General features: G+C 44.3%; 2 protein-coding genes across 4 annotated transcripts in view; both read left to right on the plus strand.

Annotated features, from left to right (window-relative positions):
* Positions 1-5161: 5161 nt before the first annotated feature.
* Positions 5162-51029, plus strand: LOC146660022 (collagen alpha-6(VI) chain-like). Its single transcript, XM_085424030.1, has 40 exons — positions 5162-5256; positions 5408-5515; positions 6030-6617; positions 7529-8086; positions 11095-11709; positions 12036-12593; positions 12828-13379; positions 13650-14222; positions 15926-16489; positions 19951-20309; positions 20962-21040; positions 21759-21901; positions 22389-22481; positions 23090-23143; positions 23685-23756; positions 25502-25528; positions 25635-25679; positions 26621-26674; positions 26886-26948; positions 28271-28336; positions 29736-29789; positions 29948-29983; positions 30062-30124; positions 34713-34775; positions 35057-35119; positions 37302-37364; positions 37447-37497; positions 38003-38038; positions 38155-38217; positions 38298-38360; positions 38937-38972; positions 39048-39084; positions 39240-39251; positions 39518-40011; positions 42795-42891; positions 43856-44497; positions 44571-44655; positions 47892-48037; positions 48959-49006; positions 50231-51029. Exons 1-40 carry the CDS (start codon positions 5166-5168, stop codon positions 50404-50406), a joined length of 7590 nt encoding a protein of 2529 aa, XP_085280156.1. The 5' UTR covers positions 5162-5165; the 3' UTR covers positions 50407-51029.
* An 11549-nt stretch (positions 51030-62578) lies between these two features.
* The window catches only part of LOC146660023 (collagen alpha-6(VI) chain-like), a 62304-nt gene continuing 52793 nt past the window's right edge, over positions 62579-72089 (plus strand). Inside the window, exons 1-2 of one of the 3 annotated variants that reach the window (XM_085424033.1) lie at positions 62579-62699; positions 69475-69546. The gene's annotated coding sequence lies outside the window, so the exon portion shown is untranslated. The remainder of the gene's footprint in view (positions 62700-69474; positions 69547-72089) is intronic. The other 2 variants (XM_085424032.1, XM_085424031.1) reach the window with 2 other exon arrangements.

Raw genomic sequence — 72089 nt, forward strand, 5'->3', positions numbered from 1 at the left:
TCATGGATGCTTGGATGTTAAACTTAATTGTTACACCTGATAAAGCAGCAACGCTGATCATTTTATTGAAGATGAAAGAATTTAGACAGTTTTTAACTCTCAGTGATGCTGCAGTGTTCGTTTGACTTTGAGACCTGCAGCAGAGTTTGGGCCCAGGCACAGCTAATGATGTCAGACTTAAAGACTGGATAGGGCAGAGTAAGAAGCTCAGAGAAGCCAGCAGTTAGAAACTCTTCGGCACGACTCTGAGATTTTAAGCTAAAGGTTTTAAGCTAAAAGCGCACAGATGCTTCAGTGTGACCAGAAAATCCTTTTGATTCACAAGTCAAACATGTAAATCCACCTCTAATGAGGAAGATGACGGGAGGAGCCGGAGGAGGTGCCACCTTTCCTCCTCCACCCCCCCGCCATCGCCCCTCTCCTCCTCTAAAAGCAGCCCTGAGCTGCAGCTCTGGATCAGCTGTTTGGTTGCAGAGGTGCTGATGCTGCTGCAGCAGAGCTGTAAGTGGGTTCACGTCTTTTTCTCTTTAATCTTGCAGTCAAAGAAAATATGCAGATTTTTCTGAGTCAATTTGGGAAGTTTGGAATTTCCTGTTGTGTCAGAGAGGAAATGATTGCATGCGCAGTTTACCGTCTGTCTCCTCCTGAAATATCACCTGATGATGTCTGATCACAGGTCAGTTTTGTGTGATTCCAGCTGTGATGTTGTGAAAGCAGCTGCTTGTCTGCTGAGACTTTTAGTGGAGCTCAACCTACAGACTGAGCTGCAGCAGCTCACGGTGTGTCAGAGCAGACGGGCATTAACGCTTCAGCCCAAAAAGACGAGCGTGGTTCTTACCTTGGCACGCCTGTGCAGCCGCCTCTTCAGATTGGGATTCATTGAGAATGTGCTGCCTGATGAATGTTGCTTGGATGGACTGACACTGCTGACTCAGATCACTGGAGCAGCAGCTATTTATAGTTTGTAGATTCAGATGACTATTGAGCATGTTTTCAGATCTGCCCATATCTGTCATATTATAATTCAGATCGGTACATTTACATATTTTTGTATCAATAAAAAGGAAGCTGACACTTTCGAGACTTTATCAAAGGTGTGAGCATCACAGCGAGGCCTTTGTGTCAAAGTAACTGAAGATAAAACAGAAAAACATGAAGGAGGTTTTCCTGTTGTGGGATTTTATAAAAATATTCTGCAGTAGATCAAAAACGAAAGAAAACCATTAATCAACACATGAACATCACCTCTGACGTTACAGCGGTTTTATTAGAGACACGGCTGAGCGTTTTGCATTTTGCATAATTTTAAAAAGTTTAAATTTGTTCAGTATTGAACGGCAGAAATGAGGTTTTCTTTTTGGAAGTAAGTAAAAGGAAAAAAAAACAGCGGCCGACAGCCTGTAAGCAACGGTAGACTGGTGCGTAACAAGCAAGCGAATAATGCAGAAAACAGAGAGAGAGGGAGAGAGAGAGAGAGAGAGAGGGAGAGGGAGAGAGAGAGAGGGAGAGAGGGAGAGGGAGAGAGAGAGAGGGAGAGAGAGAGAGAGAGAGAGAGAGGGAGAGAGCTGTGCATCGCGGTGGAAGCAAAACAGTGAAAGAGTGAATCATGATGATGTTCATGTGAAGCGTAGTTTGGATCTTCTTTTGCTGCTGGTTCGGTCAATATTGTTTGGAGAGACATCAAACTAACAGCTTTAGAATCGGCTCATAAAGGACGTGAACACAAAGCGCCGACAGATCAGAGTCAGCGAGCTGTCGGCTTCCAGCCCCGACCGTGAGAAAGTCACATCTCACTGATTCTGATCCGCGGGTCGCGCTGTGTGTTTACGTCTTTGTGTTCCTGCTCTCATTTACTGTTTTAGCTGTTTGGTGGTTCTTGAAATTTTGTGAGGTTCAACCTGAGATTCTGGCGTTTTGGGCAAAATAAATTTATATTAAAAAAATCGATTCAGAATTTTAATGAATCGATTTTACGTTATCCAAGCCAGAATCGATTTTTAATCAATAAATCGATTATCAAAACCCAGCCCTAATGCTGAGGTGCAATTCAGCCATTTGATTCATGTTACAGCAGCTCATGAGTGAATGAACACAGTGCAGTAAAAGTACATTTTTCCAAACATTTAATCAAATTAACCTGAGTAGGGTTGCAACGTCAGCATGCAGTCAGGTTCTACAGAGTCTTGCTACTGATTTTATTCAGGCGCGTCGCAGCAAGCACATGTGGCCCTGAGGACTGAACTTTGACCCCTGGTAGAGAATTAAGACATGCTGTTTTACCTCAGCGGGCTTTTGTGGTGACTGCGTGTGATGGTGTTTGTTGATGAGCTACAGAGATGCAGCCTGTGTGTTCTTATGTTCATCAGCTCATGTGTAAAAACTCATTCTGCCTACGAAGGAGTACCAGGGCCATATTTAAAAAAGAATATTTAAATAATCTCCAAAGGCTGATTCTGTTCATCTGGACGCAGCGTTTTGTGGGAGAAACGTTTCGTCATCATCCAGGTGACGTCTTCAGTCTCAGCTGACTGCAGGTTTCCAATCTTATAAACATACATTTGCATAATGACTGAAACAGCCCACTGAGGAACAATGGGCTGGGAGGCAGTTCCTTCATCATGATTATGTAAATGTGCATAATTTCCACTGAAAATGCTCCGTCCAGATGAACAGAATCAACTTTTGGAGAGTTACTTATACACAGCAAAATCTCCAGTGTTAAATTAACACTGGAGAGTGTCTATATGGGTCCACACCTCTGAGTGTTAAATACAACACTGTTGAGTGTTAAATGAACACTTTTGACAGTGTTATATGTTTAAAAGTAACCCAGTCAGTTTTGAAGATTAACAATGACTAACACTGAGCAGTGCTGATTTTCTAATACTGGAATATTTCTAACATTTTGAGTTATTTTCCAGTGTTAGTCATTGTTAATCTTCAAAACTGACTGGGTTACTTTTAAACATATAACACTGTCAAAAGTGTTCATTTAACACTCAACAGTGTTGTATTTAACACTCAGAGGTGTGGACCCATATAGACACTCTCCAGTGTTAATTTAACACTGGAGATTTTGCTGTGTACCTGGATGACTAAGCATGCATCAAGAAATGTTTAAATAATGTTATTACTTTCTTATACTTTTGCTTTTTATTTGCTTTAGCATTTAATCAAAGTTTATATTTCATGAAAAAGGTTGAAACTGGATTTTAGATCTCTAATCTCACTCCTTTTCTCCAGAATCTGTTATTAATATTAATTTTAAGAATAAAGTCAAAATATTATATTTACTTTTCTTTCTCGACATTTTGTCACAGTACGTTTGCGCGAGCTTGCATTTGCAGAATGAATGAGGTTTGACTTCTCGTCTTTTTATTTATTATTTATTTTTGAAATTCTTCAGTATTTCATAGAATTGATTAACGATTCTGATTTGAGTGTTTTAGAATGATTAAAAATCAAAGAAATATTTCTAACTGGCAGAATATAAAAATGTTGGTTCTTGTGTTGTCTGTGTTATAACTAACTCATCTTTGCATTTCAGATTATTCTCTGACTCGAGCGAACCTTTTTTATTTGCCCTAAACACCAAAAAAAACTTTAACCAGTGCTCGGTAACGCCTGACATAGGAGGTCAGGTGGACAGGCCTCAGTGTGGTAAAGGTTAAAGTTCATAACAGTAGAATTAGAAAACTAGAGAAGATTTCTCAGGGTTCCATGGAAACCAAAGCCATTTCTTTTACACCTACTGTTACGTCCTGTAATGTGCATTGTACATAAATGGTTACAATACATCAAAGCAGTAAGTATAGGGCTTTGGAACTGACGTATCGGCACAATGTATTGTGGGAGCGTGGCACCATATTTCTGGCGTGAGCTGGAAGGAAGGTTGTTAGAAACATGCTTAAAAGCAGCTCAAAAGAAAAAGGACGGTACAGGGACAGATTGTGTCCAGATGCAAAGAGACGGTATTTGCCAAAAATAGCGAGCACTGGAAATGTGGACCCGTATGAAGTACAGCCGTGGAGTAGAAACCCTGAAGACCAACCGCTAGTCACTCAGCCTGATATATTTTCTTATCTTGTCTGTGGAGTCAGCGCGTACAAGGTGAACCAGTTTCACAATTATAAACCTCTGGAGGGACACATCCACGTTTGTTGAATAAAGAAACACATTTTTCAAATTACATAATATCACCCACCACTAACACTACTCGGTTTAATGTATCTTTTGAAAAATTGCCGGTATTTACAGCACAAGACTTTTAAGAGTATTTAACAAGAGCAAGTTTCATTTGTGCCTGGTTTTACTACCAGACTGTTCAGCAGACACAGCAAACCTTCACCATCTTACCCAGGAGGGTCCCCTCTTCACCCTCACATGGAAGAAGTAATCTGATTGGCATGGTGGTACGTTTGAAGCAGGGATTTCAGAGTGCCCGTGTGTAGCGCTGGAAACCAGTCACGATGTGTTTCATCCATTTCATTGGCAAGTTTTTCTGCAATAATGCCAAATAGCAACTCTATAAATAGAACATAGTTCTGCAAAATCACTCATTAGGATGTTTGTTCTAATTTGTTATGACCCCAGATCACATTGCAAATAAAACTACCCTCATGATGCTTCCAGGTGGGGAAACAATGAAAAGATAAACTATTTTCAAGCTTATTCTCCTGCCGGTTGTGCGTCTGACGTTACGACCACACAGCAAGTATGTGTTAACCGTGTGCTTTCTCTCCTCTTTAGCTAGCGCTTTGTTTGGCCCAGAAATATGGCGCCTCAACCAAAAATCCTGGTCACACCCCCTCCCGTGACATCACGCTCCAAAGCCTATACATCGGTCATGTGATTTGGAGGCGCCGGCATTAACAGCAATAACCTTCATTCCATTTCCAGACTGGAACAATAAACCTCGTGTGTGAAATCTGGAAATGCCCACGGTGTTGATTCAAATGCGCTCTGGGACAACCACAAGCATCGGCTGTTACTCACATAAAGATGTAAAGTTGGTCCCGAGCTACAGGAGGAACCATTTCATTGGTGGAGGGGTGGGGGGGAGGGGCTCACTATGTAATATGTTCTGTTTTAGAGTTCACATTAACTGTTAATTGTAGCTAGGCTCAAAGTGTTAATGCTAGCTTATTATTATTTTAGGGAGGCAGATGCTAGCCCATGCTAGCCCTGTAGATCCGCCCGTGGGCAGAGTCACAGGAGAACGTTCGCTCCAAAAACGTGCACGGCAGCACGGCTTAGGTTTGCAAAGCTTCATCTGGACAAACGACTAGACTTCGTGAAATGAACTGATTAAAAAATAAAGTCACGTCATTATGCGTGAAAGCAAGTTCACGTAATTTATAATGTCTACAATGTTGTTGGCACTCTTTCCGTCTTGTTGCTGGTGTAGGAGGAGAGAACTACGTGAGCGGTCCCAACATGACGGGGAGGGCAGGTCTTCTCTTCAGCCTCATCACAGCGGCACTCTTCTGTGGCGTCGCTGCTCAGACAGTCAGAGGTCGGTACTTGAACGCAGCATGCCGGGCTGTGTCTTTGAAACCTGAGTTTAGATACAGGATAATCCAGGTGCTCATGTGCTTTTGTACATTTCATGTGATTGCTTTCAAAGACAAACTGTTAACTATCAGGGGCACGGTGTTGCTTCCAGACTAAAAAGTCTATTTTATCCTTTCTAAAGGAATTGAGACACCAATTTAATTCATTTTTCTGCTGATATATTTCTGTTTACTCCATTAAAGTGTGATATTTTTCCGTTTTTCACAATGGTATAGCATCCAATAGTAAGCAGCAAAAAACCAAAAACAAATCATGACTATTTGATTCCTCGGTGAGCTCATAGCGTGTGCCGTAGAGGGTTAGTGGGATTAATAGTAGAGAACAGGAGACAGAACATTTGTTTCATGAGTTCATCACAATTAATGGAGCTTAGTTGATAATGTTATTCTGGGACTGTGTGTCATCTCCCTGTAATACTTGTGTATGAACACTGATTTTCTTTTGCTGCTATCCAGAGTGTGAAAAGGTCACCGTCGGTGACATCGTCTTCCTAGTTGATGGCTCGTCCAGCATCAATGATAAAAGCTTTCAGGAGATCCGCACATTTCTCCGCAAAACCATCCAGGGCTTTGAAATCGACCCCGACAAGGTTCAGATCGGTTTGGTGCAGTACAGCGATGATCCTTATCCAGAGTTCCAGCTGACGGATCACAGGGACAAGAATTCCCTGCTGGCTGCAGTGCAAAACCTTGCCCACCGAGGAGGCGGCACAAAAACCGGCAAAGCCATAGACTTCCTCCGGACGGAGTACTTCACCAAAGAGGCCGGCAGCCGAGCCGAGCGCCGTGTGCCTCAGATTGCTGTGGTCATCACAGATGGCAAATCAACAGATGACGTATTGGAACCTGCCAGGAGACTGAGGCAGCACGGTGTCATCGTGTTCGCCATCGGGGTCGGAGAATTCAGCAGGACACAGCTTATAACCATCGCTAACTGGCCCTCGGAGCGCTTCGTCCTCACCACTGTCAGCTACCAGAAGCTCCAGGACCAGACCAACAACCTGCTGAAAACGGTCTGTCTCAGTCTGGAGGATCAGACGCTAGGTAAAGAAAGCTGATTGGTTGATACAGTGATCTCTTTATTGCACGATTAATTATATCTAAGAAGCACCTGAATACAGTTTTGTCACAAGAATCAACAGAAAGCTGAAAATGCACATTTTGCTTGGTCCATCCTCAGCTGTGCCTCTGAGCACTGTGAGGTGGTGTCATGGTCCTGGGTCTGTTGACCCAGTGTTTTGTGTTCACTTGCGTTTTTCGTCATTTGGTGTTATTATTTATGTTTTAGGTTCCTTGTGTTTATTCTATAGAACCTAGGTTGTTCTGTTTAACCTTTTAGATTCCCCTCGTGTCTTGACTCCTGTGTCTCCTTCTGTGTATATTCATTTAGTTGTATGAGTGCTTGCGCCGTGTTTCTCCTTGTTTGATTTTGTCATGTTTTCCTATGTTCCCCAGCTCGTCTTGTCCTCTCTCTCTCGTGCTCCTCTGTGCTCTCTCGCCCCTCCAGTCTGCGTCTCTGTGTGCTTCCCGTTTTACATTGATGGTCTCCTGTCGCTGTACGTCATGCTCTGTTCGCTCTTCCCCTGTCTTGTTATGAATATTGGTCTCAGCTGTGTTCCCCGTGTGCTCCCACGTCCCTCGCTGTCTTCTGTGTAATTATGTCAGCGTCTCCCTCAGTTCCATGTCACATCCTCCCTCATGGTTGTGTGCCTCTCCCTGTTTTCCTGGGTCTAGTATTAGTAGAATTTCCCAGTTTAGTTTTGTATTGCCTTTTTCCGTTCAGAAAATAAAGTTATATTTTGAGTTCACGTCCTCTCTTCCGAGAGTTCGCATTTGGGTCCTCTCCAGCCTGCGCACAGCCAGTTCATGACAGGTAGTAGATCACATGAGCGCTAGGCTTGTTGTATACTGAACATGAACTTGTACTAAAACACTTTTGCTTCTGTCTTCCTCAGCTTTGGTCGACAGGTTTGCAGATGTTTTCTTCCTGGTGGACAGTGGAATAGCTTCCAATCAGTTTACCCTGTTTAGAAATGAGCTTTCCAGACTGTTGAATCGACTGGAAGTTGGAGCGTCTGGTTACCGTGTCGGCTTGGCCCAGTACGGTCAGGACGTCAAAGTTGACTTTCGTCTCAACACTTATCAAACCAAGCAGCAGATCGTGACCGCTGCTCGACGTTTCCGACTGCGTTCACAAACAGGCCAACCACAAAATCTTGGACAAGCTCTGTCCTACGCTAAAGAGAACTTCTTCACTGCTGAGGCAGGAGGCCGCGCACAACAGGGAACCCCACAGTATTTGGTTGTAGTGGCTGGAAAAGACTCGGATGATCCTGTGTTTTGGTCTGCTGAAAATCTGAAAGACGAGGGGGTAATTATTGTGGGGATGGACGCAGGTGCGACAAAGGATGCTCTGGACCGCTTTGCCAGCCCTGGCTATATCTTTTATTCTTCAAGAGTAACTCTGCTGATTGACCTGCTCACGGCCCGGAGAGTGGAGACTGTCACTAAAGGTGAGAAAGCCGCCATCAGTTCATCATCATCATCATCAGTAACTACACAGCAGTGTTTCTGAAGCAGCTATAAATGCAACGATGGTTTATTATAAGTAAGCCAGAGTTTTCCAGAGGAAGCAGTCAGATCATCCCAACTAACGATGCAGAAAGTCTCCACAAAATCACCTGAGGGTTTTTTTTTTCAACGTACCTTTGCTCTTTTAAAACGAAATAGCCGTTCACTGTAGTTTAAGACCCGTTACTATCAACTGTGATCCAGGTGTGCAAAAACCTGGATCTGGAACATGTCAGCCTAGCCTTTTCACTTGCATGTCACAGTAGACCATAAAAAGACTCAATGAAGGAAGGAAATCCCCCATTTCTGTTCTTTTATTCATGGAGGCTAACATTTTAATATTTTGCTTAGGTTTTATGCTTTGTTTGTTTGGTGAGTGAAACTCAATCATGCCTGAAATCTGCCTGCAGCATTATCAGGATTCAACGTTATTGTCATTACACATGAATGAATACAGGAAAACAAAATACAGTTTGCATCTAATCAGAAATGCAAAAGCAGTAAGTGCAATAGGAGCAGATTATATACAGATATGTGTAGGATAAAAGATGGAAATAGTTATGACAGATTATGTACATATAAGTTAAGTATACAGATATTTATATTGCTCTACAGACGAGCAGATATACAGATGTGCTACATACAGTATATACAGATGTGTCGATGTGAGGTAAACTGATCTACAGAGTGGTATGAGTATATCTACAGCAGTGGGAGAAGACTATAATAGTGAACAGTGTACTCACTATACCAGAGACTATTCTATGTCAGTGTCCCAAACTGTAGCAGTAACCAATGTAAGCATATGGTGAATGTTGAGAATGAAATTATCAGTGGGAAGGATAGGAGGAAGGTGGAGTGTAGAGGTTTAAGTGAGTGTGGATGGAAAGGCTCAGCGGCGGACTGAGTTCAGTAGGGTGACAGCTGTGGGGAAGAAGCTCTTCCTAATTTTACGATATAAATATATATTCTAAATGCTTATTTTCTGTTTATATTGTTTTATAGAGTCCAGTGCAGGAAAACGCCCCTGTGAGTTAGACTGTAGGCCAAAAGTCACAGGGTAGACTGCACGTCTTGTGCAGAAAACAGGAAGTATAGAAAAAGCGGAACTAAGTAAACTGAGTGTGTGTGTGACGTGCAGCAGAACTACATAACCATGCTGGCTTGTAATGCTTTCAGACCTAAGCGTGTGTGTTCGTGTGACAGGTCTCCATTTCCAGAAATATACAATAGAGATCATTTTTCGAACTTGACCACTCTGAGTCGTAAGTCTTTCTTTGTCGCCAAAAGAATTCAAAAGAACAGAATTTAATAATTGGTGCCTGTGACCCGGATTCTTTTGCGGCTGAGAGGACAAATTATTCTTTTAGTCTTTCCAGACTAAAACCAGCATCAAGCCTTCACCTGCTGGTTTTAGTCTGAAGGCTCCTGTAGCGCCTTGTGGAGGACAGGAGCTGGAAGAGTTGATTGGCAGGATGAGAGGAGTCCCTGAGAATGATGCGTGCTCGGCATAGATACCTCGTCTTGTGGACATCCTCAGTGGCAGGAAGTGGAGTCCCTGTGATGCATTGCGCAGCTTTCACCACCTGCTGCAGTGCCTTGTTGTCAGCAACAGAGCAATTCCCACAGCACACTGTGACACAGTTGGTCAGGATGCTCTCTATCACTCAGTGGTGGAAGTTACTCAGTATGACAGCAGACAGGTGTTTTTTCTTCAGTGTCCTCAAGAAAAAGAGGCACTGATGGGCCTTCTTGACCAGGCTGGAGGTTGTAGTTGAACAGGACAGATTCTCAGAGATGTGGGTCCCCAAGAACTTGAAGCTGGACACCCGGTCAACAGCTGTGCCATTTATGTAGATGGGGACATGGGTGTCCGTCTCCTGTCTCCTGAAGTCCACAATGAGCTCTTTGGTTTTGCTGGTACTCAGGAACAGGTTATTGTCAGCACCACACAGCTTTAGTTCTTCACTGTAGCAGACTCACCTAGGTCTGCAGTCAGAGGAACGGGCTCGGCACACAGCAGAGCAGTTATACCCTGACCTAACATGCTGGGGTCTGTTGGTCAGAAAGTCCATGATCCAGGTACAGGTGGAGCTGCTGATTCCAAGATCCACAAGTTTGGTGATCAGCTTGGAGGGAATAACTGTACTGAATGCTGAGCTGAAGTCAATAAACAGCATTCTTGGATAAGTATTTTTGTTGTCCAGGTGTGAGAGTACACAGCGCTGTGGGTACAGCATCCTCTGTACTCCTGTTGCTTCGATTGGCAAATTGGTGAGGATCCAGTGTGGGGAGCAAGCATGCCTTGAGGTGTGCCAGGACCAGTTGCTCAAAGCACTTCATAACTATGGGCGTGAGAGCAACAGGGCGATAGTGGTTCAGGCTAGTTGGTGATGAGTGTTTTAGCACTGACACGATGAAGATGGTCTTGAAGCACGCTGGCATGTCTGCCTGGGCAAGCGACAGGTTAAAGATGTCTGTGAAGAGCCCTGCAAGCTGCTCTGCACATGCTCAAAGCACACGTCCTGAAATGCTGTCATCAGGGGGTAGGGTTTCTTTTTCTTTGTTGTCATTAACAAAACGAGCATAGAAGTCATTTAGCTCATTGAGGAAGGACAAATCCGTGGCTGTCTGTGTGGAATTGCTGGGCTTGTAGTCAGACATGGCCTGAATGCCCATCCACATATGTTGTGAGTCAGAGCTGACAAAGTGTTCTTCAGATTGTAGCTGTGCTTCGCCTTCTTGGTGCCCCTCTTCAGGTCATCCCTGGACGTACTGTAGGTCTGAGCATCCCCTGATCTGACGGTATTGGTACGTGCCTTTAGTAGAAGCTGCACTTCCTTATTCACCCATGTTTTCTGATTGGGGTACATGTGACAGTCTAGGCTTCAGATTCATATCACATACAGTTTCAGTTGGGTTGACTAAACTGAGTCTGCTCCTTTCACAGATTGCAAAACAGCTAACCAGGCAGACATTGTGTTCATTGTTGATGAGTCTGGAAGCATTGGAGAGGAAAACTTCAGGCTGATACGTAATTTCCTGCGCTCGGTCATCAGCAGCCTGGAAACTGGTCCATTTAAAATCCGAGTAGGCATTGTTACATACAACAACGTGTCGACTGCACACATCTCCCTCAACTCATTCAGAGACAAGGCAGACATTCTGCAGTTCATCAGCTTCCTGCCTTACCGTCAAGGTGATAGACACACTGGAGCTGCCCTACACTTCACCCTGAAAAACATCTTCACTGAAAAAAAGGGCAGCAGGGAGGATTTCCCGAAGGTAGCGGTGGTAATCACAAACGGTAAATCCCAGGATAATGTGGAGGAACCTGCGATCGCTCTCCGTCGAGCTGGTGTCACAGTTTTTGCTGTCGGAATCAAAGACGCCAATAAAGCCGAACTGCTCAAGATGGCATCTTACCCCAAGTCTAAGTTTGTTTTTACTGTGGACAGTTTCATCAAGCTGAAACCCCTGAAAGAAACTCTGCAGGCAACCCTGTGCAACACCATCTTCCAGATCGGGGTCCAGGACAAGGAAAGTGATGCAGAGACTAAAGAAGGTTTGAACTAAGCTTTCCTGATAAGTTGCCGTTAGTTTTCCCTGAGAAATGTTAACTTTTGTAGTAGCATTATTGATGCAATGCTCTGTGTTAGTGTTAGAGGTATGTCAAGGTGGGTGACTGGATCTTACCTGATAAATTTCCCAGATAAGAAAAAAGAGTAAGAAACCGCTCATCCATTATTAAGTTATAGTTGTTCATAAGCAGCCTGTAAAACATGCTGGGTGTAAACATGGTTTCTCAAACATTTCAGACTCTGAATGTTCAGTTCAAACTCGCTTTCTTTGACTGTGTGAGAAGATCTAACTCTTTGTTCTTCTCTTCAGCATGTGATAAAAAGGACCTGGCTGACATTTTCTTCCTGATGGATGACTCAGGGAGCATTGAAAATGCAGATTTCTCAGACATGCAGAAGTTTATCATTGAGTTTCTTCATACCTTCCGTATTGGGCCAGACCATGTTCGCATGGGTCTTGTTAAATATTCAGATTCCCCCTCTCTACAGTTCGACCTAACACAGCACTCAGATGCTAAGACAATGGAAAAGGCTGTGAAGGAAATCTTTCACAAAGGAGGTGGAACAAACACAGGAAAAGCACTGTCATCCATGAAAGGACATTTTCAGAACGCAAAGACGAGCCGTGGCTACAAAGTCTCCGAGTACCTGATCGCCATCACTGATGGAGAATCCCAAGATAAAGTTAAAGATGCTGCAGAAGAACTGAGGGCGCAGGGGGTCATCATCTACGCCATCGGGGTGAATGCCTCAAATGATAATGAGCTGAATGAGATTGCTGGGGATCCAAAGAGAAAGTTTTTTGTCAGTAATTTTGATGCCCTGAAAACCATCAAAAATGACGTCATCAGAGAGATCTGTTCGGAAAGTGAGTTAAATTAAGTTGGGCTTTGCTTTGTAGCACACATCATTGAGATAATAAGAGGAGAGGATAGAGAACAGGACCATAAACTATTTCAAAAACTTGATTAGATGTATACATGATTTCCTCTTTCTTTTATGGGACTTTCACATGTTCAAAATTGCCAATTCTAGATTTAGGTAGGGAAATAACTGTAAAAAGAGAAAACCACACTAACCTCTATTTGTTTTTCATCCACAGCTTGTAAAGACATACCAAGCGACATATTTTTCTTAACTGACAGTTCTGAGAGTATCTCTGTGGAAGACTTCCAAAAGATGAAAAATTTCACGAAATCTGTCATTAGCAAGTCCAACATTGGACAGGATAAGGTGCATGTTGGTTTTATGCAGTACAGCACCAACAGACGCCTGGAGTTCGACCTCACCACACACTACAACCTGGAAGGAATGCTAAACGCCATCGATGTTATGAAGCAGATGAAAGAAGGCACTCGCACTGGCAGGGCCATCACAGAAGTCTCACAGTATTTTGATGCAGCCAGAGGAGGGCGGCCTTGGATGAAGCAGTGGTTGGTCGTTCTAACAGACGGTAAATCCCATGATAGCGTCAGAGAACCAGCTCATGCTCTGAGGGCCAAAGGAGTGGTGATCTATGCCATTGGAGTGGATAAGGCTAACAAGCAGGAACTGTCGGAGATCAGTGGCTCATCGCAGAGGGTCTTCATTGAGAATACCTTTGATGCATTGAAGGAACTAGAGACCAAGCTGGCCTTGAAGTTCTGTGAGAAAGGTAAGAGAGGCTGTTTAAAACCATCTGTGATGTGTGACTGTCTAAAAGGTACAACCAAAGGTGGAGTCTGTGGAGGTGCTAAATCATTCAGTCAATTAACTCAAAAAGTTTTTAATATATTAAACCCATTAATACCTCAGCACAAATGGTTAATGATTGATTTGGTAAAATAAAAATGACTTTTAAAATGTTTGTTTTGCTATTTTAGTTTTTATTGTGACAACAAAAAGTTCTGTTTTTGCTAACCTCCTCTCTTTTTCCTTCATCCAGATTGTAAAAAGACAGTAAAGGCTGATATTATTTTTCTGGTTGATGGTTCTGAAAGCATAAAGAAGGAACAGTTCAAAAGTATGCACACCTTTATGGCTTCAGTTGTGAACCAGACCACAGTTGGTAAAGATCTGACTCGTTTTGGAGTCATTCTCTACTCTGACACACCCAAATCCAGCTTTACTCTAAATGAAATTTACTCCAAAGGAAAAGTCCTTGAAGCTCTGCAGCAGCTGGTACAACCACAAGGAGGCACATACACAGGTGCTGCTTTGGCATACTCGCTGCCGTACTTCAACGCTGAACATGGTGGTCGGAAAGAAATGCCTCAGATTCTCATGGTGATCACAGATGGAGAAGCTCGAGACTCTGACAGACTGAAAGCAGAATCTGATGCTCTGCGACAAAATGGGATCACAGTCATCAGTATCGGAGTGCAGGACGCAAAGAGGGACGAGCTGGAGACCATGGCTGGTGGTGACACATCCAAAGTTTTCTTTGTCGATAATTTTAAGGATTTGGAAACTCTGTACCAGAACATTTCTTCTGTCATCTGCAATTCCACTAAGCGAGGTAAGAGTGTCCCAAAGGGAATTATTATGCTCCCTTTAGTTGTCTTTGAGTCAGTTCAGTTTTATTTATATAGCAATTACCTCAAGCTGCTTTATATATTATATTATATTATTGTCACGATCCTGGGTCTTATGGAGGACCACAAGAGCCACGAGCATCGAAATAAAGATTTCTGTGCTTAAATAATGAATTGTAGAATAAATTTTGTATTTGTGGAGTCCGAAACGTCATCAAACAGCCCTACAGACACAAAAACATGTGAAAATATAAACAACCAGACTATCAGCAGAGATTTAAGTACTTTAGGACCTCTGTGAAAATCATTGACAGTATATATCACAGAATTTAAGGCCTTTATAATCACAGAGCATACAGAGAGGTCTGTCCAACCAATCAGAGAGCTCCTTACATCCCACGGTGTGGCTAATTTGAATAGCCGCACGATTTTTAAAATGAAGTTGTTAATCCAGCAGCTAATCCAGCAGCTAATCCCGGAGCGAACAGGAAAGGGAAATGGATTTTGAAATGCAGTTTATTAAATTGGAATTCCAAAATGAATTTACAAATGCAGAATTTATTCTACAATTCATTATTGAAGCACAGAAATCTTTATTTCGACGCGCGTGGCTCTTGTGGTCCTCCACAGGGTCTTTTGACCCAGCGTTTTGAGTTTTAGTTTAAGCCCTTCAGGTTTTCTACGTTCATTTTTTTTCATGCCTAGGTTGTTATACTTCTTTGTTATTAGATTCCCCTTGTGTCTTACTCCCCTGCTAAGTCTCCCTTGCCCTTCATGTGTTTCATGTCTGTCTTACTTTGTCAAGTTCAGGTTGTCATGTCTGCGTCTTATGTTTCCTGTTTTATTTTGAAGAGGTCTTGTGTTCCTGTGTTCATCGTGTTCAGTTTTACTCTTCCATGTCGTTATGTCGTTGTGTTCATGTGTGTCAGCTGTTCCCCGTGTGTTCCCACTTCTTCTTAGCCTCCTGTGTGTATTTAGTCTGTGCCTTCTCATTCTTTGTCGGATCATCTGTGTTGTTCCCATGCCAAGTCCTGCGTTCAGGTTTTCATACATCCTCATCCTCATCCTCATCATCATCATTGCAATGTTTAGAGTTTGGTTTTCTATTTGCCAGGGTTTTTCATAGTTCGTGTTTCCTTTTGAGTTTACCCAGTTTAGGTTATTGCTTAGTTTGTGTTGTTTTCGCCCTTTTATTTTGTACTGTTCTGTCTGCTTTAATAAATGGTTCATCATCAGTTAAGTTTGAGAATGTCTGCACCTGGATCCACTCCACGCAGTTTGCCTTGGCAAACTGTGACAATTATTATATTATATTATATTATATTATATTATATTATATTATATTAAGATAAGATAACCTTTATTAGTCCCACACGTGGGACATTTGTTATATTATATGATATAAAATAATTTCCCCTAGGAATCAAAGTATTCTGATTCTGATTAATATATTATAATAATTATATAATATATGTATGTTTAATGTTTCCCAAGTTTTTCATTAATGTCTAATTTTTTGGTCAACCCTTCTTCCGGTGTCACAATAGATACAAAAGTCTAACCAAAGATGGCATCAGGTTGTTGGTTGGCTGATTGATGGAAGCCTGACGATGCCACAGTGTTAAATTCACAGCACAGTTGTGTTTTAATGGCATCAAATGTCTCTTTCTTGCTTTTTCTTTGGCAGTTTGCAACCAGACAGACTTGGTCTTCCTACTCGATTACTCGAGCAGCATCAACGAAAGCCAGCACACAATTATGTTAAACTTCACAGCAAGTGTGGTGGACAACTTTAATGTCAGAAAAGAGTTTGCACATGTCGGACTTGCACAGTTCAGTGATTATCCTAAACATGAGTTTTACCTTAACACGTACAACGACAAGACGAAGCTGATTGAGCATATCCTTAACATGAACTATAACGGTGGAAACACTAATCTTGGAAAAGCCTTGGATCACATTAGGGACTACTTTCATGAATCAAATGGAGGCCGCACAGGTGTTCCCAAGAACCTGGTGTTGATCACAGATGGTAACTCTCATGATGACGTGGAGGATGCCGCAGAAGCGCTCAGGAAAATGGGGGTTACAGTATTCGCCATTGCTGTTGGAGATGTCTTTTACCTACAGCTCCTGCAGATCACTGGCACACCAGAGAAGGTCTTTGATGTCGAGAACTTCGACAGCTTGGCAAATATCAAGACAAAGATCATTGATGAAATCTGTGACACTGGGCCTGAGCCAAAAATTGGTAAGTTGGAAAAAAGAGATGTACATGACTAGTAATTTCATAATTAGGCGAACAGAAAATCTTTGAGTGAATCCTTTAAAAGAGAGACTAAACCAAGACAGTCAGAAGATCCAATTTCCATATTTTAAATGGTGACGTAATGTGGGGCACCATTTATAACAGCAACTGCTTTCACACCACATAGTTCAGGGGACAAGTATCCACAGCTGGACTGGCCATCGGGCATACTGGGCAACTGCCCGATGGTGATTTTTCGTTTTTATGGGCCATTTTTGTTTGTAACGGTGTATAGAGTGAAAGGTGGTAGCCTATTGGTCATGATTGACTCTGGGCTGGACCAATTATAGCCAAGAAGGTTGATGCACCCTCCCCCTTGCTTGGGCAACGACTCTGAAAGCAATCTTATCGTAGACAAAGAGAAGAAAATGGTACTGAGGTGAAAAGGAAGCGATTTGTCCCGGACTTCAGCTACAATGAAAAAGACACAAAGTTTGGAGTTATTCTGTCTTTGCTGCACAGCTGCCTCTTCTTCTCTCATTCTCTCCCCTCTCTCTCCCGTTTCTACTTCAATCATGAAACTGATCAATGATCAGCTGATCGGCTCTCTTGTTTGTTTATCGCCCACTTTGCGCCAGAAAGAGGAAACCAGCGGATGTCGCGCTAAACAACAGCAGCACGTTTAAGCTTGATCAGCTGTTGTTGGAATTTATTTAATATTAATTTCTAGTATCAGCTGATGTTTGCTGGAGCCACAGCTGTAAAGCTGCTGGTCATGATGTCGGTTTGGTTATGTGGTGAGAGGGAAACATGAAGATGAAACCAGGAGACGTCCTTACTGAACCATCAGAGCTGTGATGGAGAAACAGGTTTACCTTTTAGGTGACATGGATGAGTTGAAGTTAAGTAGCTGACAGCTGGTAACTGTGCAGGGGCGGGTCTAGCAAAGTTTTGTCGGGGGGCAGGTAGGGCATTAACAGGGAGAGGGGGGCACAAAGAAGTACTTTTCTTTCTTATTCTCATTTAAAATGTCTCGTTTTTATTAAATAATTATCTGAATCTTATGATCGAAGTAGTCATGTGATGTCAAATGCAGTGTTGGCCAAGTTACTTGAAAAAGGTAATCAGTAACTCCCCAAAAACATAATCCCATTACTTTACTGATTACTTATTTTCAAAAGTAATTAATTACTTAGTTACTTAGTTACTTTTTAAAAACACGATTTACAGCCTGAAGAGGTAATAAAGCGACAGATCTTTCAGCCCAATTCTACTTTTTCTACATAATCATACAAAATGTAATCAAATGGAAAAGTCTCTTTTTAAAACTTGTTTTATTAGTTTTAATCTTTTAACTTTATGCATCAAGCAAACATTTAATTATCTGCAACATTCTCTGACTGGAAGAAATTAGTTTAACATTTAAACCTATTTTCTGCACATTCCAGCTCATAAAATAAAATATTTTTTGTGTTTACACTCAGTCTTTGAAATAGATGCAAGTAAAACACAGCAGAAAATAAATAAAGTCAAAGACTCAGCGGTCCTGTTGCTCTATTTTCACCTGTAAAGCAGGAGTGGGGTAGGCGGAGGTTTACCCTGGTGCAGGTGTGCCGCGGTCAGTGGAAGAATCCGCGAGTTTCTCTGTGAGTTTCCCATTACGTCGTAGCTACTCGGTGCTTGTTGGAAGTTTAGGGGTTTTTCGCTGTAAAAAGAAGTTTTCTTCCCACGCACAGTGGACACTAATGTTTTTGTCACTTTTTATGGAATCAAACTCAAAGTAAGGTCAGTACTTCCACGCTTTAAACGCTGCACACAGCTGTTGTCACGAATGTCGCACTCGCTTACTGTCATGAGACACTCTCGCAAAAAAATTATGGTTTTAGTAACGCAGTAACGCAGCGTTCCTACAGGAAAGTAACGGTAATCTAATTACTGTTTTTGCAATAGTAATCCCGATTACTTTTTTCAAGTAACGAGTAAAGTAAGTATTACTCATCTCTGGTCAAATGTATGTAAGTCATCTCTAGTCTTCTCTGTCTGGATTTCAGGTTTCCACCATGTGTTGTAGATTTGTTTTTGGTGTTGGGGGGGACGGATGATTCAACCACCCAACCCTGCCCTGTTTCTTTTTTTTTTTCCTTTTTGTTTTTGCTTCTTGATAAATAAAGGAGAAATGTACTTGCCTATTCTACCTGCTTTTAAACCATTTAAAATTAAAATTCATAGTTTTATATGTGAATTATATAATGTTAAATTACTATTAAACAAATGACTAAGTATTTCAGGCTTTAGTTCACTTCAGCCATATTCCATATAAATCAGGTAACATACAAAAATAAAAATAGCTTCAAATGCAGTCATGACAATAAAAGAATATGACTTTAAGGACTTAACAACATTACTTCAGTTATACTACACCAGCACCTCTTATACAGGCACACTATTGCCCCTATCAGGTCAGTGAGCTGGGATTTGTTATTCTAAACATGAACTACTGTTACAGCAACAGACAATCGGGTTTGTTTTTCATTACTGGAAGAGATCAAATTATTGGTGGGGACAATTCAATAATCGCTGGATATTGGTGGGGACATGTCCCTTCCGTCTATGCCAAATCTACCCCCTTGGTTATAGATGGTTCAGGAGGTTAACTTGACCAAGCAGTCTTTTGGTTTCAGCTAAGTACTGTTTAGAATACCAGAATAGGGAGGATGGTGTAGGTTTATTAGATTGATACATATATACCAGAATCACTGTCACAACAGTGTTTGTTTTCATTCAAAGGCTTTATGGCTTTACCTATACCTCGTGAGCCCGTCTCTAGTCAAAATGCCCAGGCCGATTTTTTGTCCCAGTCCAGCCCTGCAAGTATCTACCGGTGGTGGTTTGCTGCGTGCATTCACCCCACTCTAGTAAGTGAAATGCACGTCCTCGAGTATGAACACACCCAGTCTTCGGTTTGAGTAATTTGTGCTTGGTTTGTCGAGAGCTGCTGTTGTTATTGTAGATGCTGTTAAATATTCCAATTTTTTGATCTGTGGGCTGAAGGAAGAACAACACTCGGTGTATAAATGCTCAATCAACAATCTCTTTATTCCATACAAACACTTTTGAGCATAAACCATCCGGATGGGAGATGTGACCTGACCATTTCTCACATTCTTATAGCTTCAACCATAATATGGCATAAAATAGCATAATGATCTCACAATGCCTAATGTTTTCCCTCTTATCATTTAAAGACTGTTGCTGGTGCTGCATTCACAGTAAACATAAATCATCAAGTATCCACTCTATTGCCTAATGTGGCTAAAGTTAGCAGTACCAGCATGAGCATCAGTACCTTTGATTGTTTAATCCTGTTGTTTGATAAGTGAGCCCCTCTTGTCCACATGTCACTGTCTTTAGCTATAAAAGGTCAAAGACAAATATCCTTTCCCTGCTTCTCTTCCCATGTTCAGATTGTACCATCGACGTTGCAATAGGATTCGACATTACTGACACGAGTGGATCCAACAACATGCTGATCAGTGACCACATCCAACACCTGGAAGAGATTGTCCATCATATTTCACATATTTCAACAGAAGAAAACTTGTGCTGCACTGGCGTCCCCCAGTCCCCGGTCAAGACCCAAATCGCCTTCCATTTGGTAGACAGTGATGGCAGGGCCTTGTATGATACAAATTTTGCAGACTTCAGTGAAGACGAGTTGAAGAAAGTCTTGAGCTGGAAGTTGTCCCAGCCGACCTACTTTAACTCTGAGCTGCTGAATTTCTACAAGGAGAAGTTCAAAACCAAATCCAAGGCTACTGTCAAGGTGAGACATGTTTAGATGAGTGCTGTCAGCGTTAATCTCGTTAAAGTGATGTTAACACCATGACTGCAGCAAATCTCTGTTAGTGAGCTAGCGCTAGTGAGCTGCACGGTGCTAACACGTTAATGAGCTAACCGCACTAACACGTTGATGCCGTGGGGTGATCTGCGGTAACTTGCTAAGGGAGATTTGCCGCTTTAATGTGGTTATGGCGTTAAAGTCATTTTAAGGAGATTAACGCTGGCAGCCCTAGTTTAGACCTTTCAGAATCCTTCAGTTCTCATTTTCACCATGAAATTATCCGAGTAACTGAATTGATATCCTGTGTTGCTAACATGCAACAGTGCTATTTTTCATCTTGTTAAAATTTAGCACATAAACTGCAGCCGTGGCTGTTGGGTAGCCAAATACTGCACACTACATTCAATTACATTAATTACTGTTACCCAGCATGAAGACTGCTAATGGTAAAGAGCTTTGTTTATAACACGGGAGTATATGGGGACTGACTCACTGCTGGAGCCTCTAGTGGACATTAGAGGAGCTGCAGTGTTTAGCGCTTCTGCTATGACTTCATCGTTCAGCCCTGAACATTACCACTTCATGAGGCATCATCCACATTAAACTGTCGGACGTGGTTTACTCTGTCGTTTAGGTCTTGATGATCTTCTCTGATGGACTCAATGAAAACGTCATGAGCCTACAGCGGGAATCAAAGCTGCTGCGAGAGTCTGGTAAAAACATGCATTTACTAAGATCACTTCATTCCCAACTTTGCTTCTGGTTTTCTCATTGTGTCATCTTTACTTTTCATTGCTCATCTTTATTGACATCCCCATGCACTTTGATCTGATGTTAGCACACAAATTCTTCAGTTATTACATTAGATGTATGGGCTAGTGTCCCATGTGTGTCCTAAAACATAAAAACGCATGCTTTAATTTTAATTCTGGGCTACGAGGAAGTCCCGTGGAGCAGAACAAGCGGAAGCACAAGAACTTTCCTAAACAACCAGGAAAAAGTGGTTTGTGTAGAATGACAGAGAGCTGAAAGAACTGAATATAATACTAGTGCAACCCCTCGGCCTCTGAGGAGACACACCTAAGATATCAATTTCCTACGTCGTCTTGTTCTCAAGTTATTACATCCGCAAGATCTTCATCAGACTTGCTGTGGCTCTGAGGTCACTGAGATTCAAACTAAGCAAAGATTTTAATAGAAGCAGCTATGATATCAATTTGAAGCTCGAGCTGTAGCGTTCACATCAATGCCTTTTACAGCTGAGGGGTAAGAAGCACTTGGATCACCATCAGACTGGATCCATCTAATCTACGAGGAGAAGTTACTAAATATTTCTAGACCTAATCAGTTTGCTTGATTCAGATCCAGTGGAAATGTACGTGCACTGTGTTTGTGAAGCCACGCCGTTCCAGTCTGTTGTCCTGTCTGCAGGAGTCAGCGCCCTGCTGGCCGTGGCTCTCAGGGGCACTAACCACATTCAGCTACAGAAGGTGGAGTTTGGCCGCGGATTCGGGTACACCGATCAGCTCATAATCAGCATGCCGAGCATCGGCAGCACCATATTCCAACAGATTGTAAGTCAGTCCCATTGCTCATGAGTGCGTTTCTACCTTTTCTAAATGACAAATAAAGCAAGTTTTAATCTTTAGTCTGAGTAAAAAGGAGCCACGTTCATGTTATTCATATAATGTAAAAAATGTGAGTGAATTTTATTCAGAATAACCAGTAAAGGAGTCATGAGGTGAGATAAGAGGACCCAAGTGCAAAACATGCGGGTAGGTTGAAAGAAAAGTCACGTAAGCAACAAAGAAATCAAAGGGACAATAATCCCATCAGCCATTCAGGAGGCGGCTGACGGGAGGATTGTGATTGGACCAGTTCCCTGTTTCCATTTTTCCTGCTGACATAATCGTTCCTCTTAAAGTTTATAGCGAGTAATATTTTGATGAGTCCTGATTCTCTGAAGACAAAAAGTTCAGTAACCGACGTTTGCCTCTTAAAGATCTTCACAAAGATCGTGCATTGTTCATGTATGTCCTTCGCCCCCTCGTCTGACTGCAGAGCACCGTGACAGCCCGGGAATGCTGCGGAGTGATGTGCAAATGTTGGGGAGACAAAGGCCCCCGTGGTCTTCCAGGCCCACGAGGGGCAAAGGTGAGTGTGAAACCCCAACTTTACACCAGGAATGTTTCACTATAGAACACAGAGAACATATCTCACGTTTCAACTGCAAAAATTCATCATTGCATGAAACTGAGCAGCAGGCCAGAGGTCTGGACTGCAGGCGTGCTGATGCAACAGATGCATTCTGCGCTTTAGCATCATCCCACTCAAACATGAAAAACACGTCTGCACGGAGCAGCTGCTGCTCTGATACCTGTGTATAGCTTTCAGCACTGACGGAGCCTGTCCAGATGTGCCAGCTGCCAGCTCCACAGGGCGGATGCTCCCTCTCCCACAGACCCATCCACACATGGATGGGTCTGACCTGAGATCAGTTTCCACTGTGCCTCAGTCCATTTTAAACGAGCTCCTCTCTGCACGATGGAGCTTTAACCTGTTCATGTGGACGGCAGCCGGAGCTGCTCTGGTGTCCATGACACGATTGTCCAAATATCATAAACTCTAATAACTAAAATATCATTTTAATATATCACGTTACTGACCAGCTGCCACTTAATCTAATTAGTTGTGAAATGTGTCCTGAAGGCTTTTCCAGCCCTTTGCTTTCTTTCTGATGGTTCTGTTTGCTTTATAAACAGGGTGAGAAGGGAGAGCGGGGTCATCCGGGTTTCCCGGGAGAAGAAGGAGTCAGTGTAAGTGCTTCTTCTTCATCCCACCACGAGCTCTTTCCGCTGTAAATGAGACACTCGCACAATCTACATTTTCAGATTTTCAATGTAAAAATTTCCAGATTGTTTTATTTTATTCAGTTATTTGTACATAATGTTCTCTGCTTTTGCACAGTCGAGCAGCGCGTCAGCACACGTTTCACTGCGTGTAACTATGCATGTGACAAATAAAGGATCTTGAACCTGATTAAAAAACTTCAAACCTGAATTCATTTCCATTAAAAAATTTGCTTTTAATTATTTATTTTGAATTTTCTAGTTTGTAGTTTGTGTTCTTCTTGTTAAAGTTTAAAATTCTTGTTAAAGTTCTTTTTTCCTACAATTGCCAGCTGCTTGCTCCTGTTTATGGGGGCTACCTAAAAGCAGTTGGCAATTACATTTTACTTAAATGCAGATGTATTATTGAGATAATATTCATATAACCTGATAACTGAAAGATGGACCTACAGGACGAAGCAGACTGAGAGCTCGAACCAGGTGCGCTGACTTTGCTTTTGTGTTGCAGGGCGAGCGCGGTCCTCCTGGACTTCCTGGACTTCAGGGGATCCGGGGCTGTCCTGGAAGCAGAGGACAGAAGGTACGCGATGTGTCATACCTCTGAGAGGAGCACTGCTGAAGTCTGATCATTACTCCATCACGTGGAGAAAATGACGCTGCAGTCGAACAGACGAGTTCATGGAGATGTTTTTCATGTCAGACTGTGTGACGACGGATTTTTAGCATTAACTTTTGTTCTTATCATGAAAAACAAGAGATAAGATAAAACTTTATTAATCCCTCGGGTGGGTTCCTCTGGGAAATTCGGTTTCCAAAAAAGCACAGCACCGACAGAAGTTACAGAGTTACAGGGGCGGTTTATCCTTCAAGCTCGGGTCCTCTACCAGAGGCCTGGGAGCTTGAGGGTCCTGCGCAGTATCTTAGCTGTTCCCAGGACTGCGCTCTTCTGGACAGAGATCTCCGATGTTGTTCCCGGGATCTGCTGGAGCCACTCGCCTAGCTTGGGAGTCACCGCACCTAGTGCTCCGATTACCACGGGGACCACCGTTACCTTCACCCTCCACATCCTCTCGAGCTCTTCTCTGAGCCCTTGGTATTTCTCCAGCTTCTCGTGTTCCTTCTTCCTGATATTGCTGTCATTCGGAACCGCTACATCGATCACTACGGCCGTCTGCTTCTGTTTGTCTACCACCACTATGTCCTCTGATATGAATTGCACATTTCAAGTATGGAGTCTATTGCACCGTTGACTATTAACAAAGGTATTGTACAGTGAGGTGAAGAGGCACTACAGCTTAGTTGTTCCCCCCTCCTTTGTCCTCCTGTTTCCCCTCCCTCTCCCCTCCAGAGAGGAGTTAAACAGTCTGATGGCGTGTGGGACAAAGGAGTTTTTAAGTCTGTTAGTTCTTGTCTTGGGGAGAAGCAACCTGTCACTGAACAGACTCTTCTGGTTGTTAATGGCCGTCTGCAGAGGATGCCCAGCATTGTTCATAATGTCCATCAGTTTCTTTAATGTCCTTTTCTCTGCCACTGTCACCAGAGTGTCCAGCTTCATGCCGACCACAGAGCTAGCCTTCCTGATCAGTTTCTCCAGCCTGCATGAGTCCTTCTTTGCTGTGCTGCTCCCCCAGCACACCACAGCATAGAAAAGTACTCCAGCAACCACCGACTGGTAAAACATCCTCAGGAGCTTCCTGCAGATGTTAAAAGACCTCAGCCTCCTGAGGAAGTACAGTCGGCTTTGGGCTTTTTTATACAGGTGCTCTGTGTTGCATGACCAGTCCAGTTTATTGTCCACCCACAGCCCGAGGTACTTGTACTTGTTGACCACCTCCACCTCCTCCCCCTCTATCTGAACCGGCAGTGGACCTTCTCTGGACCTCCCGAAGTCCACAACCAGTTCCTTAGTCTTTGAGGTGTTGAGTTGCAGGTGGTTTGTGTGACTCCATGCGACAAAGTTCCTCACCAGACTTCTGTACTCCTCTTCCTGATCATCCCAGATACACCCCATGATGGCTGTGTCGTCTGCAAACTTCTGAATATGGCATAATTCAGAGTTGTAGCAGAAGTCAGAGGTGTACAGGGTGAAGAGAAGAGGGCACAGCACAGTTCCCTGTGGTGCTCCTGTGCTGCTGACCACAGTGTCAGACGTGATGTCCTTCAGCCTGACAAGTTTGTTTATAGTTTGTTATAAATATATCACACAAATATTAAATATATCAGACGTTTAATCGAATCCAAATAACTGAAAGATTCCTGTGAAGCTGGGCTGAAAAAGTCAAACATGAGCGCTTTAACCATTAAATCTGCTGTTTGTATCTGCAGGGCTACCGAGGCCTCTCAGGCAACAAGGTGAGTGACCGAGGTCTGCTGACACTGCTGCATTTATTGGAGAAGTGACAGTTTATCATAGATTGAGCAGTGAGACGTAACAGCTGATTGTGCTCCAACGCTGCAGGGGGACGACGGGGAGGATGGACTGAACGGCATCGATGGCGAGCAGGTATGAACATTTGTGACTGAGGCCTTCTGATCACTGACGCGTTGCTAACACTGTTACTTTTTCACTAACTAGTAATCTAACTAATAATTATTTCTATTGTTAAAACAAGAAAATTACTTTTTTTTCAACACACAAACAGTTGAAGCTGTCTTCAGCTGCGGGGGGGGCTGATGAGGTGGCTCTTCTGTCTTGAAGCCAGAGGGGGGTTTGGTTTCCCTGATGTATAAATCCTGGCACAGCGCGCACTCCGTTACTCTGTGTCGGGCACCTGCAGGCCAGTGGACACACTGGTTTGAGTCAAGGAGGCCCTGGAGTGGCTAACATTAGCCTCAGCTAACGTTAGCTAATGTAGCTAATGACTAACATCAGCTAACATTAGCTAATGTAGCTAATGTCTAACATCAGCTAACATTAGCTAATGTTAGCTAATGTAGCTAATGACTAACATCAGCTAACATTAGCTAATGTTAGCTAATGTAGCTAATGTCTAACATCAGCTAATGTTAGCTGCTAACATTAGCTGAGGCTAATATTGTAATGATTTTTCTCCTCTTTGTGAAACAGAATGTAGCCTGACAAACATCTGGGCTGAGGACAATGTCCCACTGCTGACTGAGGCCTTTGTTCCTTGTGCTGTGTTAACACACACCTGAACACAGCTGTGACAGACATGCTGACACCTGCTGATGAGCAGTGAATTTATCATCACCTGGCTCCTGCTGTTCAATATAATCATTTGAATGCAACTGTGGATTAAATTATACATATAAGTTTAAATTAGATAAATGAATTATTACATATGAAAATTATTCTTTATATTAACATTTACACATGCTGTATTATCCTAGTGATTTACAAATCATGGTAGGAGAGTATGATGGTTTATGTCACGTGACTGTGGAAGAAGAAGAGATGACGCGTTCTTCTGGTTTTGTTTGCAGGGAGAGACGGGACTCGGTGGACTGAAAGCAGAACGAGGACCTCCGGGAAACCCAGTAAACAAAAACCACTCAAAGTTTCTTTGCTTCGTGCTGCATCAGCTCTGATCGTTGTTACCTAATGAAACGATTGATCCATTTTACTGTTATTGTTTCTGTTTTCGTTTTTTTAAATGTGTTTTGACTTCAGCTCGTAAAAATGAAGCTGTGAGCTGTTGACCTCTGACCTCTGGGTAGGTTGATTGACAGGCTGAAATATCATCTTTAGGGCATCCCGGGGACAGGAGGCGAGAAGGGGCTTAAAGGACAGAAGGGACTGAGAGGAGACCCGGTGAGTTTCGGTGCTTTCATTTCAGAAAGGTCGGCAGTCACATGGACTTTTTTTCCTAATTATTTAATATGTGGGAGCAGGAGGGGGACGAGGAAGAGGAGGAGGCAGGTCAAGTTCAGGTCGATCAGACTGCTAAAGCAAAATAAACCTTTCATATTTCAGGTTTTTTGTTTTTACAAAGAAAACCTGTTTCAACAGCCTGAATATGAACAATGTCCTGAAATAATGACTCTTTAGTTTCTGCACATATTTTTATGATACAAAGATTATGGTGAAGATATTTGATCGTGTAGTTTGTCTGTGCCCGTCTGATCTGTCTAACAAATACAAATAAGCTGGGATTTATCGAGAGCTTTTCCAGCCTGGTGTGATCACACACTACATTCACTCATAAAACACTTTATTTACAACAATCATCCACAAACGTCGTGCTGCCATAAAAACCCATCACAGAACTCTGCATGTCGATGTTTTCTCAGGATGTTTTTGTGTGTTTAAACGTTTAAATGTCACTAATGTCAGTTAAAACTAGGGCTGTTCGATATAACCATATATATCGATGACGATATAAAAACGTTCTTTCATTTTACGCTATCGTTTGTTTCGTGGTGTCGCAAAATAAAGTGTTTACGGCAACATTTTTTCATGGTTTTGATCACTGCAGTGGCTATATTCATTTCTTAAAGTTCTGTCTTACTCTTATATGTAATATAACCACACTACGGACGCACAAGCGCCTGTTTTTATGCGTTGTCGTTAGCAACAACGACGGTAACAGCATCGCGTATCCGCTTGTTTATGTTCCACATAAACCTTTCACAATAAAGCTCAAGATCCTGTTGAGACCTTTCAAAATAAACTGAATCGCGTGAAAGATGCAGATTATTTACAGATGAGAAGCAAAAAAGAGACGCCAGGTGCTAAAAAATAAAGCTTAGACTCCAACGTTAGAACAGGCTTTTCCCCGCAGCACGCCGTGTAATAAATACTCACAAAGAAAACGGCGCCGTTACAGCTTATGTCTAAAACGTGTCGTTTCATGCATCGGTTAAAACACTCGACGCACAGCTGGAAACACTTCACACAAGTCGAGCTGCCCGAGATTCACAGACTTTACAGAAAATGTTACATTTTTGTGATTTATATCGTTATCGGACGATAAACGTCAGATATCGGGATATGAGATTGTGGTCATATCGCACAGCCCTAGTTAAAACTGTAATATCGGCTCTTTCTTCTGTCGGAAAACCCGACAGCTGATCGCAGCTGGGAAACAGCTGGAAGCTCCACTTCAAGAACCGAACACTGTTTTTGTCTGACAGGGCACCCCGGGTGTCGACAACAACAGACCAGGACCCAAAGGAGACCCCGGCAGCCCAGGGAGACCAGTAAGACACGTCCACATCTTTATGTAAAAGCTGAACGTTAGCCGCCATGATGCCACTAGTTTACCGTAAATTATCTACAAAGACTAAAGCTGATTTTCTTATCAGGCTGTAAACGTTTTTAATATGGACTGCCTCTAAATTAGCACTTGAATGCTCAGAGCACTTCGTACAACATGCCTCATTCACACAAGCACTTTTTCACTCTCTAACATTCACCCTCTGACGATGCATCAGGGAGCAGCTCGGGTTAGTATGTTGCCCAAACCTCCAGTTAGTAGATGACCTGATCTACCTCCTGATCTACAGCCAACACGAGTGTCTATGGAGACTGACTCACTGCTGCCTCTTCTGGGCATCAGAGGAACTGTGCGTTTTTGATACTAAAGTATTTGTTGGGTTTCAGGGGATGCAGAGCCTGTTGTTCACCGAGGATAGGTTTCCAGTCTGTCCCAGAGAGACACACAGTCATTCACACTCATACTCACACCTTCAGAATCACAAGTTAACCTAACGAGCATGCCTTCGGACTGTGGAAGGGAGCTGGAGGACGCGGGGCGAGCATGTGACACCCTGTCACTTTCTTTTCAGAAGAGAGGATGCCATTGGATCAGACAGTCAGTTCTGTTCTTAGCTGACAGGAGTGCGTGGTGTGGTCTTCTGCTGCAGTACACATCTGCTTCAAGTTTAATGTGTTGTGGATTTAGAGACGTTTCCTCTGACCTCTGACATCAGTGAGGTCGTTTCTCTCAGAGATCTGCTGTTAACGCTGCATGTTGTCTTTTCAGAGCTTCCTCTGTAAATAATTGTGTGCAAAGTCCCGACAGATCAGCAGAATAGTCAGACCAACCCGTCCTGTACCAACAACCATGCCACATATACACCTATATGCATTCATTTGGTGCCACGTGATTGGCTGATCAGATATGTGGCCAGTGATTGAACATGAATGTGAAGCCAATACAGAAGCATCCTAACCTGGTCGGCAGGGGGCGAGTCCTCTGGTCTGATTGGATAGAAGTCTATGATAAAAGGAGCGCTGAACACTCTTTGGTGGATTTATGGTTCCAGTTGCTAATTTAAAGTGTTTCTGAATAAAATGTGATTAATTTTACTTTTAAATCAATAAGCCCACCTGATGTACATCACAAATGAGTGAAGACTATATGAGCTGGTCCTGAGTAGCTCACTCAGGATGGCAACGACCAAAATGTTGAAATTACCAACCAGTGACTGAAACCATGCAGCCCTGACCTTCTCTGGTGTACGGTCTGAGGAAAGCCAGGCCAAATGGTCACAATATATAATTATAATATTTTGACCAAAGTATATAATTCTGTGGATGGACGGGCAGAAGGACAGATGGCTGGATGCAGTTATCAGAATGTTTTTTAATCCACAGGGTGATCCTGGTCCAGACGGGTACGGGGGTGACAGTGGACTAGATGGAAACCCGGTGAGATTTCTCAGAAAAATCGTTCTTCTGTTTCTCTCTAAGAGAAGCTGTTTTCATGAAGAGCAGTGATCCTCACACAGAGACTCGGGTAGGAAGGTGCTGCTCTGTGCTGCAGAAAGACTTCAGCATGATGATGGTGACATTTATTTCTTGTGCAGGGTCGTAATGGAAGAAGAGGTCCCAGTGGTGAGAAGGTAGAAGACGATATGAAGCAGCATCAGGATTATACCGTATATCTGTGACTGTACACAGACGTCTGACTCTGTTTGCAGGGGTCACCTGGTGAGAAAGGAAATCGAGGCCCTCCCGGTATCCCAGGTGCTGCTGGGCCACAGGTGAGAGTCCGGTTCTGTCGTGACGGTCTGCTTTGTGATTGGACGCACGGCAGGTTGACCTTAATTGTGAGACCGAACATATTTAACTCAGAAAAGACGCGACTGCCTCTGCTGTAGTTTAACCCCTCCTCCCCGCACTCAGCCTTCCTCTCACATCGCTGCTCTTACTATGAATGTTGTGGGAACGCTGACGGTCATTCAGAGTGGGAACACCCTCTGGTCAAGTCCTCAGTTCTGATAAAAAGAGTGATCAAACATGCAGCCAGAATTATGCCAGAAGCTTATCGACAGCTACCAAGAGCGTCTGTGAAGAACTTTGAGACATTTAGCCAAAAATTAGTATGTTTATTTATATTTGAGCCTGTGTGTGTCACGGTCTGGCTGGCAGACCGTGGGGATGTGGGGAAAGGAGGACCCAAAACACAGACTCTGCGATGCAAACAGTGCTCTTTATTCACAGTGAAAAACTGTAAACACAATAACTCCCCGTTGCTCCCTTGAACCCCGTGTGCGTGCTTCCCTCCGACGTCTGTGCTCGTGCTCGTGCTCCCCGCTGTTGTGTTTCCGCACACCCCGTGCGTGCTGCCTTTCTGGACCACTCTTCCTCCTGCAGGGAAACCATAGAGGCAGCCGTCAACACTAACCCTCGGCGGGCATATACGAACAACACAGACATATGCTGACACACTAACTTGGTACGATAACTCAATGATCCCGCGCCGGTGGGAGCTCCAACACTCTCCTAAGTAGCTCCCCCGACGAGCCCTGATCACCAACAGGTGTGGCAGGAACTTCAGGTGTGGCCAGTCCTTCGCAGGGCCACACCTATCAGGCCTACAGGTGGCTGTGCTCCATCCTCCAGCCACACCCGCAGACATACACACGTATACACCCACACCCTGCCTATACATACGAGTGGGACACAGACTAACACAGCATTGTGGAGAAAGCACACATCACCAAATACTAATAATACTAACAACAATAACAACAGTCAAAACTGGTCACGGACCCCCGAGTCCTCCAGAGCCGGGTCCGTGACAGTGTGGATTAGAGAAAATCCATTTGGTGCACGCTAGTGCTGGGCCATATCATACCATCCACGGTAACACCGGTGTAATGTTGGGCAACGATAAGAAAATGAAACATGGCGATAGAATATGGGTAAAACGCGCATGCACAGTGCCTTTGTTTACATACGCACATGGCGGCGACGCAGAATGAGAAGAGCGAAAGTGGATCGTTGAATGAAACGATGAACCAGAACTGGTTTGTAAAAATGCTGCAGCTTCACTGGTGTGGAACTGGTTTAGCTTTCGTCCGTCAGATACACAACAAAGCACTATTTTTGGTAGCGCATGCTAGCGGGCCGTCGTTATTACCGTGTTGTTTGGAAAATACGGCGCACTTAAAATCATCCTTTGATTTGTCTGAAAGTCGACAGAGCCCCTTATAATCCCGTGTGCCTTATGTCTGAACTCTGGTTGTGTTTACTGACCTCGAAACGATTTTATGTGCACGGCGCTCGAAAATCTGTCAAATGTTTCAGTACGACTTTGCTAAGCTACGAAGCCGCACCGCTTGATGGATTGTCGGAGTGTTACGGCTATCGTAGGCGGAGCCTCGCGGAGTGATACGTGCTGTGCTTCAACATAATGTTACCGTATTGCGTGTGTATAACCTCTTTTTAAGTGTTGTGGATGTTATACATGGTTATGCTGAGGATATGTCGGCCAGTTTCCACTGGAAACGCCTTTTGGTTAAACTGTCAGTTTGCACTGTTAAATGTTTATATAGCTTTAATGCAGATAAAAAACAGCTGCTTGTTTAAGTGAAAATACATTGATGTTGTTTTTTTGTTTTGTTTTTTTGCACTAATAAAGTTGAGGAGTTCTTCTTTGGCTCTCAGAGGAGGCGGACGCACTTTTTCTCCTCTCCCTTATCTTCCCTGCTTATGTCCTTGTCTAGTCTCTTTTTTTTCTGTATTCCTTTTCCCTGGAACAGAGAGGGAACAAAAAGGAATTATGGATTTGATCAACTGGTCCCTAAATGCAACTGACACCCCTTCCTCAACGAGAAGTCTGGGCTTGGGTGAGCCTGAGTGCTGAGGATATCTACCTATTCGGAACCATGATAACAGGGTTCTGGCTGATCGGAGCTGGCTTGGCCCTGACTTATCAAAGAATAAAGAAAGCGGAACCGGCTGTTCAAACCCCCACAAGGCTGCCTGCTGGGATTGAAATGATAGGAGAGGTTTGTGTATTGTAGGTACGGTCGGCAAGGTCTGTCATCTCGGTTGTGGGCAAAAGACCTGCAACTGACACATAAAGGCTATCTCATCTCATCTCTCATCTCAATTTGTCTCGTGTCAATTATATCGTCAGTTATATCGTTATTGCAAATTTTCAAATGTATATCGTGATAAATATTTTTGGTCATATCGCCCTGCTCTAATGCACACTCTCTACGATCGTTGCACACTGGAAAAGGTTTAAAGAAATCATTAAAAATCCAAAATGACCTGAAATTCATGCCCGTGATGAACATCTGACCACAACTGTATGTAATCACTACGCATCATGTTCAAGTCGCTGGGCCTGTAAAGGGATCTCCACTGCGTTGTAAGACCCCTCGATATGTTGGAACTAATAAGCTGTTTCAAATATTGAAGTCTCAACTGTTCAAGAGCCGTGATTCAGAGCCAGGCTAACAGAGTTTACAGCTGAGGCAGTAAGCTGTAAATGTTCTCCCGCAGGCTGCATCTGGTTGAATTTAGCATTAAATTCCTGAAGGATCATTGACAGTAACTGTACACATTATTCCTTAGAAGTTTTGTTTTAGTTGAATAGGCAGAAATCCCCACAGGACTCGAGAGGTACCAGTTTAGTCTGTGTTTTTGCATCACTCCGGTTACACTTTGGCTTTCGCTCAGCTGGATTTGGCAGATTTGTGCTGGATTTGGCCCATGGACAGACTTCCAGAGAAATTCAGTGGAACTATTCATGAATTTCTTTTTTCTCTGTCAAACCACAAAGCCAGATAGGATGCAGTTGCAGCTCTGCTTGGTATAAGTTAGCAACTTAAGAAAAGCTGTTTCTCATTTAGTGGAGTATATTTGTGAACACATGTTGTATAACAGTCTCATGGGCAGTGTTCACGTCGACAGAAAGTGATATTCTCCGTCTGCACATTCAGGCCGCCGTACGTTCATGTGATGAGCTAAAGCATTAGGAGGTATCACACAGACACAAATAAGCTCACTGTTGATCTGAAATGTGACCAACGTCAGATCGTACTTCCCCAAAACATGACTGCACTGATCCACACCATGACTGTTTTCTCAAAGCAACATATGAAATCCTGCGCTCTTTAAGACGAGAGCGGCTGTGACGATGTGTGAATGACGCCGTCCTGCTGTCACGCTAACACAGTGTTTCTGTTTCTTATGTTCTCTTTGCTATTGTTTAGTTTCCTCGTTCTTCCAAGTGTAATCATTTGTACTTCCTGTTGGTTTAGTTTGTTCCCTCCCTGGTTAGTCTGTCACGTCTCTCGTATAAGTTCTGTCTCTGGGTTTCATTCATCTGTTTTCCTTCCTCCCACCTCATTATGTTTGATCTCTCCCCCATTCCCCGTGTGTTTCCACCGTTTGCCTTTGCCCATTGTTGCATCGTCCCATATTGCTGCGAGTGTCCCCCCTTTTCCTTGCTCTTAGTTGCTTGTTCCTCACTTTCTCAGTTGTCTAGTTTCACGTCTGAGTTACGTTTTTTTGTATTTGGTGTTTTGCCTGCCTTAGTTAATTCTTTTGAGTTTTGAGTCCTGCGTTGGCTCCTCCCTCTTCCTGGCACACAGTGCTTAAATGACACCAACCAAATTCTTAAGGCAGGTGTTCCACGCCATTTGGTCAGGGACACACAAAATTATTCCAGGTGAATTACTTAGCCTCAGGCCCTGGTGACTGAAAAACATCTGGTCTTTCCATAAGCTGTGTCCCAAAACCTAGGCCGCATCCTTCGGAGGCCGCATCCTTCGGAGGCCGCATCCTTCGGAGGCCGCATCCTTCGGAGGCCGCATCCTTCGGGTTGTCACACAGCTGAATAACCATCAAACAGAAACTGATTAAATCGACGTGTGAGATGATAGAGAATTGACTCCAGTATCCTGTTATATATACATAGACTCCCGGCATCTGTACTAGGATGTACTTCATGCATGACGTCATGAAGTTTGGCCGTAGAAAGGATTCTGGCAGGCGCATGCAGACAACCACACGCTGTCTGATCAGATTGCACTGATTTGCTGTGTTTGTCATAGCTCTGTAATTATTGTTTGATGGAATGTTTTCCAGGATTGACATCCTAGCGCCCTTGTTTTTTCTTGTTCTTTTAATTTCCTAATTTTATTATTATTTTTCAACACTTCTTTGTTTTAGAAGCAATACAAATAAAGTGTAGTGACATATATATTATTATCAGCGTACACTACAGATGACTACTAGTGTACAGCTATGCAGACTATCCATCAGTCATCATTGATTGGAAGAGCAGAGGTGTAAATAATCACCAGTTATCAAACTGTGATGACCCTGCAGGGCCCTGCTGGGGACAATGGGGAACCTGGACCCAAAGGAACACCTGGTTTTCCAGGAAATCAGGTGCGTTCATCAACTAGGCTGTATGCATGCACTGACCAACGAGTTCAATTATGATGTACTGATTGTGTTTTTCTAATGAAGCATGTGTCTGATTAAAGGGAGTTTTGCATGAGGAAAAATACCAACATTGCTTTTTTTATTATTATTATTGCTTTAAAGGTCATTTAAACATTTAGACATTTAAAGACTTTAGAAGTATTTCCAGTGGCTGCAACATAAAGAGTGTTCAGTGTTTGCATGATGTGAATAGAGTGAACAGTGGCAGCTCTGCTCCTCCACAGGGTGAACATGGATCTGTTGGAGAACCAGGGCTACCTGGACGTCCTGGCCCTAATGGGCAGAAGGTGGGTGACATCGCTTCCTTTCTTTGCATTCAGGAAAGCTTTTAACCAGAATACCCATGTAGCCAGCGGGTAGAAGTCAAAACCCAACCCCTATCCAACTACAAGCTTTAATGGCCCCAATGAGATTTTGTGTCACAGTCTGGTTGAAGCAAACTGTGTGAATGTGAGTAGATAATAGTGGAAACAGACTTAATATTAGCTGAAAGCGAGCTGTTTATTGTAGGCTGGTAAACAGTAGTGATGGGCAGATGAAGCTTCATGAAGCACTGAAGCTTTTCATCCAATTGGTTCACCCCAGCGCAAAGCTTCTTGAAGCTTCATTTGCTCTAGCAGGACACCTACTGGACGTAAAAATAATAGCTGGCATGAATTTGAAGAGTGTGGCATTTTGCACACAGCCTGTAAATGTCAACAACAAAAGGAGTGTGTAAAACATGTATATTGTAGTGATGCAGTATACTGTGTATATTTATAGTGGCAGTATGGGAAATGATTATTTGGAAATGCTTGAAATGGAAATGATCATTTACTGTGAGGTGAGGTGTGGTTGGGGTGTGGACAGTGGTTGTGCTTTTGTAACGTTGAGGTATGGACAGCTACACACTGAGGCTTTGAGCCTCAGTCCTGCCTGTTCACATTTTATTCTGTAAAAACTAAATTTTCACTGCTTTTATGACCTTTTTAGTGGGGAGAACATAGCTAGGATTTAATGATTTAACAAGTCTTTTGAATCCTTTGTCCTCCACAATGCTAAATGGCTGGGAGTCCTCAATCACCATGCTGACCAGGTCTTCATCTATTTGAGATTGTTCTCCTGAGGAAAGACAATAAAGACAAAGCACAAATATAAATATCACACACGTAACTTATTACAGCTGTATAATATTGTTATATCATTTAGTAACATTACTGCATGCTATATTATCATGGCATTTGATGGCTCACCTGGTCTTGCTCCACAATCGGTGTTCCCCTTATTCTCATGCAAAGCTCTGTAGTGCCTAAGCATGGATGTTGTTGTTATATCCCAGCTCCCTGGCACATAGCAAACACTTCACCTTGTACAAAAGTAACGACAGCTTAACATAAGTTTTATTGCACCATCAGTATTATGAAAATACATCTTCTGTAGAAATGTACATACTTTGTTGGGAGGAATAAGATCAAAATGTTCCCACACAGGGGAGGACATCCTCCTCTTCTTAGCTGGCTCCATTCTCTCCTGACTTTCTCTCCTCACTCTCATAAACCTCCAAACTGTCTCCAAACTCTCACTAACCGCAACTCTCCATCAAACACCCACATTTTGAATGAAGTCTGAGGGTTTATATCGCTGTCATGACTCGCGGCAAAGTTCGAACCACTTCATGAACCAGTCACGTGGTACAGCCGGGCAGCGAGGCTGCGGACGTCATCATTTTCAGCTCCTCCCATAAATGAAGCAAGCCTCGATACGCGCATCGCGGAAACGCCCCCTCCATTACTCGACACAAGCTTCGAAGCCTCGATACAGAACGTCACATCACTAGTAAACAGCACAAAAACAAAAGGCAAAGGAGAAACTAACAATAACCTAAACTGGGTGAGCTAAATATAAAAACACTAGAACAAGGACCTAGAAACCTGAAGACCTGACATGAATCCATAAACCTAGAGGCATGGAAACAAAGCAGACGATTGGACGAGGAATGAGTGGAAACACACACTAAATACACACAGGAGGTGATGAAGCGGAAACACAATGACGGCACAGGGGAAGTGAAACTAAACACAATGAACATGGGACACCAGACCTCTTCAAAATAAAACAGGAAGCATAATGACACGCAGACATGAAACACGTGAAGGCTGAGGGAGACTTAAACACACGGGGTGAAGACACCAGGGGACTGTAATAAACAACAGCAACCTCAGTATAACAGAAATGAACTTAGATAACCTGATGAACTTAAACATAAACCATAAACATCCAAATGTATAAAAACTCAAAACGCTGGGTCAAATGGCCCAGGATCGTGGCCATAAACCACAGCAGCAGTTTAAACGTTTAAAATGTGAATAAAACTGGATTCAGCCTGTAAATAATGTACTCTTTATTTATAAATGGAAAGATATTTTGGCAGGGTTTTGTTGGATGGGGGTGTAAATTCTGATGGAGAAATGTCCATGGTTGTTATTTAAGGGCCAACCAGGAGAACCAGGTGTGAAGGGTGCTCTGGGACCACCAGGACCCAGAGGAATGCCGGTAGGATCCCGAACATGAGCTGAGCTTGTGTATATCTGTAATTCAATGCAGTTATCTCATGCAAGACTTTCTCTGTGTTCAGGGTCTGGATGGTCGTGACGGGTTTGGACCTGAAGGACCGAAAGGTTCAAAGGTAGAGCTGAACCTTAATTTGACATCAACCAACAAAAACTGAATGAATTCTGTTTTCATCAACAATGAAAAGCAGTAAGAAGAACGCCACATGGTTTTAGTTTCAGCTATTCGTTTGATGGCGGAGAAGATGTTCTGGTTCTCTCAGGATACACCGTGGTTTGTGTCACTGGTGACCCGCACCCAAGCTCTGTGCTGGCACAATCCAAAATGTTCCCTCCCAAGTTTTCATAAGAACCTGAAGAACCTCAGTTTTACCAGGATTCAGAAAAAGGAACGTTCGTCCATTTTTCACTGGCAGTGGTGAAGTGATTGAGGTCTGGGAGGCTGTTGAGATTTGGGGGCTTAGTGGAAAAATACAGCTTAGTATCATCTGCATAGGCATGGGGATGTCTTTGGTGCTGTTCAGCTGGACAATGATGTGGGTAAAACAGATTTACACATGTGGCCGAACATTTTAGAAAGTCTTAATCGTGAAATCGTTGCTTCTTCCTTTCTCTGTACAGGGAGATGCTGGTTTTCCTGGTTACCCTGGTTTACCGGTGAGTCCTTCCATTTTCCACACACTAAAACTTTGATGCCACCATGTGGTTCAGCCAAAGTAAGCTAGAAGTATGTTGGACTCTGTGGTGATTGAGACACGGCATTTTGTCTTCAGGGCGACGACGGTGCGAAGGGACCGAAAGGGTATCCAGGATCCAAGGGGAACCGGGGTCGTGGGGTAAGAAAGGTTTCTTTGATGTCGCGTCACTGAGACGTTGGCTTTTTGCTTCTTCTGTGATTTATGTGTGACCCATACAGGGGAACTCAGGCATGCCAGGAAAGCCAGGTGAGCCTGGAGGTGACGGATATCCAGGACACAAAGTACGTTTAAACTGCATCTTCACCTGCCTACCTTCACTCTCATTAGCACGTCTAATAATTCTTTGAATGATGTTATCTTCTAAGCAAATCTTTCAATAAAAAAAAGCTCATTTAGTTTTTAAATTAAATTAGACAGAGGACATATTAAAAGATGGAGCTGCCAGGCAGGATGAAAAGAGAAAGACCTCATAGAGGTTTCATGGATGTATTTGGCGAGATCATGCAGAGGGTTGCTGTGACAGAGCAGGATGGTATCTGAGCTGGAGGCAGATGGCTGTGAGCACGTCCTGGTTACTGATGGACGATTTCAGTTCAAAAAGCTGGTAATGACACAGCATCACAAATTGCTGGGATCACTGTCCATAGGAACAGACATCACACAAGATCCATCCATGACTGGCAGACTCCAGCAGTAACGCTGCATCCTGTTCCGTTGTCAGGGAGGGACCACATCAACGTAAAACCGGCACCATGTAAAGGAAGCGGGTCATCACCCTGTGGAAGCCACAGATAAAAGTCACATTTGATTATCCTCCCAAATAAACTTACAATAATCTCTGTTTTTCCTCCATCCAGGGCCCGAAAGGTCCTCCTGGGAGCAGAGGCCTGTCTGTAAGTCCACCTTTAAATCGCTTCACCTGCTTAAAATAAATATGTTGTTACAAAGAACATTTTCTGTCGTCTCAGGAATGCGAACTGATCAACAAAATCAGGGACAACTGTGGTAAGTGTCATCGCTTTAAACACGTTTGCAAAACAATGATCAGCTGTTTGTTTATGAGTTTTTATGTAGAGGATGGAAACTAAAACGAACGTTTGTGGAAGCAAACTGCAGAGTACGAGCGCTGTGATAAGTGAATGTGTTTCTGCTTCACACAGCTTGTTCACACGGTACGTACGTCTCCTCTTAGTGAGAACAAACATGGTGAGTACAGCACAAAGACTTTGTCCACAGATGCCGACTGACTGAGATCATCGGGACATATTTGCACCTTTTTATCTGAAACTGTCTCCAACTGCTTGGTGGATTTTACTGAGTAGCAGAAGTCCTTTGTAACTTGTAACTAGTCGTCTTTGAGTATCTGTTAATCGGCCTGAGCGTGTTTCCAACACCGCGGTCGTTTCACTTCAGCTCTTCCTGACGTTACCTCCTCCAGGTGAGTCACAGTGTCCGGCCTACCCCACCGAGCTGGTGTTCGGCTTGGACATGTCTGACGACGTGACTCCGACGGCCCTCGAGAGGCAGCGCTCCGCCCTCCTCCACCTGCTGGAGGACTTGAGCATCGCTGAGAGCAACTGTCCACAAGGCGCTCGCGTGGCTGTGGTTGGATACAGCGCCTACACCAAGTACCTGATCCGCTTCCAGGACTACCATCGCAAGACTGCGCTGATAGAAGCTGTGAAGAACATCGCCCTAGAGAAGACGTCCAAGAAACGCCAGCTGGGCGCCGCCATGCGCTTTGTGGGTCAGAACATCTTCAAACGAGTGCGAGCTGGGTTCATGGTGAGGAAGGTGGCCGTGTTTTTCACCAATGGAGCGTCTCAGGACAACACTGACATTCTTGCTGCCATTATGGAGTACCGGGCTCTGAACATCGTCCCAGCAATCATCTCCCTGAGGAACGTTCCCGCGATTAATCAGGCGATGGAGGTGAGTTTGATTTAGCCTCCATCAGGTCCATGGTGAACATGCTAAAATTAGACGATACATTACAAATGAATTCTCAAACATGTTTCATAGTTTTTCTGTTGTTGGAAAAAACGATGTTGATGAATTAACCTGAACACTTTAAACTGCACCATCATGCACAAAATCATCTTTCATTTAGTCTGACTTAAAACCTGACTGAGACCATCTGGGGATGGGAACCAAAAACAGCTTTTGTAGGAAACCTGTTCCCAGCGCTCCGATTCCTGGGAATCGTGTGGCTGCACTCTCTCGACGATCAGCTGGTTACAGTTCACGCGTCAGAGGAGGAAAATAGCGATGCAGCCTAATGCATGGACATTTATCTTTATTGTACAAAAGACAAATGGAAAAGAGGAAAAGTGTGTCCGCGACAGAAACAACTGCGTGATGTTGCTGATGCTGCCCAGACAGACTTTACCTTCCACAGGTAACAAACAGCAGTCGGGCTGCAGCCTCCCTGTCTACCTGCTCACGTTTCTAAAGTAGAATCAGTCTTTGCTTCGTGTTCTGCTAAGAGAAAGATCTCAGAGATGTGAGTCCTCGTTAGGGATTTGCTTTGGTGCAGCCTGAGGTTCATGTTACTAAACTGTGGTTGTGAGACAGCTTTTTTTAATGTAACAGGTAGTGAAGCAAATTACTTTTTCCCAGGAGCAATCAAGTAGCAAACTGCGTTACCTTTAAGAAAAGTGTTCTGGTGTCTTGCTAATCATTTTATCTTGACTCTGGATTCTGTAGAAAGAATAGAGCCTGGAATGTGAAGTGCGTGACTCCCTGGGGTAGCTCAAACACACAGCTTTGATCAGAAAACTCATAAGCTGGACATTATTTTATACAACCGACAAGGATTCAGGGTCACCCCAACTATCAGTTTCTTCTTTAGTCTGAAGTACTGAAGTAATAATCTGTAACCAAATATTATGTCTTGTTTGTTATAACAAATGAGAACTGCTTATTAACAGTTTTTTAAATGAATTCAAACTGTGTCTTTGGTTGGTTAATAAGCTGAAGTGCTGCCACTCCTCCTCCTCGGCCTGTGCGATGAGGAGTCTGGCTGTGACTCAGTGGGTCAGGATAACTCAGTATGTTGATACCAGCATGGACTAGCGTAGATCCATCCATCCATTCGCTTCCGCTTATCCTTTTCAGGGTCGCGGGGGGCGCTGGAGCCTATCCCAGCTGTCATAGGGCGAGAGGCGGGGTACACCCTGGACAGGTCGCCAGTCTGTCGCAGGGCCAACACACAGGGACAAACAACCATTCACATTCACATTCACACCTAGTGGCAATTTGGATTGTCAAATCAACCTATCCCCACAAGCTGCATGTCTTTGGACGGTGGGAGGAAGCCGGAGTACCCGGAGGGAACCCACGCAAACACGGGGAGAACATGCAAACTCCACACAGAAAGACCCCGGCCTGATGTTGGAATTGAACTCAGGACCTTCTTGCTGTGCGGCAACAGTGCTAACCACCGTGCCACCGTGCTGCCTCTTTTTTTTTTCTTTTTTTTTAGCGTAGATGAAAAGGTTAATAAATGAAATGGGAGCTGCTGTTACGATTGAGGTGGAGGACTCACACGCAGGACTCTGATGCACACCGGGTGTATATACAAAAAGGTGAGGGGTCAGGGCTCCAGGGAAATCCAGGGGCAAAGTGCTCATTCCTCTTCAGGCAATCCACACACGCGACCAGCCTCTCTCTCCGACACTCACCACACAGGAAGCAGTCCAGGGAGTCTGTACACAGGGAAACGTACTGAAGGTTTCTGTTTGAGGCTACACTTCCTCCTCGTAGTCACCAAACTGGCCTGATTTCCCACTTTGGACACAGTCAACCAGGCCAACAGTACCTTTGCAAAGCACCACAGGGCCTGGCTGGCTCTGTGGGGAGCCAGGCCTCCAGAGCTACAACCAGGCGACCAGGTGCTAAAGGAGGCAAAGGAATAATTGGACAACCGACAAAGTGAGCAGAAGAGAGCCAGCTTCTCAGACAGTTACTGCTGATGTTGCTGCTCTTTAGACAACTGAACAAGCACCACTGATGTGGTGCACCAGGAGCAGGAAGTGATGCAATAATGCAGCGAGCGTGCCACCCTATCTGTCCACAAAACCTACCATGCCTCTCAGTGTGAACATACAGGAGTGTGGAGTCGATATCGTAATATCTGGTTTGGATGAAGATGGGACTTCATAAATCAGTAAGCACTGTTACAGCAACGGCGCCCTGAGATTATCGGAGTGTTTGCCTTGGATTAAAAAACATTTGGCTCTTGATGCTACAGTCAGGGTGTCCCCGTTTCCTTTTTAGACCTTACAGTGTGATGACTTCTGGAGGGTTCCACGGTTTCATCATCTCCCTTTTAAACTCTTTGCTCTCACTTGAGCCAATACATCTGGGACCTTCTCAGCACATGATGTGAGGGCCTTTTTCCCAGCCTGTTTGGCCTGCAAGCACAAAGTCGTTCCAGCTCATTGTGCACTTAGTCTCCCTGTGCGGCTCCAGTTATGTTTACAGTGTGTAGCCAGAAGTTAGTGTACAACAGGAAGAAACAGCTGTGGTGCCTGAAGCCTTCTCTCATGGCTGTCAGTTATAAAGCACATACAAGACAGATGGACCGAAGAGGGAAAGTTTAATAAAACATAATTTTCTTTAAGCTGCTGGTCGTCTTCCCTCAGTCGTTGAGGAATTCTGTTTGTCATGAACGAGCGAAGCGGTCGGTAACGGTAGCTGCTGTCTCCTCTCAGGCTGACGACACAGGAAACTCCATCTTCACGGTGCTGAGGAGGCCACAGGAGCCGGCTGCTGACCTGAGGAGGGTCAAGAGCTGTGCCGTCTGTTACGGTAACGACTGATGCTCATACCTCATCTGCACTGCACACCTTTTTAGTTCGAGTTAGATGAGCTGTGTGGGATCAAAGTGAATATGAGGAAGCTTGACTTTACAGTCCTCTTAAAAATGTAAATCGCCACATCTCACTGCTCTCAGGACGTGCGGCTACTTTTATTGATGCCATTATCGGCTCTGCAGCAGGTGACTGTGATAGTAGGTAGGGGTGGGACTTTATTTTGGTGGGCACAGCATGCGGCCAATCGCAAGCAAAGACAGACTGGGATCATACCGATATGTGACAGAAGGAAGGGGGCCGACACTCCGAGGCAGCAAGTGTAGCTTCAGGCCGAGTGCACAGACAGAAACACAGGGATGAGACCGCAGAGCTGAGTGCAAAGTTTTTAAAGCTGGCCTGGTTTTATTTTCAGCCATTTTTCCACGATGGAGAACAAAACGATTCAACTTGTCCAGGCCTTAAACGTGATGCGTGTTCTCCCCTGCGAGTCTCACAGCCCTGAATGTGCACTTGAAGCCATTTTTGATTCTAACTTGTTGGATCTGCTGCTCACCGCAAACAAGCTGCTGCAGTTTTACGACTTTCCCTGCTGATTAAAACCTCCCTGAGTCATTAAGCAATAACAAATGAAAGGTTTTTATACGACTGCAGTTAAAAACAAAACTTCCAGAACTTTTTCTGTGATTTCACACATTTCTTTCTTTGTTCATCGTGTAGAAAAACAGTTAAATATTTAACTTCTGTACACTGACAGAGACTTTGGTTGATACATAACTTTATGCCTTTAGGTGTCTAATCCTTCCCTTGATGAAAAACACTTACACAATATCAGACTTTTTTGTTTCAGTTTTGGTAATACATGAGAAAAATCACTTTTTACAATGAAGTTAACGTTAAATACACGAGCAGCGTATGTGGATGAATAAAGGTGTTTTCAGTGGCTGCTGCTGTCTCTGCAGACCCCTGCAGGCGTGCAGAGGAGTGCGCCTTCATCCAGGAACCAGTGCTGCCTCAGCAGGCGGATGTGGACCTGGTCATGGTGCTGGACAGCTCCAGGGAGATCCAGGCCGATGAATACGCCGGTGCCCGGCAGCTGCTGAGCTCTGTGGTGGAGCAGCTGGCCGTGAGTCCACAGCCCCGCCGAGCCGGCCGCCAGGCCCGAGTAGCTCTGGTCCAACAGAGCACCAAGGTGGAGTTCGGCCTGCAGACCTACCAGAACGCTGGAGACATGAAGACGTACATGATGCAGAACATGCAGCAGCAGGGCGGCTCTTTGGCGCTGGGACAGATGCTGGACTACACCCTGAGGGAGGTGCTGCTGAAGGCCGGCCAGCCGCGCAGCAAGAGGGCCGTCCTGACTGTGGTGGGCACCAAGACGGCCTACAGAGACCAGGCCAAGCTGCGCTACATCTCCCAGAAGGCCAAGTGTGAGGGGGTGGCGCTGTTTGTGGTGGCGGTGGGTGATCGTTACAACCGGATGGAGGTGGAGGAGCTGGCCAGCGTGCCGATACAGCAGCACCTGATCAGACTCGACAGGCTGAAGGCCGACGAGCAGGGCTACGCCCAGCGCTTCATCAGGGTCTTCCTCTCCGCCCTCAACAGTAAGAGCACGCTCAGATCTCCCTGTCGTCTGTAACCAGACACACACTGACGGGCTGTTCGGGTTTATTTCAGAGGGACTCAACACTTATCCTCCACTCCCATTTAAACTGACCTGCAGCCAGCTGTCAGAGCCAGGCGACACTCTGGACACGAACAGGTAACACTTTCCACAGACTCACACTGACTCACACAGACTCACACAGACTCACACTGAGCCACAGCTTCCACAGACTCACACAGACTCACACAGACTCACACTGAGCCACAGACTCACACAGACTCACACTGACTCACACAGACTCACACTGAGCCACACAGACTCACACTGAGCCACAGACTCACACAGACTCACACAGACTCACACTGACTCACACAGACTCACACAGACTCACACTGAGCCACAGACTCACACAGACTCACACTGACTCACACAGACTCACACTGAGCCACAGACTCACACAGACTCACACTGACTCACACAGACTCACACTGAGCCACACAGACTCACACTGAGCCACAGACTCACACAGACTCACACAGACTCACACAGACTCACACTGAGCCACAGACTCACACTGACTCACACAGACTCACACAGACTCACACTGAGCCACAGACTCACACAGACTCACACTGACTCACACAGACTCACACTGAGCCACAGACTCACACAGACTCACACTGACTCACACAGACTCACACTGAGCCACAGCTTCCACAGACTCACACTGACTCACACAGACTCACACTGACTCACACTGACTCACACTGACTCACACAGACTCACACTGACTCACACTGAGCCACAGCTTCCACAGACTCACACTGACTCACACTGACTCACACTGACTCACACTGAGCCACAGACTCACACTGACTCACACTGACTCACACTGACTCACACTGACTCACACTGAGCCACAGCTTCCACAGACTCACACTGACTCACACAGACTCACACTGACTCACACTGACTCACACTGAGCCACAGCTTCCACAGACTCACACTGACTCACACAGACTCACACTGACTCACACTGAGCCACAGACTCACACTGACTCACACTGACTCACACTGAGCCACAGCTTCCACAGACTCACACTGACTCACACAGACTCACACTGACTCACACTGAGCCACAGCTTCCACAGACTCACACAGACTCACACAGACTCACACTGAGCCACAGCTTCCACAGACTCACACAGACTCACACTGACTCACACAGACTCACACTGACTCACACAGACTCACACAGACTCACACTGAGCCACAGCTTCCACAGACTCACACAGACTCACACAGACTCACACTGAGCCACAGACTCACACAGACTCACACTGACTCACACAGACTCACACTGAGCCACACAGACTCACACTGAGCCACAGACTCACACAGACTCACACAGACTCACACTGAGCCACAGCTTCCACAGACTCACACTGACTCACACAGACTCACACTGACTCACACTGACTCACACTGAGCCACAGACTCACACTGACTCACACTGACTCACACTGAGCCACAGCTTCCACAGACTCACACTGACTCACACAGACTCACACTGACTCACACTGACTCACACTGAGCCACAGACTCACACTGACTCACACTGACTCACACAGACTCACACTGACTCACACTGAGCCACAGACTCACACTGACTCACACTGACTCACACTGAGCCACAGACTCACACTGACTCACACTGACTCACACTGACTCACACTGAGCCACAGCTTCCACAGACTCACACTGACTCACACAGACTCACACTGACTCACACTGACTCACACTGAGCCACAGCTTCCACAGACTCACACTGACTCACACAGACTCACACTGACTCACACTGAGCCACAGACTCACACTGACTCACACTGACTCACACTGAGCCACAGCTTCCACAGACTCACACTGACTCACACAGACTCACACTGACTCACACTGACTCACACTGAGCCACAGCTTCCACAGACTCACACAGACTCACACAGACTCACACTGAGCCACAGCTTCCACAGACTCACACAGACTCACACTGACTCACACAGACTCACACAGACTCACACTGACTCACACTGAGCCACAGCTTCCACAGACTCACACAGACTCACACAGACTCACACTGAGCCACAGCTTCCACAGACTCACACAGACTCACACAGCTTTGTCATCAACAACACATCTGTGTAGCTCACACAAACACACCTTAAAGCAGATAACCCATAAGCTGGAGACAATGTCATCTCTTACTGTTTGGCACTAATTAACTGGAATAAGTTTCTCTTTATTGCTTCATGAACTTCTTCACAAATAAATTGAAGAAAATAAGAACAACCCCAGGTTTCTCTTCAGCTCTGTAGCCAGGCTGACAAACAGTCAGAGCTCTGTTGAGCCAACAATCCCTTTAACCTTAACTAGTAATGACTTCATGAACTTCTTCACAAATAACATTTTTATCATTAGAGAAAAAATTACCAGTAATCATCCCACAGATGTAATATTATCTACAGCTACTCTTAGTACCATTGATGTTAAGTTAGACTCTTTTTCTCCAACTGATCTTTCTGAGTTAACTTCAATAATTACTTCCTCCAAACCATCAACGTGTCTTTTAGACCCCATTCCTACAAAACTGCTCAAAGAAGTCCTGCCATTAATTAATTCTTCGATCTTAAATATGATCAACCTATCTCTAATGATCGGCTATGTACCACAGGCCTTCAAGCTGGCTGTAGTTAAACCTTTACTCAAAAAGCATCTCTAGACCCAGCAGTCTTAGCTAATTATAGGCCAATCTCCAACCTTCCTTTCATATCAAACATCCTTGAAAGAGTAGTTGTCAAACAGCTAACAGATCATCTGCAGAGGTTTATTTGAAGAGTTTCAGTCAGGTTTCAGAGCTCATCCCAGCACAGAAACAGCTTTAGTGAAGGTTACAAATGATCTTCTTATGGCCTCTGACAGTGGACTCATCTCTGTGCTTGTCCTGCTAGACCTCAGTGCAGCGTTCGATACTGTCGACCATAATATCCTATTAGAGCGATTAGAACATGCTGTAGGTATTACAGGTACTGCACTGCAGTGGTTTGTATCATATCTATCTAATAGACTCCAGTTTGTTTTTTATGGCCCCGCCCCTCCCTGAGCCTGGTTCTGCTGGAGGTTTCTTCCTGTTAAAAGGGAGTTTTTCCTTCCCACCGTTGCCAAGTTCTTGTTCATATGAGGTCGTCTGATTGTTGGGTTTCTCTGTAGTATTTCTATGCCTTGAAATATAAAGCACATAAATGTTAGTAAACAGCAGTTTCGGAGCAGCAATAATTAAACGTGTTATTCAGAAAGCTATTGTGATGGCTCAGCGAGTGCCGCTGCTCTGTGTCCAGTCAGGGCTCAGCAGACTGGGAGCTGGAGATTTCCGATCAGCCGAGAAACTGGTTCCAGGAGCAGACGGGAATCTTGGCAAGAAACCTGAGCGTCATCAACACTCTGAGCAAAAGAAACAGGTCGTTTTCAGGAGCTGACCTCACAGGTAGAGCACTCACACACACACATAAACACACACACACACTCACTAATTAGTGCTCAGTAACATTCAAAAACATTTTGGAAAGAAAAGCATCTGCACTTTCAGTTTCTTGAAGACGTTTCACCCGAGAAGCTTCTTCAGTTCTCAGAGCGACTGGTGGAGCGTCCCAGATTTTTAAGCCCTGTGGGAGTGTCCCTACGAGGGTCGTGGACCTCCTATTGATCCTCTGCCTGGGTGTGAAAATGGGTGGGGGTCACAATCAACCAAGATGTTGGGTGAACCCACACGTGTAAAGAAAGCTCTTAAAACATGCGGTTATCCTAATTGGGCTTTCATCAAATCAGCAAAGAGGCTGATTCCCTGAGGTCAGAAGGCCCAGGATGTGATTGGGTGTTAAGGCGTCGGGAATGAAATCACATGATAGGGTGGAGTTAGGTTTCACCCAAACCCTTGGCTGATTGTGACCTGCACCTGTTTTCATACCTCGGCTCGTGTGATTAGGTACAGGATCATTAGGGGGTCCGTCGTCCCCTCTTAGGCCGGGGCTTAAACCAGTTGCTCTAAGAACTGAAGAAGCATAAACGTCTTCAAGCAACTTAAAGAAGTCCAGACGCTTTTCTTTCCAAGCTCCTCAGACTACGATGAGCTGGATGACTGAGAACCTTTACAGACATGTTTCTAATTAGTTAAAAACAAACAGATTTTAACCACGAATGGTTCACATTCAGTCGTCAGTGAGTCCACATCATTAACAAGCACACACTCGGATCACTGGCCTGTTTATGGCCGTCTGTGTTGCTGTTTATTTCTCCCCTGTGGGTGTAACTCAGCCTGTGGTGTTGTAAAGTGCTCTAATGAAACCTGCTTCACTGAAGCTCTGCAGCTTTAGCTCGCACTCCCTGCTGACTGTTTGGTCTCTGACAGATGTGGACGTGGAGCCGACGAAGCAGCTGGACAGCTTTGTGTCCACAGGTGAGCATCCACCTGCTCTCAGTCACACTGTCCTTTCTCTTCCTCGCTACGATGACGGGAAGAACGCTGAGTTTGAGGAACGCAGATGATCTCAGTGACATCGCACCTACAGTCTGCAATCATCAAATAGGGAGACATTGACCAAAACATGAGCCACAAACATTCAGCCTACTTCAGTTTAACCAGCCGAGAACTGAGGGAAAGTCTTTTAGTGGGGTAGCTCAAACCGGTCAAAAGATACAGACTAAAATAAATTCCCCTTCAGAGGACATAAACGAGTGTGCTGGGTGTCAGGAGGTTACAGTGTTATTAGTAAGAAGCACAGCTGCACTTTGCAGCTCGATACATAAACTGCCAGGTGTTTGTACTCAGGGGCCACGACTGAGAGCAGGAAGGCTGCCTGAGGGTCATTAGCACCCCCCAAAAAATCACTGGCTGCCCTCTGACACACCTGGAGGCCATCGCCAGATCCTCCTGTCTCAAGTAAACCAGGGCCATCACAGGTGACCCCGCCCCCCACCTGTTTGACCCACTGCTCTCTGGTCTGCGCCTCAGGTCAGTCAGCTGCCACACCTCCAGACTCACTAACAGCTTCTTCCCCGACCCCTGCCCACCAATCTGAGGCATGGTCTGAGTGACCCTCATCACTCAGGACGCTCACACACTCACATTCCTCTAGAGCAGGGGTCGCAACCTGCGGCTCTTTAGTCCTTATACTGCGGCTCCACGTGGTTTGGAAAAAAATGACAAGTAACTGAAGTGTATTTTAATTGTCTTGGTTCTTTTTTAACTTGTAGTTCGCAATTGGAAGATTATCGTGATCTTGAAATACAAAAATAAAATTATATGTTAGTATTCTTCATCGCTCAAAATAACCGTACCCGCCGAAGCGCCGTGGATTTATCGAGGCTTTCAACCCCAGGCAGGCCAAGCATGGATCTTTGGATCCACAAACGTAAGTGAGCAGCTCCTCCATGAACTATGGTAACAACAAGCTGGGTCCAAACTGCTCTTTGGGTGTTAAAGGTTGCTGACCCCGATCTGTCTGCTATGTATTCCTGAAGCCCTTTACTATTGATATATTTTCTTCCTCCGTTGCAGAGCGCCCATAATTTTGCACATGTACAATGACAATAAAGGGCTCTTCTATTCTTCTGTTCTGTTTTATTGAGTTTGTTTTTCTGTGAGCTGATTTTGCCTCCTCGCTCCTGTCACCTCTTGCAGGCATCTGCTTCCTCGGCAAGGATGCTGGCGACTGTGTGAATTACACGGTCAGGTGGTTCTTCGACCACAAACGCAGCGTCTGCTCCCGTTTCTGGTACAGCGGCTGCGGAGGCAACGAAAACCGCTTTGCGACGCAGGCAGAATGCGAGAGAGTTTGTCTGTCAAAGCACAGATGAGGCGCCGGGCCACCGATCTGCACTGAGAGCTGACACAGCAGCAGAGCGACCTCAGAGCAGCTTCGTCCACAGTGGGTTTTGTTCTGGGCAGTTAAAGTGTAAAGACTTAAACACACACAAGGAGCCGCCTTGTCCTCCACCCATGTATGATTAGTTTAGTTCACTCCTCTGAAACTACTTTACTGAAATGGAATAATCTTTTTTATGTCACAGGGTGCTATTTTTAAAGGTATTTTCATTTTTAAATACTTTAAATGCTTCCAAGAAAAGACATCACGAGAATGTGTTGAAAAATGATTTTATGCCTAAAACCTTTATGAATTATGTTTAACAGATGCCAAAGGAAGCAGGACTGTGATGCAAATTTCTACCAGGCGTTGGTGCAGTGCCTTTGCAGCTGCAGCCGGGCAAACAAAATCTGTGAGAAAATTTAGAAACATCAAAAACTAAAGTTAAAACAACGCCAGCTCAAGAAACGCTGCCCCCTGCTGTTGAAAATATTAAAACCTGCCTTTAAAATCCAAATATTTCCAAAGCTCGCAGGCGCCTTGAAGCAGCTCCTCTGAAACAGCTGCATGTATTTTGTACTGTTTGTTTCTGAATAAAAGTTTGTGTTTAGATAAAAGTCCGACATGTGTCCGTGTCTGTGTGCCTCTTCAGGATTTCAGTGAAAACAACCCAAACCTGACATTAAAACAGATAAACGCAGCACAACAAAGTTTAAAACATTATCCACCTGATATGTTAAAGCTCATATGAAATATTCAGTGATCCTGTCACGCGAGGTTCAACCTCTGCGTTCAGGTCAAAGACGGTACTGCTGTGCTGTGTTCCTGCCTCAAGGTGGCGCTGCAATGCCTAAGAAGCAGTCAGCAGGCCCAGGCTCCCTCACTCAGTAAAAATGAGTTATTGGTAAGCGCTCAGCAGCGACGCTGCCCACTCTGCAGCACAGGGACGCCACACGTCTCTGCATCGAGTGATCGTTGCAGCGTGCGGCAGTGGAAGCTGCACTGCTCTGAGCTCCATCGCTTCCTGTTAAAAACAGTCTTTTCATACAACAGTTTTTGAACTTAACGGGTTTTCCTTTGGATAATTTACTGTACAACGAGTTACATAACAGTGACAGGATGATAGAGTCGTTTACTGGGATGCACCATCGTGAAGGCTGGAGTTATCCTCCAGACTGGTATCTGATGTTTTTGTGATCACACGCTCAAAGACTTTATCACAGGTCATTTTTTATTGTGAAGAAAGATGGAAACACAAACATCACCATCAGCCTGAAGTCTCATGGTTTATTTATTTGATCATTTTAAGACTTCGAGCTCAGTAAACTGGTGTCTATTAGACAAGTTGTGGTTTTAATCGTCTTTGCTGTCTTTAAACATTACATTTCACTTCCAAATGTGAGCACAGAAGTAATAACAGTAACTCACCTGAAAGGAGTTTCCCCCCTCTGTTGGTAAAAAGCAGGTTTAATACCATGATACATAACACAGGACGATGCTGCTCTGCCTCGTGGGATTCTTCAGCAATCCTGAAACACTGACTACACTACTCGGGCCCACAGAGCAAAAGTAATGATTTTATTCCACCTTATTTTATTTCTATAATACAAAGAAAGATTAGTGTGATTATTCATTTGTGTTAAGTCTTTTTGTTTTATTGGATTCCAGCCTTTGTAAAAGAAAATCATGCGTCTTTGGGTTTGAAGGCTGTCACATGACCTTCAGCGCCGGCGGTGTCACCGCTCCAGGACGGTCCACCAGCAGCGCTACGAGCCAAAGGGAGCATCATCAGGAAGCAGGCATGTCCCTCACTTTGCACAGACTGTAAAGATGAAATGTGATGTTATTCATTAGTCTGTGAATTCCAGTTTTGCCCCATTAAAAATGCACAGAAAGATATTTAATCCAATCCAATCCAATTTTATTTATAAAGCACTTTAAAATACCCAGCACAGGAACAAAGTGCTGTACAGAAAATAAGTTAAAACAATAGAATAACAAAAAACAGCAAATTAAATAAATAAAACACATAAGACATAAAATTAAAACAGCCCTATGTTAAAGCAAAAACAAGATAAAACAGCATCGAATCACCTAAAAACAACTAAAATAAAAATAAAAAACCAACATCTCACGTGGTGTCAAAGGCCAAGGTAAAGAGGTGGGTTTTCAAGAGTGACTTAAAAACAGATAAAGAAGTGGCCTGTCTAATCTCTAAAGGAAGCTCGTTCCACCGTTTGGGAGCTGCTACAGCAAAAGCACGATCTCCTCTAAGTTTACGCCCAGTCCTGGGTATCTTCAGGAGCAGCTGATCAGCTGACCTGAGAGAGCGGGTGGGTGTATAAGGCTGTAGCAGCTCAGAGAGATAAGATGGAGCTAGGCCATGGAGAGCTTTAAAAGTAAATAAAAGAATTTTAAAATGAATCCTAAAAGAAATGGGCAGCCAGTGAAGTGAAGCTAAAACAGGGGAAATGTGCTCAAACTTTCGAGTGCCAGTTAAAAGACGAGCTGCGGCATTTTGCACCCTCTGTAGATGACTAATATATAATGCACTGACCCCTATATAAAGTGCATTACAGTAATGCAGCCGAGTGCTAACAAAGGCGTGGATCACTGTCTCAAAGTGCTGCCGTGAAAGAATTGGCTTTATTTTTGCCAGCTGCCTGAGGTGAAAGAAGCTAGATTTTACCACGGCCTTAATTTGATTATCAAACTTTAGATCACAGTCCACTTTGACCCCCAGGTTTGTGACAGTTGGCTTAACATACTGTGCCAGGGAATCTACATACACATTGGGGGTCTCAGTGGGGCTGCCAAAAACCATCATCTCTGTCTTTTTATCATTGAATTTTAAAAAGTTAACAGACATCCAAGCCTTAATGTCATCGAGACACTGAAGTAATGGCTGTGTAAGGTATCTGCCTTTTTTCTTTAGAGGGACATAGATCTGACAGTCATCAGTCATATTTAACCAGCGTGAAAAACTCCAGGCAGACGTTGTCTTACAACAGACACATAACTGTGCAGGCAGCACAGAGCGGACCCAAACGCAGACTCATGCACTGAAACATGAACTCAAAATACAGCTTTACTGCTCAGAATGGAAAAGGGAATACAAAACGATACTGGGAACACTGGGAAACGCACACAACCATGAGGGAGACGCTGACATGAGAGACGGATAACGAGGAACAAACACGGAAACACGAGACCTTCACAATAAAACAGGAAACAGAGGAACATGAGACAGAGGGCAAAGACACGAGGGGAAATCTAATAAACTGAATAAACCTTGGACCTAAAACACAAATAGTAACACAACATGACAAAGGACACAAGGAACTCCAAACACTGGGTGATATGACCGAGACCATGACCCACAGGCCTGTCACAGGTTTCCTAACGTGTTCTCAGCCTGTATGTATGTAGTGAGCTACAAAGGGGTTAGCAATAGACATAAAAATATTGATTTGAAAGTACTCACAGTCATAGATCAAGAGATTAGATTCATAATTATTAAATGATCTATACTTGACAACAAGCTGTGTATCGTAAGTGAATATGGCCCAAATGTTGACGACGCCTCATTCTTCCACTGCACTCTCTGAACACCTAAATTACTCACTCGACCTCATCTTCGGACTAAATAGAGAGAAAGGCTCAACACAGCAGGAAGTCAGCGCAGTCCACAAATATAATCAAACTGTAGATGAGCGATGCTGGCTTTGCGACTTTGGCGCTCCCTTCACCCCAACAGTAAGGAATATTCTTTCTTTGTCACGGTTAGCGCTGGCCAACCGTGGGGATGTGGGAGTGAAGACCCAGATGCAGGACTCTTAATGATGACGAGTGCGTTTATTTACAGCGATGTAAACAGTTCATTGGCTCTCGTGCCACGTCTTCTTCCCAACTGCCTCGTGCTCTCTGCTCCCGTGTCTCTACACACATTTTAAAGAGTTAACTGGAAATTTTTATTTGCAACTTTACACAAAACTCCTCAACAGCCTGTGTCCGAACAAATGAGCAAACATCGTCCAGCGTCTGTCTCCTGAGGGGCACCAGGCAGGGATGCCCACTCTCCCCTTCACTGTTTGCAGTGTTTGTCGAAACACTAGCAGCAGCAATTAGACAGAATACAGTGATTAAGGGCATAAAATGTAAACATAAAATCAGTCTATGTGCAGACGATGTGTTGCTTTCTCTCCAAAACTCACAACAGATGCTTCAGTGTGACCAGAAAATCCTTTTGATTCACAAGTCAAACATGTAAATCCACCTCTAATGAGGAAGATGACGGGAGGAGCCGGAGGAGGTGCCACCTTTCCTCCTCCACCCCCCCCGCCATCGCCCCTCTCCTCCTCTAAAAGCAGCCCTGAGCTGCAGCTCTGGATCAGCTGTGTTTGGTTGCAGAGGTGCTGATGCTGCTGCAGCAGAGCTGTAAGTGGGTTCACGTCTTTTTCTCTTTAATCTTGCAGTCAAAGAAAATATGCAGATTTTTCTGAGTCAATTTGGGAAGTTTGGAATTTCCTGTTGTGTCAGAGAGGAAATGATTGCATGCGCAGTTTACCGTCTGTCTCCTCCTGAAATATCACCTGATGATGTCTGATCACAGGTCAGTTTTGTGTGATTCCAGCTGTGATGTTGTGAAAGCAGCTGCTTGTCTGCTGAGACTTTTAGTGGAGCTCAAACTACAGACTGAGCTGCAGCAGCTCACGGTGTGTCAGAGCAGACGGGCATTAACGCTTCAGCCCAAAAAGACGAGCGTGGTTCTTACCTTGGCACGCCTGTGCAGCCGCCTCTTCAGATTGGGATTCATTGAGAATGTGCTGCCTGATGAATGTTGCATGGACTGACACTGCCTTATGCCCCTCATGCTGTTTCAACTGTTATCTCAGATCTTTGTGCTTTAATCAAAGATCTTTTTTATTTTTGTTAATTTTGAAAATAAAAATATTTCAGTAATGAAATAAATTATATAATAATAATTATTATAAAATTATATAATATTTCAGGGTTAAAGTTGAAATACTGTTTACTCTTTAATCCTGAAATAGTACTGTGAGATCTCAGATTTTGTCTTTCTTTCTTCAAATTAACAATACAGTGCACTAAGGGTTTTGTTCTCTTTGTGTCATTTGTTGTTCTGGCCTCTAGTTTAAGTCACTGTCTTCTGTTTCATGGGTTATATTCCTTCTGTCTATCCTTCAGTGTCACGTTTGAGTGTTTGTGATTTGTGTCTTATTTCCTGTTTTATTTTGATAGTCCCAGTCCTATGTCAGTGTATTCAGTTTTACCTGCCCCTGTCTCGTTAGTCCTAATCTCTCCCAGCTGTGTCTCCCTCCTGTTTCCCATTCCCTGATTACTCCCTGTGTATATAAGCCCTCTGTTTGCCTTTGCTCTCTTTTGTGTCGTACTTTCTCCATGCCGTGTGTTTGTCGTGTTCCAGTGTTTCTACTTTGTTTTTGAGTTATTTTTATGAGGGTTTTTCAGCATTAAGGCAGCGTTTTGAGTTCCAGTCCTGTCTGTGTGAGTCCTGTACAGTATCTCAGCTGTTCCTAGGACTGCACTCTTCTTCACAGAGATCTCCGATGTTGTTCCTGGGATCTGCTGGAGCCACTTGCCTAGTTTGGGGGTCACCGTACCAAGTGCTTTGATTACCACTGTGACCACTGTTACCTTCACCCTCCACATCCTCTCCAGCTCTTGATATTATTAGAGCTTCCCTTTAAGTCTAGCTTTGTCCAGCCACTGGTAGGATTTCTGGATATTAGCCATCTCCTCTACCTGCCGGTGGTACATACCGTGCAGGGGCCTGTACTTCCATGATGGTTCCTCGTCTCCCTCCTCTTTCTTGGGTTTCTGCTGCCTGAGGTATTAAGTTGGAACAATTCAATTTTATTTATATAGCGCCAAATCACAACAAAAGTCACCTCAAGGCGCTTCATAGATACAGAGAAAAACCCAACAATCATATGACCCCCTATGAGCAGCACTTTGGCGACAGTGGGAAGGAAAAACTCCCTTTTAACAGGAAGAAACCTCCAGCAGAACCAGGCTCAGGGAGGGGCGGGGCCATCTGCTGTGATTGGTTGGGGTGAGAGAAGGAAGACAGGATAAAGACATGCTGTGGAAGAGAGACAGAGGTTAATAACAGATATGATTCAATGTAGAGAGGTCTGTTAACACATAGTGAGTGAAGAAGAAACACCCAGTGCATCATGGGAATCCCCGGCAGCCTACGTCTATTGCAGCATCACTAAGGGAGGATTCAGGTAGCATCGTGATATTTTGTTTGCTAATAATGTATCGATACAGGGACAGCAGATATTTTGTTACAAAAAAGGTTTCTGTGCTCTGACTTCAGAGCACGTTGATCCTTTTTCTGAGCAAGAATCCTGACACTGTCCAAATGTGTTTAACTTTTTTTTTGGCAGCAATAAACATGACAGTTTACTTATTTTAATTTAAGACATGTTTTATTTTAATTAAATGTAAAACTTTTTTATTTAATGTAAAATTATATTTTGTTTTAATTTACTTTCAAATTCTTCAGTTGCTGAATGGGCTGCATAGTTTTCATAAATAGCTGTAATTGTACCAGATGCATTCAGTTAAGTTGGACTAGACTGTAATACAAACTGTTCAGTTTGTCAACAATAAAACTGAAATGAGAGAAAGACTGAGTGTGAGACTTTGATATTAGATAAAATGAATATTGATAAAGTTTAACTTTATGTACAGAATCTGAATATCGCAAAATATTTTAAAAAATAATATCGTATCGTGCGTTAAGTATTGTGATAATATCGTATCGTGGGATGTATGGTGATTCCCACCTCTACTGGAAACGCCCAGTGTTCAAGTATAAGAAGACCTATAACACTTATCAAAACCAGTGCTCCCAGTGAGATTCACACCGAAGAAGGACAAACAGAAGTGCGTACATAGACACAATAACAAGTTGCAAAGTGCTCGCACAACAAGAATAGTACGCAGTGTGAGTCCACTGTAATGAGCTGGGACTCCAGTGTGAGGAACACACCAAGAACGTGTTTTTCACTCGTCACGTGATCCAGCCGTGTGCACAGCTGCTTCCAGCTCCTTCAGCCCCACAGCTGCCTGCATGCTGACAGGGCTGCGTCTCCTCCTCCGTGGCCTAACGAGCCACAAGCTCATTGTCATGTTCATTAATGTGCAAACTGTCATGACCACGAACGACCACGAGCACCATTCGCAGAGTCGGGGAGCGTCTGTGGGACGTGTTCTTAGCTCAGCTCACAGGTGGTCCTTATGTAAACATCCTGCGTGACTTCTGGTCGCTCTTAAAGTTAATAATCCATCAATGAGCCATTAAAAATCAAAGCTGCGGACTCTGGTCAGCACGTGCTGAAGCTCCTCCCCCTGTGCTACGGGCAGTCTGGGTTACTTGATTTGAGTTGATATACCCTTATTGCTGATTACTGGCTGGTGAGAAGCTGCCATCAGGCTCCAGAGGCCACTCGGAGCCGTCTGTTCGTCACACCTCTGGAGTTTGCTCTTGTTGTTTTTACCTCGTCCTTAGTGGGTTTTATCCAAGTGCACCGCTGTGGAAAGCTGCCACACCGTCGCCCCGCAGTTCACCGTCCGAGGTTCTTTCAGCCTTCGTCATGTTTGCATCTGCTGTGTTATGAGATCTGCTTGAATTCAGGATGAATAGTTGAGATGATGATTTTTAATGATACCATGGTAACCTCTTTCCTTCTCGCCTCACGCACGTGTCTCCTGAGCAGGACGTCGGCGACAAGAAAAGTTCCATTCAAGGTTATCAGATGGCATCAACTCACAACAAGACTGTCGTCAAGGTGATTTTTATGCTACTCTACAATTTTCAGGAGAAAACCTCATCACACAATCCCCTGTCAACAGCACTGGGTGACAGTGGGAAGGAAAAACTCCCTTTTAACAGGAAGTAACCTCCGGCAGGCTCAGGGAGGGGCGGGGCGGGGCCATCTGCTGCGACCAACTATGGATCAGGGGGTTAAGACAGGACAAAGACATGCTGTGGAAGAGAAACAGGTTAATAACAGGTATGATTCAGTGCAGAGGTCTGTTAACACACAGTGAGTGAAGAAGAAACACCCAGTGCATCATGGGAATCCCCGGCAGCCTACACCTATTGCAGCATAGCACCGTGGCTCACGGTGACGTCACTCGTCATTTTGTGTTTGCTCCTGAGGCTGTGACCCTCTGATGTCATCTTCCTTCGTCTTATCAAAGTGTTATTGAATTCCTGTGTCAGTGAGGACGATCGTCTTTGCTTTAACGTCATTATGGCCACAGTACAGTCACTGCTGGGACCAGCAGCAGACTGGTAAGAGGCTCCGTCACACGTGACCCGGGCCAACACCAGGACCGGGTGGATTCTCTTTGTCTGTGACCCAGAAGGAGGAGCGCCGTGTTTCACACAGGCTGCTGATATTCCCTGACACACAAACACCCTGCAGCTTAAATAATTTTCAACATCTGTAAAATGTCCCCAGAGCTTTTACAAGCGGATATTAAAGTGGACACACAGCAGACGTGGTTAATTATCCTGCTTTAGAAAATGAGATTAATTGGGGGCACTATAGACAAAAGACGTCTTTTTTTCATGTGTAATTTGCGTTTGGCAGCACGGCGCAGCTCTCCCACCTTTCCACACGCTGCAGTCAGCATCGTCACAACAGTTTGGACACAGTGAGGTGTTTCTCATACCGCTGCTAATAGAACAGTTCTACAAAGAAGCTGTGGAAGTGTAATAATATCTCAGTCCTTCAGCCATCGAGGAGTGCAGGAAGGAGCACCGAAGAATAAAAGACCAGCAGCAGGAAATCATTCAACCGTGGGGTTCTTGTAGGGTCTTCACCTCACAGTATAAAGCACGTTGAGGTGGCGTTTGCTGTTGGTGCTGTTGAATAACACCAACAAAGATCTGTGACATATAGAACTGTTTGGATCACAGGAAGTCTGGTCCCAAACTGAGAGTAAGAGGAATATCTGAGCTGCCATCGCAGCAGGAAATGCCTCGAACAACTTTAGAGGAACATCTCCCCTCGGTACAAACAAACACACACACACACACACACACACGCACACGCACACACAGCGCACGCACACACACACACACACACACACACACAGCACACACACAGCGCACACACACACACACACACACACACACACACACACACACACACACACACAGCGCACACACGCACACACACACACACAGCGCACACACGCACACACACACACACACACACACACACACACACACACACACACACACAGCGCACACACAGCGCACACACACACACAGCGCACACACACACACACACACACACACACACACACACACACACACACACACACACTGTATCAGTATTGTGGTTACTGGCTCCTCGGTGTGTCTGAATGCTGGGATGTGTGGGCTGCTTGTTCCTCCTGTGTGATTCAGGGTCTGGTCTTTCTATAAGCGAGGTCATTAATGCAGCCGTGCTGAGGCATGTTTGGATACTTTTAGTGAAGCAGACACGGAGCTGACTGCAGCCAGCAGCGCTCTCTCACAAAGCATCCATCATGACAGTTCAGCATGATAACAGCAGCACAGAGCAACATAAATTTCTGGCTTTGAAAGTATTTTTATGCAGCACACCCACATGGAAAAGATTTGTATGAATCTTATAAAGTTTGTGTCTGTCTTGTGTGAAACTTGTATGAAAAGCATATAAGAGTGAAAACAGATATGATCCCTTGAAAAATTATATAATGAAACTTGTATGTTTTAGATACTTCCTAAAACAATATATGAAAGTAATGAGAAAGTGGCCACTTTCATGAGTAATCATATAAGTTTTCACTGTTTCTTTTCCATATGGGTGTTTTCATATTAATAATCTGTGCATGTAGTTACTGTTTTGTGTGTTTCAGTACTACAAACTGTTACATAGACACCAAATTAAATAATGTGAGGCTGCTAACGAGCAGAAGATGAACGTTCAAGCAGCAGTGCTGGAACCAACCCTGCGCTTCCTTCAATTTAGAAAATTAATTTAATTTTTGGTCTTCAGGGTTTAGCAGGACGGTCTGATGGCACGCTAACATGTTCGGAGCCTTCCTCAGCGTCACTCCTCCTCCCCCGCATCCCATCCACGGCCAAACCAAATACCTTTGTCCATATCTGCAGTGATCCATCACTGTGGCCATCGCACACGCACGCGCGCACGCACGCGCGCGCGCACGCACGCACACGCACATATGCACATGCACGCACGCACACAAACTGTTTCCAGCAGTGTGTTTTATTTCTTTTAAAGACATGTTGTTGATGTCACAGCTGCATGAGGTCAGTGTGTGCGCAGCGTGATTCACACGTTAGTCTGTGTGGGTTTTAAAGGCTGATGTGACCAACAACATGGCTGCTGTGAGGTCACTGTAACAGAGCGTCCACGTGTCAAAGTCTGGAGACAAAGCAGATGGTGGAGCGTGATGAGGACCCAGAGTGCAAACAGGGAGAACGTACAGTGTGAGGAAAACATGAAACAGCCCAAAAAGAGCGTATCTGTGGAGGACACAGATACGCTGACTAAGACTAAAGAAGACATCAACTCTAAATACTCGGGAGGCTGATGAGCAGAGAGCAGACACGAATCACCGAGCACGAGAGACTAAAGAACAGGAAGAAACAGACGGCGTCGTCTAACATACAAACAACAACAGGACACCAGGAACACAATCACAGTGTCAGGCCTGGATCTGTCACCCAGTATTTCCAGTTTATTTTGTTTAATGATTGTGTTATTATTTTATTGCGTCTAGTTATGTCTCTTCTATGTGTCCTTGTTTCCTGTATAAGTCTGTCTTGTCCTCTGTGCCCGTGTCCTCGTCCCTCTTATCTGCGTCTCTCCTTGTGTTCTGTGTCTCCCCGTCTGTCACGTCTGCTGTTCCTCGTTCGACATTTGTCAAGCTCGTCATGTCTTCGTCTCTTGTTGTTCCTGTTTGATTTTGAAGAGTCTGATGTTCCATGTTCAGTGTGTTTACTTCCTCTGCGGCGTTCAGGCTCATTTGTGTCAGCTGTGTTTGTCTCGCTACATGTCCCGTGAGTCTCGGCTCTTCATGTCTCAGGTTTTCTTCATGTTCCTGTTCAGGCTGTGTTCATGTCATAGCTTTAGTTTCTCCAGTTCACCTTGATTTAGTTTTTTGCTATCAGCCTAATAAACGGCTGGTTTTCTCTGTCCTGTGCCTGCTTTTGTGTCCACAAACACCCGAAACCCGTAACACACAGGCTAGACTACATCTAAGAGGATCTGAGAATGTAAACATAAGTAAAATCATCCATGAAGATCCGAACGAGAAATAAGAAAACACCAGTCAAAATACCACAATGCCAAATATAAAACTCAGTGTCAGCCTCTCTTTCGGGGCTCCAGGAAGTCCGAGCTCACGTTTCTGATACGATTTTATTTTTTAAATGTCATTGATCAGCCTTAATGCACATCCAGATGTGTACAAGCTGAAACATTCTGCCTTTGGGCCTCGGAGCGGCTGCGATGGAGGCAGATGTTTCACTTTAAGCTGCTTCACTGATGAGATTTCTCTTCTTGGATTTTTTTCTTGCAGGGAAGAAAAACCTTCCCCAGTGAACAAGTGCGCTCCACTTCTTCAGTAAGTCTTTTTGTTTCTCGAGCAGATGTTGGGAGTCGTCTCATTCTCGAGGTGGTGCGGTGAAGGTTATTAGCACCAGAAACTAGTTTCCTGTCATGGGAGCTCCAAGGAAAAGGCGGGGCCTGTACAGCATGCAGGGTCTGTTCCTCTGAAGAAGGCGGGACTTTCCTAGAGAAGCACATAATGAGCTGAGGGAATGAGGTGCGCTGATCAACCATGGAGTCCAAGCTGTAAGCACACAGTATGCTTGGTGTGGTTCTGAACATATGTACACATGTGATATCAGCACCCTCTGAAGAGCCCACCGGTGTGTCCTCTGAAGCAACACAGAGAAGCAACCAAGTATGTAGGCCATGTAAGAGCTCAAGGAAGAAAACAGGAAGCAGGTTTCCTGCAGAACAACATGTAAACTCCACAGACCAATCTGGTGTCTTTAGCTATAAATTACACTCACATGGGCAATCACTTCTCCCCCACTGCAGGCTGGTGGGAGGAGTGGAGACAGCAGCAGGGCGTTTCCTACAGAAAAAGTTACAGCTCCCTATATGGCTAACCACTCGTGTGCTGTATGTGTGGAGGGCACGGACGCAGAGCGGCACATCTGTAAGTGACTCGCAGCCTGTGCATGGGTAGGATGGCTGCAGCGATTTATCTGGGGGAAAGGAGCAGATAGTGATTGATTCAGAGGCTGATGTTCATGCAGCTTCTCTGTGCAGTTTTCATTGGTTCAGAAACTCCTCAGTTTTAACCTGTGAATTCATTTATTTCAGTTTGAACATGAATGTTGTGTCAGACAGTAGAAAGGTGACGCTTAGCTATGAATGTTTCCTGTAAAGGACGACAAGTGTGGGGAAATGATTCATTCCTATTGCTGATTATTATTCATGCAAAGACTAACAGGAGCTGATGCATTTAAAGTGCTTTGTTTGCATTTCATCTGTGAGGTAAATGAGTCTATGGAGGCTTTTTAATGCACAGAATGTGCAAAGTTTTTTTTCCTGCAGCAGTTTTTGTGATGATTGTTTGATTTTTAGTCAGAGACAGTCGTTCAGATGTTTTACTTTGTGGTTCATCACTGAGACGCGATGAGGTGCAGTTTTTTATTGCTGGTTGGGTTTTGTGGTTTGTAGAGTCTTTGTTAGCCTCAGCCTGCGGTGCTGCAGTGTGACTGTGGCTTCATCTGAATACTGCTGACTCTGAAATGTCTCAAATGCTCTAACGTCCAAAATCTAAAGTGCTTTTTCATTTCAAGCAGAAACTGTTTGGCAAGGACATCAGTTTAGTTTTTATCACAATCAAACTCAGAGTCAACTTTTCAGCTGTTAGCTTTTACTGCATGAGAAAAGTTTGCTGGAGGCTCGGGTGGAGTCAGAGCCAGAATGCATGGACGATCAATACTTTCTGATTAGGGCTGGGTGTCCTCACTGATTTCTATCATCAAGTGTGAAAAACTCTGATCGTTTATCAGCACGTATCCATGTATAAGACAAAGCTGACGCTGTGAGGCTCCATCAGAGGTGTGAGCATCACCGCAGACGTCTTTGTGTCAAAGTAACTGAGGATAAAACATGAAGCAGGTTCTCCTGTTCTGGCTTTTTATAGCAGAGAAGCTTCAAACTCTTCTGCAGTCGATCAAAGACTGAAGCAACCTGATGCTGCTGAAGTGAAGCAGAGTCACAGAGGTTCGATCACAGCTGAGCAATCATTGTGTTTCAGCCCCGACGGCTGTGGACGATCCACGCTCTGTGGACGATCCACGCTCTGTGGACGATCCACGCTCTGTGGACGATCCACGCTCTGTGTTTCTGCTCTCATCTCCTGGTTGAGCTGATTCTGGAGTTTCTGATTAATTACATTTATATTTAAATCCAGGATTTAATGAATCGAGATCACTTTATTCAGACCAAAATCGATTTGAATCAGGAAATAGATTTTGTTTTTAAACACAACCTTATTTCTGATCGATTCCTCTGTTTCAAACATCCTGAACTTATCTTTGGGATGAAGACGCTAAAAACAGATTTCTGAGAAAACAACATTTGCACAAGTTTTATGAGATTTTTATTATTTAAAAGGACACAAAACACATCAGTTAAAATATTTAAACATGTTAAGATGTGACCATCTGTTACAGACAGACACAAAATATAAAATGAAAACATTTCTTATCATTCTGTGAGGTGTTATTTCAGTTACCTTCATTTGGGTCCCCTGACGTGAGCTCATTTGAATATTGCCTACACCACCAAGATCGCACTTAAGTTTGTTTGGTTTTTAATTTATTGATGAAAGTTAGTGGGTCCTCCTCTCAGCCAGGAGTCATGAAATCCATCCCAGCATTAATCTGAGGATTAATCTGGGGTAGGAGACAAACACAAGTCACTGCCTTTGAGTAACATCGAGCTTAATGTCCACTGAAAAACACCAGAAACAGACAAAGTTCAGATAATCAAATAATAATCAAACAAATGTGTTGGAGAGGAAGTCAAACTGTTTTTAAGGATGAGGCTGAGGATGGCCGTGCGAGTCTCGCCGCGTGCCGAGGCTCTGCAGGCCCTCGCGAAGATGCAGACATTCATGGACGCTGTGGGATCTCAGAGCTCTAACTGCTGAGCTGTGAATGTAAAAGCTTCGAGTTGAAGCTGTGCTGTGTGGTTAATGTGTTCGTATCTGTAGACTAATATTGAAAACAGGACAAATGACGCTGATAAAAGCTGACATCTGTAAAACAAAGATTAGTTTCTCTGCAGGTTTGTGTCGTGTTTTTGTCACTGTTGAACTTCCATACTGTGAGCCCCCATCCTCTCCATCTGCAGCTCCTCTGGTTTCCATTTCAGTCTTTGGATGGCGCCTAAAAAGCTCTGCAGTTTCATCATATAAGAGCCTAAAATGTGTCTGCAGTGCGTTAGTGAGGTCCCCTCAGCTCCAGGAGAACATTCCAGAATCAGCACCGCTCTCCAGCATTTTCTCGATGCTCTCAGCCTCTTCTGAAAGATTTTATTTATGCAAGCATGCAAATTTGCATTAATAGGGGCGTGGCCTCTGAGTGACGTTTAAGAAAGCTTTTATTCTGAAAACTGAGGGTGGGGGTTTCCACTGTATTCCACTCGTCAGCTTATTAAAATCAGTTTATGACACTGATCTGACACACCACACCCACAACGATGGACACGCCCACACTGTCGACTGCAGCCATGTATGACCTGCTCATTTTATAGCTTAGATCCCCTCCTGTGAGCCATACGAGTGTGTGTGTGTGTGTGTGTGTGTGTGTGTGTGTGTGTGTGTGTGTGTGTGTGTGTGTGTGTGTGTGTGTGTGTGTGTGTGTATAGACTGTTGGGCCTTTTTTGGTCAGAGTTTACATTTCTAGGCAAGGCAAGTTTATTTGTATAGCACAATTCAACAACAAGGTGATTCAAAGTGCTTTACAGAGACATTAGAAACAAGAACAAATAAAAAGTATGATTTAAAATTGAATGCAAATAAACTAACTAACTAATTAACAAACAAACAAACAAACAATCAAAACAGATAAAATCAGTAGTTAAAATGTAAGTTTTGAAATTTAAGCTTAAAGTGTGGATTTGGTGCTTTATTCAAATGCAGCTGAGAACAGGTGAGTCTTCAACCTGGATTTAAATAAACTGAGTGTTTCAGCTGATCTGAGGCTTTCTGGGAGTTTGTTCCAGATATAAGGAGCATAAAAGCTGAATGCAGCTTCTCCGTGTCTGGTTCTGACTCTGGGAACTGATAAAAGACCGGATCCAGATGACCTGAGGGATCTGGAAGGTTCATACTGGGTCAGGAGGTCACTGATGTATTTTGGTCCTAAACCATTCAGAGCTTTATAGGCCAGCATCAGAACTTTAAAGTCTATCCTCTGACGGACAGGCAGCCAGTGTAAAGACCTCAGAGCTGGACTGATGTGGTCCACTGTTTTGGTCTTAGTGAGGACTCGAGCAGCAGAGTTCTGAATGAGCTGTAGTTGTCTGACTGATTTTTTAGGTAGACCTGTAAAGATGCTGTTACAGTAATCAAGCCTACTAAAGATGAATGCATGGACTAGTTTTTCCAGGTCCTGTTGAGACATCAGATCTTTGATCCTTGATATATTCTTGAGGTGATAGTAAATGTAAATGTAAAGTCATTAGCAGGGAAAGTTTGTGAAGGCAGGGACCAATCAGATCATGAGATTAGAATCAGACCCCTCCTCCTTCCTGTGTGTGTGTGTGTGTGTGTGTGTGTGTGTGTGTGTGTGTGTGTGTGTGTGTGTGTGTGTGTGTGTGTGTGTCTGCTCTCGTCTCGGTGGGCTGTGATAAGCAGCACAAATTCAGAAATTCCTCCACAAACAGTGACGTAGCCTCTGCAGAACGATCCAATCTGAGCTGAACAGCTTGGGTTTAAGGACAGCTTTCCTCCCGTCGGACGACCTGTGTGGTCACTAGCAGTAGAAAGTGGAGGCTGTGGAGATGGTGTCTGTCACCTGAATCCAAACTGGAAGCTGGTTCCACAGAAGAGGGGCCTGAAAACCGAAGGCTCTGCCTCCCATTCTACTTTTAAATACTCTATTTTGAATTTAATATAATTATAAAATTTAATGTGATATGGTGATATTTACATTGATGCATGTGTTTGATAGTAAAACGAGACCTGTACGGGGAGCGGGCTGGGCCCGGGTCTGAACTGAGCTCCTGAGTGTTCTCGAAACTAAATCAGTTTGTCAGCTGGTCATGATTCACAAATGCCTCCCACTGCATCATGTGACACGGTGTGAGGCACATTCACTGTCTCACTAAAGAAACACAATCATACTTGTACGTGTAATCATCCCACTTGGAGGGATTATGAAGTGGGAGTTTTCACCATAGTTGAATCTGTCCAACTTTCATTGTTTTATTCTGGGAAACATGAACCCAGCAGCCGCCGCCGCCAGGGTCTCATAATGCTTTAGTTTTGGCGCATGAACAGAAACCGTGAGCGAGTTTCTTACTGGAGGACATGGACCTTTGGAGTCTTTTTAACATCTGCTGATGTTCTGAGCTGAAACTTGTGCATCGGGCTCTGCTCTGTTATGATGGGAGGATGTGACTCTCGCTGGCTCAGTTTTTGCATCTGGCCTGTGTTATATTCACAGAGCATCAGCTGATGGCACGGACATACAGACATGTTGTGTTCTTTAATTTTCTGCTGCTTTAATAACCCTCCTGCCTTCTTGGGACCTTTTTGTGCCACTTACATGTGTTAAATAATTAGAATCTAAAAAAAGCTCCAGGTACAAACTCAGCGACAGTTCGAGAGGCACCGATGACAGTTTGTCCTGGAGCATACATCGAGATGCCAAATTAGGAAAGACCTCGTCGTCCCGGCAGTCGCCTGAGAGCAGATGAGCCGAGCAGGTGCGATGGAGGCTTTCGTGTACATGTTGAGTGTGTTTGGGGGAAGCGGAGACGTCCCTGCAGACACGCCACTCCTCCGCTCACATCTGATTTATTTTTTCCTGTTTATCTGCTCTCGGGCAGGACGCTGGCCTCGCAGCAGGAAGCTCCTTTGGTTTTGTGTATTTTCTGTGTACACATGTGAGATTGATGGATCAGCAGCAGCTTTGGAAGGTGAAGCAAAAACTGAAAAGTGGTTATGCAGTGCCCCGTCTGATGGATTCATCCTCACATGAATGGAAATCTCGTCAGTGCGCCATAATCTGTACTTTGATTCTAGGACTCAGCAGCTTTGCATGATTAGCTGTCCAAAATGAGCCTTCTTTATCTCACACTGGGCTACAGCTGTTCTCACCTTTCTTCTGATTGGCTGCCCCTGAAAAACAGAGGGCTTGAGGTGGGTGTGGCTTCTGTGCCATGAAACAGATTAAATGAAAGCAGAATGCAAGCACTGAGCTCAGTGTTGGAAACAGTCATGTTTAACATGAAGGTCCACCAAAGAGACAAAGTGGACCTAGTGTGCTTTTCATGACTTCTTGTCATATACCAGCATCGGATGTGAGCTGGAACATCACACGGGAATATTTCTAACACCTTGAGTTATTTTCCAGTGTTAGAAGATCAGCACTGCTCAGTGTTAGCCTTTGTTAATCTTCAAAACTGACTGGGTTACTTTTAAACATATAACACTGTCAAAAATGTAAATTTAACACTCAACAGTGTTGTATTTAACACTCAGAGGAGTGGACCCATATAGACACTCTCTAGTGTTAATTTAACACTGGAGATTTTGCTGTGTAGCTTAATTCTCAAGCTGGGAGCGTCACACAAAAACAGGTTCCTGCTGATTAGTGTTCCGATTTTTACTCTGCAAAACCGGAGCTCCGCCTTCTTGGATGGTCTGTTAGCACAGTGACTTCACAGCAGCCATGTTATGGCCCCGCCCCTCCCCGAACCTGATTCTGTCGGAGGTTTCTTCCTGTTAAAAGGGAGTTTTTCCTTCCCACTGTCGCCAAAATGCTTGCTCATAGGGGGTCATATGATTGTTGGGTCAACCTCACAATATAAAGCAACTGTTGTTGTGATTTGAAACAGGATCCAGAGGTCCAGCTGCTACGTCTTCTCTGCTAATGTTTCATTAGCGCCCCTGCTGCAAACCACAGGAACACCTGTGAAGTCCTTTTGGTAAACCACTCTGCCCTAACCCTAAGTGTAACGGACTTCAGCTGCTCTACAGTTTCTGTGACTGTGCTGTTACTAGAACAACAGACACGTGACACTGTCTGTACTTTAAAATGACAGAGGAAAGGGTACTGGCACTTCAAATAAACCTCAGAGTCGACCACATCAAGACGAGGAAACCAAACGCTGTTTTGTTTTTGATTTGTTTGCCTTACAATCTGAACATTTGTAGCTTCCCACACATGTAAATTAGCAATGGTTTCCTTTGACAGAACATGAGGGAATACTTGCACTTCAAACGGGGCAGCTTTAATCCCAGAACAGAGCAACATCAGTCTGACACAGCATAAAAGGTGGTTTGCAGCTGTGCAGCAACTGTACGCAGGGGAAAGCAGCTTTGATGTAACATCCAGCAAAAATCTTTCAAACTGAATCCGACGAAATTCATCAGCTAATGACATCTGGAAACGAGATCAGCTGACCTCACAGCTTTGTCTGAAGTTACACGTTAGATGGCCCTTTGACCAAAGCGGAAACCAAATCTGAAGTCAAGCTGTTAACTGCATGATGGAAATGTGTTGTAGACACAGCTCTGCGTGCAGCTGCAGCGCCTCATTGAACAGATGTCTAAGCAAAACGAGGTTAATTAGATAAACCCAGAGTTCCTCCTGCGAGTGAGCGTTTGGCATGTCGAGGCAGCGCTACGGGTGAAGCTGCTGGTTGCTGATGCTGACTCTTCTTTGTTTGTTTTTGTGAGCCAGGATCATCAGAGTCTCCAGACCACCCGTCATCCAGCTGAAGTGTCCTTGAGCCAAGCGCCGACTCTCTGCCAGGTAGTGATTTATGTTTAAAATCCTGCTTAAACGTTTAATAAAGAAGAAGAAAAGTCAGTTACCGAACTGTAAAAATTTAAAAAACGGAATATATTTTCTAATTTCTGGCTGTGGCTCAGGTGGCAGAGCAGGGCAGCCACTCGTCAGAAGGTCGGTGGTTTGATCCCAGGCTGCCTCCTGATACTATAGCGCTATACAAATACAGGCCATAGTCTCGTCACTTCTATCCTTGGCCATCAGTGTTCGTAAACATGTGACATCTGTTTGGTTTCTCCTTGCACCTCGCAGCTGATTCACTGCACACATACACTGACACCTGAAATAAGCTGTGAAACCTTCAGTGTTTAATTAACATTTCATCACAGATGCTCGAATCTTTGTTCTTCTTCTTTGGTGCTTTAATCTCACCTCAGAGGGATTCACCTCCTCCACTGCTGCGGTGACGTTTGTTGGTTTGGGAGCTGATTGTGGAGTTTTATTGGTGGCTGAAGCTGATGTTGGGTCGTCTCTGATCCTCTGTGGTTTTCATCTGTTGCTGCTTAGTTTAAGTTGTGACAGGAAGTAATTACATAATTAGCTTTAGCTCCGGCTTTCTCCAGGATGTTACTGCAACAAATCCATAATGAGGAGTTTCCTGCAGATAACTATCGGTTTTAGTTCTGAGCCCTTCGAGTTTGCTGTTTGATTTTCTCTCACATTGGGAACATTGTGAGAGAAAATGCAAACAAACAAGTCAAAAGTGGTTTTCTCACATTAAAAAGTGCTGAAAAAGCTGCTCCAGTGTTCAAAAGGAAAACATAAAAAGCATCTGCAAATACAGGATTTAGTTTCAGTCAGTTTCCAGCAACCTGAAACACAGAAGGCTCCCAATGAAGAGCTCTGTGTCTGTAGCTCCTCATCACATGTCAGTGTTCATGTGGTCCTAGATTAGAACCAGGCCCGCGTGGTTCTGTGGACGGTCTTGCAGTCCTCCCCTGCAACAGAAATGTAATTTCTGGTGAAATGCCTGCGTTCGAGTAAAACACAAAAATCAAATGATACTTCAGCACTTTCATGTTTTTACTGCCTGGGACAAACACATGCATTTTAAATACTAACCATTCGCCCTGAAATCCGCTGCTATGGCACTGCATCAATATCCACACCAGCCGCCTGATTCACATCTTTGTCTTAGTGTTTACGTCTGAACTTAAAACGCACAAAGCAAAGTTGAAAACCAGCAGACGACTCTACAAACACGAACAGGTAGAAACGGAGGCTGCGTGCTCGTCGCTCAGGCTGCGGGCTCGGGTCGGCGTGCGCTCAGCTCTAACACCAGTCTGGGTTCTTGGCTAGCTTAGCGTTAGCATGCTGTCTGTGCAGACACTTGCAAAGACCAAAGCTGTGTTAGCAGCTTCTGTCCAATTTTACTGTCACACTCTTGTCCTGTTGTGCAATAAAAATAAAAGTAACGTCCACATCTCCGCTCCTCAAAAGCTGTATTGCTGTAGTGCTCCATTGTCTGCCTTCCAGTCGATTGCACAGGAAGAAAAATGTCACGGTGCGACCCAGTACCAAGACATTTTAGTTTTATTTTGTTGATTATTGTATTTTTTCTCCATGTTTCCTGTTTTATTTTGAAGGAGTCTTGTGTTCTTTGTTCAATGTATTTAGTTTCACTTTCCCTGTCCGGTCATTAGGTTCATGTCAGTTTCCTGTTACTAACATAATCACTTCCTGGTTTTGAACCACCTTCAGCACGGAGACTGAATCAGCCCAGACTCCTGCTGCTGTCTCTGGCTGCACCGACCTGATGTTTGAGCCAGTTTATGTCCTCGGTGCATTAACAACACTCCGTAATTTATGTTGTTTGTTTTCAGTGGCGACTACCGATATCAGATTTTAGCCCCGGTGAGAATTCTGCGAAACCACAAATATTTTTAAGTAACAGAGCTTTGGTTGGTTTCCTAACTCTGAACAAAAACATGCTGAGGGATTTTAGTTTTATGGAGTTCTCCTCTTTGGACCCTCACTGCCCTCTTTTCAGGCTCCATTAACATTCGTTCAGCTTTAGAGGCACTTTCAGTAAATTAAGCTAATGCGAGACGCCTCGTCAGAGCTGCCAGACACGAGGGGGGGATTTTTTTTATGATTATAACTCTGTGGGTAACACCAGTCTGCTGGTTAGCTAACGTGTGCTTACAATGCTTCCTTTGTGTTTGTATCACTGTTACAGCTGTGCATATTTTTATTTTCACATCTCCAAACTCTCAAATAAGAGGAGAAACATGCATAAAACGAATCCCAGGCGTTTGGGCTCTGAATATTCAGTTTTAAATCTGACCACACCTCGTCGCAGATGTCAGCTGGTCAGGGTAGAGTAGGTGGTCAAGTCTCTGGGCCACCTGCAAGGTGATGAGCCCACTAGGAATAGCCAGGCCTCGCCAGCTTTCAGAACAGAAGAAAAGGCTCGGATGAGGTGAAACAGTCGGGTTTCCTTCAGTTCAGAGTTTAAGATTCAGACACGAAGGACTGAGAGGCTGCAGGAAGAGCCGGAGAAAGGT

The sequence above is a fragment of the Rhamphochromis longiceps genome, linkage group LG11 (assembly GCF_057381845.1).
Source record: "Rhamphochromis longiceps isolate RC_006_pf linkage group LG11, R_longiceps_female_GT1.1, whole genome shotgun sequence".
NCBI lineage: Eukaryota > Metazoa > Chordata > Actinopteri > Cichliformes > Cichlidae > Rhamphochromis > Rhamphochromis longiceps.

Coding starts and splice junctions, on each gene's coding strand:
- LOC146660022 (XM_085424030.1), top strand. CDS start 5,166: ATGCTAGCCCATGCTAGCCCTGTAGATCCGCCCGTGGGCAGAGTCACA. Junction 14,223..15,925: donor CTGCAATTCCACTAAGCGAG/GTAAGAGTGTCC, acceptor TTTCTTTGGCAG/TTTGCAACCAGACAGACTTG. Junction 26,675..26,885: donor GAGGACCTCCGGGAAACCCA/GTAAACAAAAAC, acceptor TATCATCTTTAG/GGCATCCCGGGGACAGGAGG.